Below are 72,089 nucleotides of genomic sequence, written 5' to 3' on the forward strand. Positions count from 1 at the left end.
AGACGACGCTCACTACACTAAATGCTATTGCTAACGAGAACGCTACTGCTATGCTATCAGTCCAAGCCAACTATCATCACCATCATCTAACGCCCGCCCAGTACAGATTGCGAGCAAGGACACACTGAAAACACAGATTGGATTTTCAGTGATGTGGGCGTTCTCTATATGAACAAGTGGAACGGATTGGCTGACGAACTGATAGAGCTTTCTACCTTACTCTATGAAGTGAGGAAAAAATGACAGATTTATGATCATATTTAAGTTGATAATGATATGATTACTAATTTAAACTAATATTCTGTCAACTTCATAGAGAATATGTAAGCATTTTTTGTATTTTTTTTTGTTTGTTTTTAAATAAAACAACAAAGTATTTAGGGGGGGCTTGAGAATATTTTAGGGGGTGCTGAAGCACCCCCTAAAATAGGCCTAACGACGCCACTGGCGTCTGTTACTCAGTGACACTCACTTCTGAATCTATTATGACAAGCGGCCACTGAAGAGCCTGTGTGCAAAAGTGGGAGGGACCAAGAAACGTCACCCGTGCAGTGATGTTGCCAAGTGGTCTTTGGACATTCGTTCGGCAACGTCACTTCCCTTTCGCTAACCAAACGATTTATTAGTCGTGTCATAAAGTGAGCTTCTGTGACCATCCTCTGGCAAGGATGTTTTGATGATTGATTTGACATCTATGGAACATTTAGAAAAGAGGTAGCCCCCAGGTCCCTTCCAAAAATTCCGGCATTTTTTTCTAGAGAGCCAAATTCAAAATGGCGCCTGGCCACATCAAAAAAAAAAACTTATGATCTGATTGACCTAGAACAGGGGTGGGCAAACCGGTCCTCGAGGGCCGCAGTGGGTCCTGGTCTTTGTTCCAACTGATTCAGCACACACAGTATAACCAATGAGGTTTCAGTGGAAACAAGGAGCACCTGACTGCAATCAACTGATTGCACTTGTAAGAAACCAGAATGGTGAAAAGCTGTCCTCATGATGGGTATGAACAAAAACCCGCACCCACTGCGGCCCTTTGTGGAATACTTTGCCAATCCCTGACCTAGAATCATGCATAAAGGCACTTTTTCATACAAGACAACCATGAGGATTCCAAATCTGACATCATTTAAATATTTAAAACTAGTTTCGACATTAAAATTAAAGATGCCTGCCTTCTAGTGCAGTGGTTCTCAACATTTACAGGCCGTGACCCCTTGTTGTGGGCTATATCGTATCTTCCGGGATATTTCTTCTCTTAAATTTTGAGAGAATATTTCAAGGTAGCCTTTAAATGCGTATGTTGTCATAAAAATCAAATTTTATTTAATTCACCATTTCATTAAGAGTAGTTATCGTTTCTGAAACTTACCAAGTCAACAAATCCAGGATAAAAAAAAATTTAAAAATCTTTTTTATACGGGAAAATGCTAATGGCTAGTTATGCTCAAATAGAGAATATTCAGAGGTTTTTATCGTCCATGACGGATAGCTCATGCACTTCAAGACCTCTCTGTTGAATTACAGAAAATAGATACTTAAGACATGCTGCATGGCACAAGAGCTTGATTATGGAAGAAAACAATATACCAACAGGGACAAACATATCTGCATGTGTTCTTCAATGTGGTACTCTGTGTAACGAAGCCACAGATACCATTAGGTCAACTCAAAAATGGGAAAACATATTACAAAAGTCGCTTTTATGGAGTGGCCTTGACAGGTTTGGGCAGGTCTATGCAACTGTTGATTGCGATAAAGGTCCAGTTGGAAAATTTGTCCACGAAGCATGTAGGTTAACGCTATCTAACGCTAAAAACTGGAACAAGCCAAAACAAAACAGAGAAAACGAGACTAATGAATGCCCATCTCAGTCGTCTTCTATATTTGATGAATGCCCCACAACTGCAGATCCACCTGTCAAACGACTGCTATCAAGTCTTGGGTAGATACTGTGTGATGTTGTAGGCCTGAGTCCCCAAAGCACCCAGGCACAAAGTTGAGCCTGATTTCCTATGATCATACATGGACAGCTTTGAAGAACCATACAGTGGCCCTGGAAGATCAGGCAATGCGGGACAGAATCAACTGCCTCATTGATTCTGCAGCTGATCAGCCCTATGGACTTGAGATCCGATATCATTACACATGTTGGATGAAATATGTGACAAAATACAAGAAAATAACAGAAGCTGACAAACTCCCACATACAGTATGCACAATGTCACTCTACGTGAGGCACAGACGATGTTCTTTAATCACATAACAAAAATTATTTATGAGGAACATGAGTTAAGGTCACTGCAGAGCCTCCTCTAAAACTACAACTCTATAATTTCTCATTATGGATTCTCAACATCTGGCATTCAATCATTTTACATCAAAGATATTCTGACGCGGGAATTTGGGAATAAGATTGGTTTCCATTCACGCTCTCAGAGGAACCAGAGTGACCTAGTCTATGACAAGTCTGGAGGTGGGTCATATGTTAAAGCTGCACTAAACTCCATTGGCGTCAGTAATGAGCAGCTGGTGTACAATGTGGATGAGCGGATCGTGGATGATATAAAATATGTAAAACTCATCCGATGGCCGCCAAGGGTTGAAGAACTGGAGGATGAGGAACAGCTCTCACCTCTCCTTCTGCGGTTGCTAGCTGCTTTACGGGGGAAGAAGGAGATAGATCTGTCTTCATGCACACGTTCCCTCGCCTCTCTCATCACACAGTATGCCATAAATCGACCCACCACAACGGCCATCAATACCTCCATCACCCTTCACGGTTTGACTCACAGCAAGAAGCTTGTTGACTGCTACTACAAGTTGGGCATGGGGATCAGCTACCATGGAAAAACCCTGGCATGCTTTGCATCAAAAGGAATAAAGAGACAGTCGTCTGTTCCAGCATGCTGACAGAAGAAATGGCCCACGTCATTGTGCAGCTACTGTACATTGTTTGCAGGTTGTGATGCCAACTCGGGTTTCTATGGCAAAGGGAAATCATCAGTGTATGAGAAGGTGGCAAAGAGCGCTGTGGCACGCCAGCAACTCTCACGGTGTACAGACAGTCTTCACCTTGAACAGGAGGTAGAACAAGAGCTGTTTGCATTTACAAGGCAGGTGATCTGTGGAGACAGGAAGAGTAGCACCATGTCTGAAGCCCGTGCTTTCAAACGGAAGACCATGAAAAGAAAATATTTTATCCGTCTCCCTCCTGATGCAGACAGCTTACGCCAACTCTGCCTTTGAGCCAACTACTTGGCGTATCTAGTGTGCCACCCAGCACTGAAGAAGCCCCCGTCGCCACTCGGAAATGGTTGGGAGTTGATGGGTGGTCATTGTTGTCCTGTCCGCCATACTCGGCCTGCTCTCCCCACACACCTACCTGCACCAGGGTTGGTTGAAGAGGACGAGGAAGTTGTCAGAAAGGAAGTTGAGAGAGAGGATGTTGATGAGGATGATGTTGCACAGAGCAGGGTGGAGTCATCTGAATCTGAATATTCAAAAAGCAGTCACTCGGAATGCTCTGATTCAGACTGATACATGCTTTCTGGTTACAGGTGTTGCTGTTATTGATGATAACTTCCTCTCCACATAATACAGCAAGTGGCACCTCTGATTTACATTTAGAAAAAAATACCCCAAAAAAAATCATTAAAAACTAGTGGAGGGTTTGTGTGTCTCTATGACCCCAGAGCTATGTTGTCTGGAGCCTTGTGCTCTTGGTAGGGCCTCCCATGACAAACTGAGGGGCCTGACGAAAAATGGTTCAGGGCAAGATGGCAGGCCCTATGGGGGAAGTCACCCCAGCTGGTTATCTGGCAAGTTTCACAATACTGAATATCGGCCATCTTGAAATTTAATGTCAAAACTAGTTTTAATGATTTAAATGATGTCAGATTTGGAATCCTCATGGTTGACTTGTATGAAAAAGTGCCCTCATGCATGATTCTAGGTCAATCAAATCAAAAGTTATTTTTTGGGAGATGTGGCCGGGCGCCATTTTGAATTTGGCTCTCGAGAAAAAAATGCTGGAATTTTTGGGAGGGACCTGGGGGCTAAATCTTTTCTAAATTGTCCATAGATGTCAAATCAATCATCAAAACATCCTTGCCAGAGGATGGTCACAGAACCTCACTTTATGACCCAACTGTATTTGGTCGGGTGTGGGTGGAGGTGGGGAGGTGAGGGGAGCGAACTTTCCGTTGAACAATTTCTTTGAACGAGTCTTTTTACTGAACAAACCGGAATTGATTCGTTCCCTCAAGTGAACTGTTTATCCCGTCGCTAGTTCCTGGTAGGTATTGTACATGTTTGTAGCTCAGCTATCAATGAGCTGTTTAGAATGGGTGAATAGCCTCATCTGCAGCAGGTGTGTATTCTTTTAAAAGGATTGCAGAAATCTCTGTCATTGTTCTTTCCTTGGTGGCAGCAAGGGCGATGAGACATGAAACTTGTATACTCCGTTGTTTAATGGAGTGCACACGCTTCGTCCCAGTATTTGATAAAAGAAAGTTCTCTGTTGTATGGTTTGAAGATATTTTACAAGTGAGGGCCTTGGCCACTATTAAGCGTTGTCTCATGAGAAGCAATGCAAATAATGCAGAATCCTGATTGCATAGCCAAGTATTTGAATGAGATGTATGGATGTTTGGACATCTTTTTATTTTTATTTTTTTTTATTTTTATTTTTTTTAAACCTGTCCTGTTCAGCTGTTTGACACTGAGAATGGAAGTCTAAGTGCATGCGCAGCCCATCCCTCCTCCCGCCGCCCAGCAAAGGAGCCATCGTCCCCCCCCCCCGGGACCCAGGGTGGTCCCCCGGGCCACCCGCGCGCCCATCAACCGGCCTTCAGGGATGGCAGGAGGGGACGCATCACCAACCCCACGCCTACACCCACCCCCGCCCGCCCACCCGGGCCACGAGCCACAGTCACAGCCCCCCAACCGGCACGGCACGCCACGGGACCCCCAGCGGTCCACCAAGCCCCAGGCAAGGCAGGGTCCCCCGCTGGTGCAGGCGACACCCCGCTGATACACCGGCGCCCAGCCAGCGACCCGCGACGGAGCGCAGGGCGGATGCCCAGCCAGAGAAGAGAGGGGAAGGCGGAGGCAGGAGAACGCCCAGGAACTGCCACGGGGCGATGCAAGATCGGAGACCCGCCCCCCAACCCACTCCCGCGGCCGGCAGCCGAGGCAGAGGGGAGGCCACACCCTGGGAGCCACGCCATATAGAAAAAGTGTGGGACCCACCTACCACCCTATTACTGTGGCTGCCAGGTTCCCGACTGGCAGCCATCACCCAGCACCGTGATGGGGGTGTGAGGGGAGGGTGGTGCAATGTATGCATTAAAATAGGAGAGCTTGGCTTGGGGCAGTGGGACCGCAGCATGGAGTTTCTGCCCAGCCGCCCGTCCCACCGCCCTTTGCCGGAGCTCTCCTGTGGAGTATGATGTGTGTGGTGCATTTAAAAAAGGTGCAGGGATGGCGGGGCCTGTGGTGAGGCGGAGGCAGCCGTGAGCCCCCCCCCCCCCCCCCCCCCAACAGGTCCCAACCATCCCACAACCTTGGTGTGTGGTGCATTAAAAACAGGGGGGAGTCGGGCTGGGACTGTAAAGCCCCGTCCCAACTCTCCCCGGAGAAATGTATGAGCATGTAAGTGCCAGGGTGAAAAATATTTACAGTGCCGAAGTGAGAAGTGCGTGAGTTAAGAGGCAGGCTCCCGCGGGCGTGGCCCCGTCCACCAGAACCACCGGCCCCAGGGCGGAAGAAGCGTCAGGGCCCTGATCAATCCCCGCCCCAGACCACCCACGGCGCCTCCGCGACCGCCCACCCCCCTCCCACCCACCCCGCACCCCGAGCAGGCGCCACACCAAGCGCCGGCGACCAGGGGGCGTCCACCCCACCGGCAAGGGACAGCAAGCCTCACCCTAGGCCCCGCGGGCCCCAAGAGGCCCTGCCGACGACCCCGCTGGCCGGGGGGCAGCCGCGGCCGCCGCGGCCCAGGGAGGCGGACAGGGCCGGAAACAGACCAAGGGGAGGGAAGCGCACCCCCCACAACCCACCCCCGGGCCAAGAGGGGCGCGCGGTATGGCACCAGAGGGCACCTCCCCGGCACCCGGTACAGGGAGACGCGGCTCCGGCCGGGCGGACCTGGGAGGGAACCATGGCTGCCGCATACACCCCCCGGCCCCCACCCCGGCCGGCCGGGGAAGGGCCGCGGCCCCGGACCGGCACCCGCGTGGCCCCCCCACCCGCCGGTTTGTCTTATTGCAATTGCTAATGGTTCAATAAATAGAGCGAATAATAGGGGTGGGAGTGGACAGCCTTGTCGAGTTCCCCTTTGAAGACAGAAACTTTGTGAAATGACCCCGTTTGTGTTTACAGTGGCTTTTGGGGCGTTTTAGAATATTTTTATCCAGCGGATAAATGGCTCACCGAAGCCAAATTTTTCCAAAACTTTGAAGAGAAAAAACCAATTGACTTTGTCAAATGCTTTTTCTGAGAGAGGATAATTGCTTTCTGTTTATAATTCTGTGCAATATTACTAAGATTTAACAAGCGTCTTATATTGTTTGTAGAGTTACGTCCTTTAATAAAGCCGGTCTGGTCTTTATGAATTATAGTGGGAAGAGTTTGTTCTAATCTAGTAGCTAAAGCCTTTGCAATAATTTTAATATCTGTATTCATTAAGGATATTGGTCTATAGTTTGCTGGTTGGGTTAGGTCTTTCCCTTCTTTTGGCAGTAGTTTGATTACTGCAGTGTTCATATTGTCTCTAATTTGACCCTTGGCACTGATTTCTTGAACCATTCTATAGAAAAGTGGTGCCAGCATATTCCAAAAGTGTTTAAAATATGATGTCGAGAACCCGTCGGGCCCCGGTGCGCGACCTATTGGCATGTCCTTTACGGCATTCCATAATTCAGCGAGGGTAGGTGGGGTATCTAGCAATTGTTGGCTTTCTAAAGTTATTTGGGGCATGTCAAGATTATTAACGAATAGGTCAATGTCTTCATTATGATCGTTTGTCCCCGAGTATAAGTTTTTGTAGTAGCTATAGAAAGTTTCGTTAATTTTTTCTGGTGATTGTGTTATTATGCCAGCTGAATCTTGTATTGTTGTAATTAATGTTTTTTCTTTGGTACGTTCGAGTTGGTTTGCTAAATATTTCCCGGATTTGTTATTATGCTCAAAATTGGTATATCGTAGTTGTTGTAACAGAAACTGAGTTTTTTTAGACAGAATACTATTGAGCCGTTCTTTGGCGCTGAAAAGTTCTTTTGTGGTATTGTCTGTGGGATTATTGGCGAATTCATCCGTCAGTTGTTTGATTTTCATTTCTAATTCGTTTTCCAACTTCTGTTCTTGTTTTTTTTTTTATATGATGAATATGAGATAATCTTGCCTCGAATTACACATTTTCCTGTTTCCCAAAGCAATGACGGTGAGATGTTTGGGGAATCGTTAAGTTCCATAAAGTCTTTCCATTCTTTCTTAACGAATGTATCAAATGCTGGGTCATCTAATAAGGAATCATTACAGCGCCAGGTTGCGTGGGGTATCGTGCGGGAGTCAGTTTTAAGGGCTAAAGAAATTGGTGCATGATCACTGATGATTATTGGATGTATTCTTGGCGAAATATTATTAATAGCGGAATTATTCGCTAGAAAAAAATCGATTCTTGAGCACGAACCATGGGCTAGGGATTGAAAGGTATATTCCCTTTTTGTTAAATGTTTTGCTCTCCAGACGTCACTTAAGCCAAAATCGTCCATATATTTCCTAATGGTTCTTGCAGTTTGTGACTGTTTAGTGAGTTTATAATTGGAGCTATCTATACTTGGATCAAGTGTAGTGTTAAAGTCCCCTCCTATAATAATTGTTGAGTTCACTGACATGTCACTCAGTTTACCAAAGATATTGTGGAAGAACTGTGTATCCTCATTGTTTGGGGCATATATGTTCACTAATGTGAACAGTTTATTACTTATGGTAGCTTGTACTATTATGAATCTACCTTCCGGGTCTGCAATTGCACTATTTAATGTGTATGAGATTCTTTTATTTATTAATATTGATACTCCTCTTTGTCTGCTGATATAGCTGGCTGAATACATCAAGTTAAAATTTGAGTGTTTAAGATATTTCTCTTCGGATTTGGCTAGATGTGATTCTTGCATGAAAAAGAGGTCTGCCTTTAATTTGGAGATGTATTCCATAATTTTAGTTCTCTTTGCCTGCGATCGGAAGCCATTCACATTAAATGAAACAAAATTTATATATGTCATATGCGGATATTTCTAAGAATCTTAAGGAAAGTAATGATCTCAGGATGTGTGTTATAATATTTGGTCCTGAGTGTCATCCACCATTCACATTCATTAGAAGCCATACGAGTATTTAATAAATCAAATTCTAATAGAAATGAATGCAATTTTTTGTAAACCGCTTGGCATAATTCACACGACATTAAGACGTTGTTAGAAGGATTAAATACATGGGTAGCATCATCACTAAACATTACAATTTTAAAGCGTGTACTTAGTGTGTGTTTGAAAACAGCGGTGTGGAAAAGGTGAGACAAATAACCCAGAAAAAGAAAAGATATGAGCTCCAGTACAGAAATGTGTAGTGTGAGACATGCGTGACTCTTAAAGACTAAGTGATTATCATGCAACCCTGATCTGTACGTGTGCATTGTTGAAATAAAATCGACTTAATACGGCATTGTGTACATATTGGAAGTGTTTAGGAAGTACAGACAAAGTGATTATCATGCAATCCTAATCTACACATGTGCCTTGCTCAAACAAAAAAACACTTAATTCAGCATTATATACGAACTGGAAGTGTTTCGAAGGTACAGACAAAATAGTTATCATGCAGCCCTAATCTACATATGTGCCTTAATCAACCCAAAACAATTTAATTCAGCATTATATGCATACTGGAAGTGTTTAGGAATAGCAAACTAAGTATTAAGCATCCCTAATCTATGTTTGGACATCTTAATTTAATGAACTCCTCAGTCATAGATCCTCTTGGACGAATAATACCAGGGTCAGTTGTGGAGTGGATCAGGTGGTTTGGATAAATCCCAGCTATGTGGCTGTAATGTCACAGTGGGACGTGTTTTGAATATGGAATGTGGGTTAGGATAGGCAGTGCCTTACTGTTAATCCTTCCTGTAAATTAATTGATTTAATACATCAAAAAATGTCACGCAGATCAGGCGCTTTCAGATAAGTGTATCAGTCTTTGCATTGCTGCATGTTAGTGAAAGGCTGGTAAGCACTGCAACAGTTTTTTCCCCTTGACCTTCATAGTGGTTTGATAATTGTGTCTCTAAAGAATAATTCACACAACGTTAAGGTATAACTATATATAAAAAGGCCAAAACAACAGCATGAAAAGTGCAGGACCACAGAGGCATGTGTTATAAGCAACCATGCTGTAAGGTGTCTTGGGCCAGGGGATAAGTGGTGAAACTAAATAAATTGTATTTTGGAACGTACAGCAAAGATGTGATGGCTTTCTAATTGAGTTTTGTCACAGAACCCTACATCTTTGGCAATGCTCATGGCTATGAGAAGAAATAATTGGTGGGGGCTGGTACGATGGCATGGGTTTGTCTTGGGACAATCGATTTTTCACTTCTATTTTTCATTCTATCGATACAAACCCGAGCAAAGTAAATGTCATCTTTGTGCCATAGATATCTGCTTGCTGGACGATTGATTGTTCTGGCATTTGATCTTCCAGCTCTCAATGATGAGGTAATGGATTCATGATCGTTTTCATGGCTGTACTTTTCTTATTCTTCCAATCTAATTGTTTCCTTTCCGGGCCCGGCATCAACCAGTCGGCAATAGACTATATTTTACCGGCATAAGTGCCTCATTATAGTCTGCTCATGAATTTTGTGTATGGGCTTCTTGTTAAAGCTTGGGCAAAAACTATTTAATTGCTTGTCACCTCCGACACATGTTGTAATTATTTTAATTCAATGTTTTTGTTGTCAAATCCTCATTATTTTACTTAGGTCTGCTGGGGGCCCTGAGCAAGGTTCAGTTTGGGGGCCCTCTAACTGATTCTAAAGGCCCAAACACAAAATATGACTGCTGCTCCTTCTCCATTTATATATGTTGTGAACGTACGTAAATATTGGATCATTTACCACCAGCAGTCACAGCACAGGTCATTGGCTGCACCCCAGAAAACTTGACATTTTCTTGCATCAATCCATCATCTTCCGCTTGCTCCTGGGTCGGGTCGCACAGCAGCTTTAACAGGGAAGCCCAGACTTCCCTCTCCCCAGCCACTTCAACCAGCTCCTCCGGCAGGATCCCAAGGCGCTCACAGGCCAGCTGAGAGACATAGTCTCTCCAGCGTGTCCTGGGTCGTCCCCAAGGCCTCTCGCCGGTGAAGCATGCCGGGAACACGTCTCCGGGGAGGCTTCCAGGCCAAACCAGATGCCCGAGCCACCTCAGTTGGCTCCTCTCAATGCAGAGGAGTAGCGGCTCGACACCGAGTCCCTCCCGATTAACCGAGCTTCTCATCCTATCTCTAAGGGAAAGCCTGGACACCCTGCGTAGGAAACTCATTTCAGCCGCTTGTTCTTTCGGTCACGATCTACAGCTTGTGACCATAGGTGAGGATAGGAATGTAGATCGACTGGTAAATCGAGAGCTTTACCTTTCGGCTCAACTCCTTCTTCACCACTACGGACCGGTGCAGAGTCCGCATTAATGCAGACACTGCACCGAGCTGCCTGTCGATCTCCCGCTCCCTCCTACTTTCACTCGTGAACAAGACCCCAAGATACTTGAACTCCTCCCTTTGGGGTAGGATCTGATCCCCGACCCGGAGAGGGCACTCCATCCTTTTCCGACTGAGGACCACGGTCTCGGATTTGGAGGTGCTGATCTTCATCCCAACCGCTCCACACTCTGCTGCGAACCACTCCAGTGAGAGTTGGAGGTCACGGCTTGATGAAGCCAAAAGCACCACAACATCTGCAAAAAAATTCAAGATTCAATGCTGAGGTCACCAAACCGGACCCCCTCAACACTTCGGCTGCACCTAGAAATTCTGTCCATAAAAATTATAAACAGAATCGGTGAAAAAGGGCAGCCTTGGCGGAGTCCAACTCTCACTGGGAACAAATTTGACTTACTGCCGGCAATGCGGACCAAACTCTGACACCGGTCGTACAGGGACTGAACAGCCCTTACCAAGGGGCTCGGTACTCCGTACTCCAAGAGCACCCCCCACAGGACTCCCCGAGGCCCAAGGTCGAACGCCTTCTCCAGATCCAAAAACACATGTAGACTGGTTGGGCAAACTCCCACGCACCCTCGTGGACCCTGCCGAGGGTGTAGAACTGGTCCACTGTTCCACGGCCGGGACGAAAACCACACTATTCCTCCTGAATCCGAGATTCGACTTCCTGACGGACCCTCCTCTCCAGCACCCCTGAATACACTTTACCGGGAAGGATGAGGAGTGTGATCCCTATATAATTTGAACACACACTCCGGTCCCCCTTTCTTAAAAAGGGGGACCACCACTCTAGTCTGCCAATCCAGAGGCACTGTCCCTGATGTCCACGCAATGTTGTGGAGGCGTGTCAGCCACGAGAGCCCTACAACATCCAGAGCCTTTAGGAACTCTAGGCAGATCTCATCGACCCCTGGGGCCTTGCCACCGAGGAGCTTTCCAACCACCTCAGTGACTTCAACCCCAGAGATCGGCAAGCCCACCTCGGAGTCCCCAGACTCTGCTTCCTCAAAGGAAGGCGTGTCGGTGGAATTGAGGAGGGATTCGTAGTATTCTCCCCACCGACTTACGGCATCCCGAGTCGAGGTCAACAGTACTCCATTTTCACTATACACAGTGTTAATGGTGCACTGCTTTCCTCTCCTCAGACGCCGGGTGGTGGACCTGAATTTCCTCGAAGCTGTCCAGAATTCGTTTTCCATGGCCTCGCCGAACTCCTCCCATGTCCAAGTTTTTGCCTCAGCGACCGCCGAAGGTGCAGTCTGCTTGGTCAGCCGGTACCTGTCAGCTCCCTCCGGAGTCCCACAGGCCGAAAAGGCCCGATAGGCCTCCTTCTTCAGCTTGACGGCATCCCTTACGTCGGTGTCCACCAGCGGGTTCGTGGATTGCCGCCACGACAGAAACCAACCACCGTACGGCCACAGCTCCGATCGGTGCGGACATGGCCCACTCGAACTCAATGTCCCCCACATCCCCCGGGACAAGGGAAAAATTCTGCCGGAGGTGGATGTTGAAACTCTTTCTGACAGGGGATTCTGCCAGATGTTCCCAGCAGACTCCCACAATACGTTTGGGCCTGCCAGGTCTGGGCAGCATCTTCACCTGGGCAACACACCACCAGGTGGTGATCATTTGACAGCTCCGCATCTCTTTTCACCCGAGTGTCCAAAACATGTGGCCGCAAGTCGGATGACACGATTACAAAGTCGATTATCGAACTGTGGTCTAGGGTATCCTGGTGCCAAGTGCACATATGGACACCTATGTTTGAACATGATGTTCGTTATGGACAAATCGTGACAAGCACAGAAGTCCAATTACAGACCACCACTCTGGTTCTGATCGGGGGGGGGCCGTTCCTCCCAAACACACCCCTCCAGGTCTTACTGTCGTTGCCCACGTGAGCGTTGAAGTCCCCCAAGAGAACAAGGGAGTCCCCAGAGGGGGCACTCTCCAGCACACCCTCCAAGGACTCCAAATACTCTGAGCTGCTGTTCGGTGCATAACCCGAAGGCGGAGGGAGGCTACCCTCTCGTCTACCGGGGTAAACCCCAACGTACAAGCACTAAGCCGGGGGCAATAAGTATGCCCACACCTGCTCGGCGCCTCTCACTGTGGGTATTATCAGAGTGGAAGAGAGTCCAACCCCTCTCGAGAACAATCGCACCAGAACCCAAACTGTGTGTGGAGGAGGGTCTGACTATATCTAGTCGGAACTTCTCTGCCTCACACACCAGCTCGGGGTCCTTCCCTGCCAGAGAGGTAACATTCCATATCCCAAGAGTTATATGCTGCAGCTGGGGATCGGACCGCCAGGGCCCCCGCCTTTGGCTGCCGCCCAACTCTTTACGCACCCGACCCCTTTGGCCCGTCCCACAGGTGGTGAGCCCCAAAGGTGGTGGGAAGGGGAACCCACATTGCCTTTTCGGGCTGGCGCTTGCCTTCGAGCCTACCTCCAGGCATGGCTCCAGAGGGGGGCCCCGGTAACTCGCCTCCTGGCAAGGGAAACTTGAGTCCATTTATATTCTTCGTCACAAGGGGTCATTTTGAGCCATGCTTTGTCGGGCGCCTCACCTAGGGCCTGTTTGCCATGCGTGACCCCACCAGGGGCTTAAAGCCCCAGACAACATAGCTCTAGGATCATTGGGACACGCAAACCCCTCCACCTAGATAACGCAATGACTCACTGAGGTGTTCTTCTTGCTTCCTCGTCCATTTTATTTAATTTGTCAAGTGTTTATTTATATTTATACGCAGACTGTTGCCCAACATCAGATAAGGAAGACTAAAAGTTTATGTATTGATGAATTAGATGATGAAAGTATCTAATGTGAATTAAGATCTAATATTATATCGTACGCAGTGTTGTTAATCTTGCTTTAGAAAAGTAATTAATTACACTTACAAATGACTTCTCTCAAAAAGTAATTGAGTTAATAACTCAGTTACCACATTGTAAAAGTAAGTAGTTACTCAGCAAAGTCACTGACGCTACTTTTCACGTTTTACCCATTATTACACATTCTATAACATCTTTCACATCAAAGATGTTAATATTAACTGATTGAAGTATGCAGTATTTTAGAACATTTGGTATTTATTTGGAACTGAAACTGTAAGCAGAACAATAACAACTAGGCCTGCAAGCAGGACTGAACGGGCCCTCGCAATCTAGCGCAACTCGGACAGTGTGCAGGTCAGGGTGGTGGCAGATCGTCCTCTCTAATCATCTCATTAGAACCTAACATGCTCCAAAGTCGCCTTATTACATTCACACACCTAAGAGATAAAAACCCTTATTGGAGAGAGTACTAAAGGGTCGTCACGGCAACAGACAGAGACATGTGGACATGGGCCGTAAAATATGTATTTCAAAAGGTCTTGAAACTACAATGATCAACTTGAAAAGACCTGGACATATATTAGAAAAATGAGTGACTTTCTATTGCCACTAGTTGGCGCTGTAGGGTTGATGCAAATGACCCCTACAGGACCCTTCAGAGTATGACTCAACAAGCACGAGATGTTTGGCGCTGATATGTTGTAGAAGTTATGACTGTTCAAAACTTGTGGTGAGACGAAATGGCTTCAGTCATTTTCACTTCTCCTGTTGGACTCTTCTGCTTCAACCAAACCTCAGTATTTTTCATCAGGCACCTGAACACATGTCTTATGGCTCCCCTGATGCAGGTTTCAGGTGAATATATTTTTTTCTTTGGAGGAGGAGCCTGTTTAGTAAAAAAAAGGCATTTCCTGTTCCCACTAGGGGGCGCTAGGCCTAATGGGTAATGTTTCAATGCACTCATGTTAAGGGTGGGATCCAGCACATTCATGCCAGATATGAAAAAGATTGAAAGTTGTGTCAAGGAGCTATTAGTCTTTTACTGAATTTGTCATTTTGCTAAAAAAATGGCCGACTTTGGCACCACGCCCAGGTCAGACCCATGAATGAAAACGCACCATTTTGAAAATTGTAGATCTCCTATATCTCCTGAATAGTCTCGCCAATTTTGAAAATGATCCAACTAACTCCCTCTGTGACAAGGTCTCAAATGTGCACCCTGTTAATTGATAAAAATTTCACATTCGATCCAAAATACCCGATTTCCTGTTGGGTTTGGAATATGGGTTCAAGAGAGTGTTTGGAGCAGTTTTGCACAAGGTATCGACTCCCCAAATTTCATTGCTCTACGTTAAAAAAACCTAATAGGAAACGCCGTTTTGAAAAATTAAAGGGGGCGCCACTGAGCCATTTTGTTACATTTTTTTGTAACGTCGCAAGATTATCAAAATCCACGCAAAGCCGCATGTATGTGCAAAATTTGGTGAGTTTTCGTGCATGTTCAGGCCTCCAAATGTAAAATATACTACAAATGGATAAACATTTCACATTTGATCCTAAATACCCGATTTTCTGTTGGATTTGGAAAATGGGTGCAAGAGACTTTTTGGAACAGTTTTGCATAAGGTATGGACTCTCCAAATTTCATTGCTCTATGTTGAAAAAACTCAATAGGAAAGGCCTGTTTTAAAACTCCTTTCTGTCGCCACTAGTTGGCACGGTAGAGTTGATGCAAATGACCCTTACAAGACCCTTCAGGGTATGACTCTCAACAAGCACAGGAAGTTTGGCGCAGATATGTTGTATATCTGCTGAGTTATGATTGTTCAAAGTTTTTTGCGAGACAAACTGTTGACGGTCATTTTCACTTTCCTGTTTGGACCCCTCCGCTTCAACGAAACCTCAATATTTTTCATCAGGCACCTGATCACAGGTCTTAAGGCTCCCCTGATGCAGGTTTGAGGTCAACAGATTTTTTTCCCTTGGAGGAGGAACCTGTCTCGTAAAAAAAGGCATTTCCTGTTCTCACTAGGGGGCGCTAAGCCTAATGGGTAATATTTCAATGCACTCGTGTTAAGGGTGGGATACCGCACATACACGCCAGATATGAAAATGATTGAATGTTGTGTCAAGGAACTATTAGTCATTTACTGAATTTGTCATTTTGCCGAAAAAATGGCCAACTTTGGCAGCACGCCCAGGTCAGACCCGTGAATGAAAACGCACCATTTTAAAAACTTAAGATCTCATTTCACCTGAACAGTCTCACCAATTTTCAAGATGATCCAACTAACTCCCTCCGCGAAAAGGTCTCAAATGTGCACCCTGTAAATGGATAAAAATTTCATATTCGATCCAAAATAACCGATTTCCTGTTGGGTTTGGAATATGGGTGCCAATGCTTTTTTGGAGCGGATTTGGACAAGGTATAGACTCCCCAAATTTCATCGCTCTACGCTGACAGACCCTAATGTTATAGGCCAATTTTAAAATTTCAAGGGGGCGCCACTGAGCCATTTTGTTACATTTTTTTTGCAACGTTGCAAAATTATCGAAATTTACAATTTTCCGCACGTATGTGCAAATTTTGGTGACTTTTCGTGCATGTTCAGGCCTCCAAATTGGCCGTTTTCATTTGCCCTGAAAAAAAAAAAAAAAAAAAAATTCTTTTGCAAAACAATAGGGCCTTCGCACGCTTAGTGCTCGGGCCCCTAATAATAATAATCCTTTGCAAAACAATAGGGCCTTCGCACGCTTAGTGCTCGGGCCCTAATAATCCTTTGCAAAACAATAGGGCTTTCGCACGCTTAGTGCTCGGGCCCTAATAATTAGAACACTATCCTGAAGTAAAGTAAAATAAATAAATAAATAAATAAAGTTGTTAACTCGTTTGCTCCCAAAAACGTATAAATACGTTCTATTTTTAATTGTTTCAGTGTCCCAAAGACGTATTTATATGTCTTTTCCGTTTTTTTTTTTTTTTTTTTTTTCAAAAAAGACATCTCTTGGTTGTGATTCAATTTCGCTCCAAAGCATAAAGCTGAAAATCCATTTTAAAGCAATAAAACTGGCCACTGGAGGGCAGTAGCGGTAAGACCCGCAGCCCAATTCAACGGCAACGAACGGCCAAGCCGCACGGCCGGGCGCCGGCGTAAGACAACCGATGCCAGGCAGCGGACAACCGAGCAGAACAACCGGTAGGACGCCCGGGATGCCAGGCGCTGGACGACCGAGCAGAACGACCGGGACCACTAGTGAAGAGGCTGATGCCTGTGAGTCCGTGCTGCTCGCGAGCAGAGCCCGCAGAGACTCAAAAAATTCATCTTTATGAGACAGACGGCGATGAGGGAAAAGTTTAACTGGCTGTCACGGCCAGAACAGCGTCATCTTTCAGTTAGTTATGAGTAAATAAATTGTTACTTTCAAAAGTTCTATTTGTCTTGTTGTTTACCTCATTTTGTAAAAGGAAAACATTATTCAGATGTTTGGGATGTAACTAAAGCAAAAAATAGCTTTGTATAAGTGAAAGTTATGTTTGAAATGTATGCTTTCACAAAAAAGCTCAATTTCTCCATTTTTTCATCAGAAATTGGAAAATTGCTCAAACTCAGCTATTTTCTAATGCTGATTTCTAAAGAATGGAAAAAGATACAAACTAACTTTTTTCTGCTGAAGGAAGAGAGTCTAGTCTTTCTTTGGGTGGGTTCCATGTTTATGTAGCAATAGAACATAATTTTCTGTGGGCCTTGCAAAATCAGTCAAAATCCAGTAAAACGGCCGGGAGCGAAGCGCCTTGCTCCGGTGAAAATGGCTGGGAGTGAATGAGTTAAAGTAACAATATTTATTATTGCAGTCACACTCATGAAACTTCTGTTATGGGCTGTCCAGATACAGTGGGGCCAATAAGTATTTAGTCAACAACCAATTGTGCAAGTTCACCTACTTGAAAAGATTAGAGAGGCCTGTAATTGTCAACATGGGTAAACCTCAACCACGAAAGACAGAATGTGGAAAAAATAACAGAAAATCACATTGTTTGATTTTTAAAGAATTTATTTCCAAATTAGAGTGGAAAATAAGTATTTGGTCACCTACAAACAAGCAAGACTTCTGGCTGTCAAAGAGGTCTAACTTCTTCTAACGAGGTCTAACGAGGCTCCACTCGTTACCTGTATTGATGGCACCTGTTTTACCTCATTATCGGTATAAAAGACACCTGTCCACAACCTCAGTCAATCACACTCCAAACTCCACTATGGCCAAGACCAAAGAGCTGTCGAAGGACACCAGAGACAAAATTGTAGACCTGCACCAGGCTGGGAAGACTGAATCTGCAATAGGTAAAATGCTTGGTGTAAAGAAATCAACTGTGGGAGCAATTATTAGGAAATGGAAGACATACAAGACCACTGATAATCTCCCTCGATCTGGGACTCCATGCAAGATCTCACCCCGTGGCGTTAAAATGATAACAAGAACGGTGAGCAAAAATCCTAGAACCACACGGGGGGACCTAGTGAATGACCTACAGAGAGCTGGGACCACAGTAACAAAAGCAACTATCAGTAACACAATGCGCCGAAAGGGACTCAAATCCTGCACTGCCAGACGTGTCCCCCTGCTGAAGCCAGTACACGTCCAGGCCCGTCTGCTGTTCGCTGGAGAGTATTTGGATGATCCAGAAGAGGACTGGGAGAATGTGTTATGGTCAGATGAAACCAAAATAGAACTTTTTGGTTGAAACACAGGTTCTCGTGTTTGGAGGAGAAAGAATACTGAATTGCATCCGAAGAACACCATATCCACCGTGAAGCATGGGGGTGGAAACATCATGCTTTAGGGCTGTTTTTCTGCAAAGGGACCATGACGACTGATCTGTGTAAAAAAGAATGAATGGGGCCATGTATCGAGAGATTTTGAGGTAAAATCTCTTTCCATCGGCAAAGGCATTGAAGATGAGACGTAGCTGGGTCCTTCAGCATGACAATGATCCCAAACACACAGCCAGGGCAACTAAAGAATGGCTTCGTAAGAAGCATTTCAAGGTCCTGGAGTGGCCTAGCCAGTCCCCAGATCTCATTCCCATAGAAAATCTGTGGAGGGAGTTGAAAGTCCGTGTTGTCCAACGACAGCCCCAAAACATCACTGCTCTAGAGGAGGTCTGCATGGAGGAATGGGCCAAAATACCATAAACAGTGTGTGAAAAGGTTGTGAAGAGTTACAGAAAACGTTTGGCCCCCGTTATTGCCAACAAAGGGTACATAACAATGTATTGAGATGAACGTTTGGTATTGACCAAATACTTATTTTCCACCATGATTTGCAAATAAATTCTTTAAAAATCAAACAATGTGATTTTCTGTTTTTTTTCTACATTCTGTCTCTCATGGTTGAGGTTTACCCATGTTGACAATTACAGGCCTCTCTAATATTTTCAATTGGGAGAACTTGCACAATTAGTGGTTGACTAAATACTTATTTGCCCCGACTGTATCTGCTGTGGTTGATATGTACTCCAGTTCCTCAAAAGACTTTTTAAGCTCAATCTTCATTTCTTGTATTCACTGTCTATGAATTTTGCAAAGGTTTGTCGGCATGGGGCAACCCCCCTTCCTCCTCCTCGTATTGGTATTTTAGCGATTATAGCTCCGAATGTCTCAGATTCCACAGTGGACAGGGGTAACATGTTTTCAACTGTGTACCTGGCAATCAGTGTGTTCAGCCCGGCTCTGGTGGTCATCTCTAGCTGACACGAAAAATCGAACGTTACTTGTTTCAACACAGTGGCTCCATCTCCCGTGCTGGCTGTATTTAGACTTGGGCTGGGCTAACAGCAACAGCCACAAGTTTGGTGTTGGGTTGCATTGATGTGAGGTGCTTCATAAGGTTAGAGTTGCTTAACACTAGAAAACCCAGCAGAGGCCGAATCAGCCTTTCCCCAAGACAAATACTCCCAATATTCCCAAGCAATGGCCGATTTGGCCTCTCCTCTGGAAAAACCCAGATCTGGCCAAAATGACCCAAGTGGTTTCGAATTAGCAGGTCGTTGTCTGATACACAGCTACAATTTATATGTAAATAAAACCACTAGACATACATTGTGTTGGTATGCAGCCCAAACGGAGGGGAACACACCACGGTAACTATTCATGTGATAGTTTGTGTCAGTTCAAGTAAAGCTACATTTATTTATTTACATTTGTTTATGGTGACTTTTTACTTTTTTTTAAACCCACTTCTCCAGTACTCCACACACAGCAACAGAAAAAAATGGCCCAAATGTGTACATTGTTTTGAAAAAAAAAAGCGTTTTAGAACTGCAATTTGAGTGTAACAGAATGAATTTGTGTCGTGAGAAGGGGGAAGGGACCTGTTCGGTGTCCTGGGGAGGGGGAAGGGATCTGTCATGGAGGTGAAGCTCACCAGTTTGGTGTCATAGTACCTTCAACTACATTTTAGAAATATAAACTTTTTTTTTTTTTAAATGCAAGTTAATACAAGAAAATGTGTGAAAACTTTTGAGAAAAACAGTAACTGACTGAATTTATGAGGCGAGAAGGGGGAAGGGACCGGCCCCGAAAATTTGCTTTGAACGCACTAAAACAATGACTGAATGTCCTAATAGTTACTATGGAGGTGGTATGTACGGTACAGTGTTGTTAATCTTACTTCAAAAAGTAGTTAGTTACAAACTCAATTACTTTTTGGGAGAAGTAACTCAGTTACCTCATTGTAAGAGTAATTAGTTGTTCAGCAAAGGAACTGATGTTACTTTTCATGTTATACTGTACACATTATTACATTATTCCTTCTAGAACATCTTTCAAAGCAACGATGTTAATGTTGTTAACTGATTGAACTAATTAAAAAAAAAAAAAAAACTAGGTCAGAATTCTTATATTTTTTAAATACACCTATATAAGAGTTAACAGTATCCAACTTTAACTTTCAAATGCTGTGAGAAAAAAAAGCCTTTTTGTTTTCAGGTAGTACTGAAACCGCACCGAACCATGACCTGAATGTGTTGTCACAGCCCTAATTTATATAGATATATTTTTCAATATGAGGCTGGTGATTCAAGGTGAGGCTCTGAAACTCCTAACCTCTCCTGTCTTCGCTCTAGTTGTTTTGATTAAAAAAATACAAGGTTCATGGATACATGGTTCAAGAAAATTTTAGGGCAATTTTGGTAAATAGAAACTGCCGTTTCTGGAGAAATTACTATGGGGCTTTGCTGTGCTAGATTACAGATTACTTTGCTGTGCTAGATACAGATTTATCAGTGACCTGTTGATTTGGGGACATTTTGTGGACACTTCCTGTTGATATCCGATCACTTCCTGTTAATTTGGGGACATTTCTGGGACATGTCCTGTTAATTTTTGGTCACTTACTGGACATACCATCTTCATAATAAAGTAGGACTAATAATGCAACATTCAGTCATTGTTTCAGTGTGTTCAAAGAAACTGCTCAGGCGCGGTCCCTTCCTCCTAGTGATGGGATTTTCGGCTCTTTTCGGTGATCCGGTTCATTTAGATCGGCTCAGTGAAAAGAGCCGGCTCTTTTTGGCTCTCAAACAGCTCTTTTAACTTTAGCTTTTCTTTTAAATATTTATGACACATTTAGCATACATTTTGATAAATGACTTGGTGAACTAAATATTGCACTCTACTGACTGCAAATAGCAACAACTATCAAGCAAAGAAAAGGGTTTTTACTTATTGAACATTAAAAAGGCTCCAAACAATAAACAAGCAACAAAATTAAACTTCAACCAACAACAATCAGACATGGTGCATCATAAAAAAAATAGTGAGTAGTAACTGCAAAGCAGCAGCGAACAAAACAAACATAAGCTACTCCTTGCTTTATTTTAACAAACATAAGCTACTCCTTGCTTTATTTTAAATTAGCATTCAAGAAAACGAAATACTTCAACTTGGACGGGCTGATCCGGCTCCTTCTCTCAGTAATTATTTGTCCAGTCTTTGAGAACCCCCTCTCTGACGGTACAGATGTTGCTACAATGCACAATCTACTCTCCATTACACGGCATTCTGCCCTATTGTCATCTGACTTTAACCAATTAAAATGTCTCCAAATGTTACTGCGTTTTTTGGCTCATCATGAAGGCCTACAAACCGCGTTCGTGTGTCGTTCTTTCCTCCTCCTGTGTCTGTCTGTGGCTGCGCAGACTCGACGGGGCATGTGCGCGGACGCGACGGGGCATGTGCTCAGCGTGCACACCGTGCAGTACCTAGTACCAAGCCCCTCGCCCCTCCCCTTTCTCTTCCTGTCTCCCTCTTCTCACTTCAGACACGTGAAAAAGAGACAGCGACAAAGAGAGAGAGAGACAGAAAGAGAGGGAGAGAAAATGACAGAGCCGGCTCTCGAGGAAGGATGCCGGCTCTCGTCGTTCACTCCAAAGAGCCGGCTCTTTGTACTGGCTCGTTCGCGACCGACACATCATTACTTCCTCCTCCTCAATTATATATTTTGAAGCCTGGACTGGCTAATCAGTAAGTCTCATTATGAAAGTAAGAAAAACATGGTGATCCTTTCCTAACCAAGTGTTTATTTTGTCATAATGCAAATTCAGTCTGTTACTGTTTTTCTCAAGTTTTCACACATTTTCTGGACTAACTTGCATTTTTTAAAAATGTGTTTGTATTTCTAAATGTACTGTAGTTGAAGGTAGTATGACACCAACCTGGTGAGCTTCACCTCCACGACAGATCCCTTCCCTTCCTAATCTTGAGGTTTACTACTTTCTAATGTCCTCTATAATTAAGATTGAAAGCGGTTACATGTTACTATACATGTAATATAATAGAATAGCCCTTTATTGTCATTATATAGTTGTTCAATGAAATTGTGGAGCATCAAAACTACAAATTTTGAATATTTTGTTATCACTATAATTCTTGATGCATTTTTTTTTTTCAACCCACAAAGAACGTTTTCCAAAACACCTACAATATTTGTATTTTTTCAATCAGAATTAAAACACACGGAGATCCCTAAAACTAATTAGCGATATAAATTTTTGAAAACAATCTGAGTATTTTATGTTGTTTTCCCTGAAGCATGTTGTTAAAAATGCATCAAATATGTTTCCATGTTATTGTGTGTATAGTATTTTGGGCGACTGTTTCTATTTTTATTTTCATTATATTGTAACTTTGAATTTTTAAGGGGGTACATTTCTGGTAGTAGCAGCAGGATGTAGCAGTAATCAAAAGCCTCTTTAGTGTTTTGCAGTGCCACGCGAAAAAGAAAACGTGGATGACCAATTTGAAGCAGTGGCCAAATTTGATCTTTAGAATTAGGTCACACAAGATCATGCCCCTTCTTTATTTGGAAAGTTTTCATTCGAAGTAGACATAATGAAGCAAATCAAAGAGGTTAAAAAAAAAATCACACACAAAACAAAGTAACATATTAAAAAATGTATCTAGTACTGATTTAGCCACCTTTCTTGTGTAAACCACTGCTTTTAATCTAATATTGGGAAGTTTTTAGCAGTGTATGCAAATATAATCGAAGCTTGGGTTAATGATATCCGATATGATTTACTAAGCAAAATGTCCACAAGTGCACTACATTGTTCCCTGAACAGCAAGTACTGGGAACTTTTGGATTGTATACGTGTTTCACACGGACCTATTTAAGCGTGCACCCAATGTTTTTGCAGAGCGACATAACTTGATGAACTTCATAACATTGCGTTTATTAATACCGTTTAGCAAAAGTAAAAATATTTGAAGCCGTGCAGACACATTACAGGTGAGTAATTCCCTTATTTTTTTTATTGCTGTCATGTTGCATGAACATTTACAGACGCCCTACAAACTGACCTAAAATAACAACAAAACAGGACCGTAATTTGGAGGGCATCGTGTCTTGATTATTTGTCAGAATAGAAAGAAACTGCAGCGATGACTGGTTTATTTTGTTTAGAACAACATATTAAAAACGATAGTCACTTTTTTTCTAGAGCACGAGCTCGATATGATCACCTTTCAGCTCTGCATTTCTTGATTGATTTGGGCACAAAGTTGTTAAAGACATCCTCAAATTTGGATCGACGTAATTTCTTTTTCCCCCGGAATAAAAAAAAAAAAAAAAAAAAAAAAAAAAAAAAACTGCGACCAGGCCAGCCTCAACAAAGAAAAACGAAGCTAGCCGCCCCTCATTTGGATCATTGTTTGCATTGTGTTCATTACGGTAATGCAACGAGATGGCTTAAAAGAGCAAGTCCCTTGATTTTAGACATTATAATAAAAATAAAAAAACAAGAAGCTATCCAAGAATGTTTCCACATCAGGGGGACACTGGAGCATCCCTGGACACAAAATAAAGTATTGTAATATTGACTAATCCGAGCGAAACGACCGGTGTAGTGCCTAATGCAGAATCTCACCCCCCCCTTCCCCCTTGTGCTCAACGCTGCGCTTCCGACAGAATGAGTGTCCCGACAAAGACCAGAACGTCACAAGATCGGCGCATATATCACAAAAATGGTTGTAGTCTGTAAAATGTGTAAATTAAAACATACTATTGCTAAAGTCACCCGAAGCTAGCCAATGTAGGCAACGCTAAATTTCACTATTTAAGTTTTAACTGGGCAGATATACAGTAGTTGTGCACTATGGAATCGCAGAAGTGATATATGTAAATATATGAATATATTAATCGATATAAAGAGAAATAAATGAATAAATATTTTTAAATAGTATATTTTGTCACTGACTTTTACTTTTTGCAATTGAAAATCACAGACAATAGCTATAGATATTGTAATAATAGTAGTAATTATTATTATTAACAATATTATTTTTATTTTATGTCTGAAGTTCAAAGAGGAAGCACTTTAGCAACAGGAATGAGATTCTGGCAACACTGCTCCTGCCAAAATCTCAACCCCTAATTCCCCCTTCGCCAACCTCTGATAGATAAGGCTGAAACACTTCAAAATCATTCTGGTGGCGTGTTCAGCCAATTCCGATCAGCTGAGAAATTGTGCGATCGGCCCAATTTCCGATCACGTGATCAGATCGGGACATATCTACTCGTTTTATACAAAAGTGCATCCCATTTGGATTCTCCCGTTAGTCAATAAAAGATCATTCAATTGAATTCGTAGACGATTTAGTATCTACGAATAGATATGATGATATGTCATAAAAACAGATACAGTATGTATGATAACCTGTATTTTGCAAAAATCAACATCAGACTTGAAAGATATGATTCTAACTGCGTTGATTCCCCCTGATGTCCTTTTCCCAACCATTGACTTTAGCCAGGTCTGACCTTTGAGGGAAGATGATTTATCTACATCCTCTTTCATGGCTTCAACCTGGGATTAAGATGTGCACTTTCCCACAACACAGAATTCACAAGTTGGCATCACTGCAAGAGGCAAGAGTTCGATACCCAAACAAAGTGAAAAGCTTACTTTACCCTTTTACAGATGTAGAGACTTACCTGGACAGGTATTTTTTTGTTGATATATTTTCTTATTAAATATTATTACCTACTTTAAACCTGACTGTTTCTTTTTTATGTAAATCTCAAACTTTATGTCGACAATGTCTATTTTGTATATGCTGATAGCTCTGTGGATAGGACACAATTTCAGCTCTTCCATCCCTGCATGAATGATCTTCTTAAAGCTGAAAAGCTCTTCTGTTCCTCACCGTCCCATAAGATTGATTATTATGTGTCAGCAGAGAGGATGGACCACTCACCTGCACTGAAACAACCCGAGGTCAGTAGAGTACTTTTGTTACACCACACTGTTTCACTATTTGACATTTCTGCCCTGAGCCTATTTCAGCCATTTTAAAGAAAAAATATTTGTTTTTATTTTACCCCTGTAAACCACGTAAAATGTTTAACACACCCTTATTTTTTTAAACACAATCAAAATAGTTTTTTGTCGCACACAGTGGCAGAGTGGTTGGCACGACCGCCCCACAGTTCGGAGATCATTCCAGGCTCCGGCCTTCCTGTGTAGAGTTTGCATGTGCCTGAATGGGTTTTCTCTAGGTTTGAGTGTACACGTGAACAGTTGTACATCTTCTTGTGCCCAGTGATTAGCTTACAACCAATTCAGGGTGTACCCCACCACTGCCCATAGTTAGTTGAGATAGACTCCAGCACAAATGAATGAATAATTGCTAATCACGCAGTGTAACTTTAAAAGTACCTCTGTGTTGACATTTTAAGAGCTCAATCTTTATCCAGTGTGAAGGCCTATTGTTTTTCATCCAGGTTCATCCCCAACCCTTTTACATTAATGTTGTTGTTGTGTATCCCCAGGTGTGTTTCATTGGCCGAAGCAATGTGGGAAAGTCATCTCTTGTTAAATGTCTGTTTTCTCTGAGTCCAAATGTGGAAGTCAGAATCTCCAAAACACCTGTGAGTAGTCATCAGAAAAAATGTTTTAGCTGGATGTAGCAATTGACATTTTAGACAGTCATTGACAAGAAGAAAAACCCGAGACATCTAAATGAAAGTGACATTTTTTGAAAAACAACTGCAAATGACGAAGGTATTAAATACATAAAATGTATTGAATTCATACTAATATTCAGGTATCCACAAATATTTGGTAAACATTACAATTCATCTAAATCACAATCCTAGTTAAATGTGATTACTGTAATTTTCGCACTGTTACACGCACCTGACTATAAGCCGCTACCCACCAAAGTTGGCACAAAAATGGCATTTGTTCATAGATAAGCCGCACTGGACTATAAACCGCAGCTGGTCTCACTGTATTATGGGATATTTACACCAAAAGATATTAACTGGTAACACTTTATTTGACAATCAAGCTTGTTTTCTCACTCTGCGGCTGTCACACTCAACGAAGTTGCTCTCCCACCTAAGCCTAGGCTAACAGTCATCTTTGTAAGCTTTTAGTTAGTTTGTATATTGAATTTGAAAGGAAAATGTGTCTTTTTTTTTTGGCGAACTTTTTCCACGGTGCTAATCTGTTGAAGCTACTCACATGGAAAAATCTAATTGTACAACATTTTAAATGTATTCATTTTGTATATTACACTTACCACGATTTGAGAGCTCAATAAATTGAAGAACAGTACGCCTTATGTTTGGAGTATTTGTTTTTGGGTTAGCTGGCTGGCTAGCCGATAGTGTCACTTTCACACACAGCAACAAACGGGAGGGAGTGAGCGCTGCTGCGCCAAGCCGCTTCTGGCTGCATTTTTGACACAAGAAAAATAGCGAATACCGTACTACGGTCTGACGGAAAATTTTGGTGGTTTTGAAACCGCGACGTTTTCACACCACGGTAAACCGTGAAACCGGTAACCAGCACATGCCTAGTTACAGGCCACATTAATGGTGGAAAATGTTTTGACATTGTTTACCTTGGTCTTTTTTTTTTTTGAATATGCCCAGAACCTGGCATTTAAACTAGAATTGAAATGTACCTTTTTTTTTTTTTTTTTTTTTTAAATGAGTAACTTTATATGGGGTTATCAAAACTAATTATTACTGAAGCAGATGGTTGACTTTTTTCAAATGAAAATGTAATCAGATTACAGATGTGAAAAATGATATTAATATTGTTTGTCCTGTATTTTCTTATAGGGTCACACAAAAAAGATGAACTTCTTTAAAGTGGGCAGGGCTTTCACCATTGTGGACATGCCAGGTTATGGATACAAAGCACCCAGAGATTTTGTGGAAATGGTTGAACCTTATCTCTACTCGAGGAAGACGTGAGCTGTTGATTTGGCTACTTGGAGATGAAATGTCTAACACAAATTACAAACATATATTTCATATAGTACTGTATTGGCCCGAATATAAGACGGCCCTGATTATAAGACGACCCCCTCTTTTTCAAGACTCAAGTTTGAAAAAAGACTTTTTGAACACCAAATTAATTTTTGTACAGAAAATAATTACAGTACATCCGAAACAAATGATTATAACAATATATTTGAGAGAAAAAGCATGTTATTTTGCCTCATTCAAACCTTAATATCTGAACATTTAAATATGTAAACTAAAGTGCAATCACATTCGTAAATGAATGGCTTCTGTTTTTTGAAATGTAAATAAACCAATCTATTGTGATAAAACAACAAAATTGCAATAACTGCATTAACCATCAAAGTGAAGTCTAACTGTAACTTTAGTCTTGAAACAAATCTGAATAAGGAAAAACATTGCAATAAAATAATGCAAACTGGTTAAACTAAAAAGAGTAGCTGAAATCTGTCATGACAGAACATCGCTTCAATGATATCTGGCGCCATCTAGCGTCGTGAATGGGTATAATGTCTAGACCGCGAATATAAGACGACCCCCTCTCTTTTAGTGTTATTTCAATGCAAAAAACACCGTCTTATATTCGGGCCAATACGGTAGTTTGAAAAAACAAACAAACCAAAAAATAACATGCACAAATATAATTTCTAGAAGGAAGAGGAAAAACATATAACCTGGATTCCTGCACATACAGTGCTAGTCTGGAGATGTGCCCCTCTAAGCCAGTGAATATTAGTCAGATTACATGTTTATGAACTATTATTAATGCGTGGTTAAAGTACTCTGGCGTTATGGGATCTCTTCAGAAGAGGAAGTCAAGATTCACTTTAGGGCAACTTACCACTAAGGGGCATAATAGCGCTTACAAGATTAATTAAAAGAATTTACCTTCCCAGGATGACTTTTCATACACCTTCATTAACAGAACGCTCACGCAGGTGAATTCCCCAACTATGTACAGTGACGGATTCCCTCGGAATTTGTACCCACAAGTCTTTGCGCACACTAATGGCGTCAAAAAGCAGCAGACTAGAAGACAGGCAGTGCCTCTAGTGATGCGCAGAGGTGGGTAGAGTGGCCGAAAATTTTACTCAAATAAGAGAAGCGTAACTTCAAAATAATATTACTCAAGTAAAAGTAGTCCTCCAAAAAATGTACTCATACAAGTGAAGAAATGATCCATGATCCAAAATTCCGCGCGTTCCCCTCTTGTGTTAACCCTTTGTAATGACTCCATGTTCCAAAAGTCTGAAGAAGGCTCACAGAAAACATGTTGACAATTTATTCGTTGACAGTGGTCAAAAAACATGGCAAAACAGACGACGGAGGGACCCTGCTGGAGCCAAAACAAGGCTACATTGAAATGTTTCCGAGCAGCGAACGTTTGTTATCTCAGTGTCCAGTCTTTTTGAAAGCTGCGGTGGAGTGGGCCGGGCCGAAGGTGTGGCTGGGTGTTGTCTTGGGGTGATCTCTCTGTGGCCGGTTTTGGGCGGTTAGGTTTGTGTGTCATCCTTCGTGGCTGGGACGTGATTGCCACAGCGACTGACGCTAGTCTTGACGTCCCAAGCACTCGCTATCAACTTGTTATCCTGGCTAGGCGAGACGCTACTTGTTTTAGGACAGTGTGCCCTGCTCTTTGTCCTTGGAGTGGCCGGGAGAACTGATTGCGAGAGTTTGTGCCTCAATCTTGCTCGTGACACACACGTTGGGCTTCTGTGATAACATGGCATTGTGTATCTATTCTGCTTCTTCTCATTAAATTATGGTGTGCTATTTATTTTATATTAGGTGTGTTAGAGTAGTACAAACAATCCTACAGTACATATGAGAAACGATACTATTCCCTGATTGATTATATTAAGTGTGTTAGAGTAATGCAAACAGTTATATGGTGTGTGCGAGAAAGGTAACTATTCAATTCACAAGTAAAAAAAAGTATTTGGTGAAAAAAATACATTATGAATAACTGCTTATATTTTTGTTTTTTTATTCTTTTTTTTAACAATCGTATTTTTTTTCTGACCACAAAGTTATCTATAAGGACTGTTATAATGATACTGTACAACAACCCATTACATAACCACATGAAGCCAAAGAAATGATAATAAAAAAAATACATAATTGAACCATTATTCGTCCAAAGAGCGGTGTGGCAATAAAACAATTATTACCGGTAGATTAATCGAGATTTGACACGTGACGATTCGATTGAGATTCTTAAATGTTCAAAAACAATGATTCCCTAATAACTTAGAGCTGAAACGAATACTCGAGCAACTCTAGTAACTCGAGTTTAAAAACTGATCCGAGTAATGTTATTCACCTCGAGTAATCGTTTATTTTGACAGCTCTTTTGACAGTTTTTCTCAGACTACTTTTAATGCGGGACAACCCGCTAATGTCACGTGCGAAGAGGAAGAAGGAAAGATATTTTATATTTTTTATTTTAGGTAAGATATATATATATATATATATATATATTTTTTTTAATAATATCTAAAAGTTTTTTGAGTGAAAGCAGTGAATTAGTTTTTTTTTAATTCTAGTTACATCTGAGATGCAATTGTTGGCTGTTTTCAACAATATACAGTGATACCTCAGCTCACGAACGCTTAAGCTCACGAACTTTTCGCCTCAAGAACATTAAATTCTCGAGCATATAGTCTCTGCTGACGAACTAGTTTTCGGCGGACGAACCAATTCACGCGGTCGAAAAGCGCCACGAGAAGCTGACGCACGCTCACGGCGTCCCAGTTCGTCCCCTCACTTACGTTGAGTGCGGACGTGGTTTGTGTTTGATAGACATTTTGGACCATATTGAGTGTACTTTTGCTATTATAGGACCGAAAAAGAGTTGCCTACAGTCCTTATGGAAGGTGACTCGTGTTACCAATTCGCCCTCGACTGGTAATTGGCGGTGCTTTCAGCTTCCCACCGTAGTGAGAAGTGGACCGGCGAGTCACGTTGGCTCGTTGTCGTCGGTTGTCTTCGGTTCGGCCGATTTCCTCTCCAGAAAGGTGGCGGCGTGCATACAAACACCCAGAGGCGTCGGATGGCTTTTTGTGGGCACTTTTATTAACAACCAAAAGCATGTGGGGGGCACAGCAGTGGAGTCTACGCTAACTGCGCACTTTGCCGGTAACACTCTCCTTCCTCCTCCCACTCCATTCCATCAAGCTATCAACTACCATCACAAAGGTAAATAAAACGACTTTATTATACAGTACAGTTTATTTCTTTAATTATAATACAATAGCACATTTATTATACATAAAATAAGGTATATTTTTGTGTTTTAAGGCTTATTTAGTAGAAAATTATGTTTTATGGGGACCTGGGAACGGATTATTCTCATTTTAATGGTTTCTTATGGGAAATAAATGTTCGGAAGACGAACTTTTCGCCTTACACACACTTTCTGGGAACCAATTATGTTCGTGAGCTGAGGTATCACTGTACATCGAAAATAAAGACATTGATTGACTGAAAATGGTTCAAGATTAGATGAAATGTCTTGTTTTCTCATGTATATTTATAATTGCTCTTCACCTAAAAATATATTTGTTTTATCGGATTACTCGATTCATCGATAGAATTTTCACTCGATTACTCGATTACTAAAATATTCGATAGCTGCAGCCCTAAACTTAATGACAGCCACTGCTAGCGGAACTAAATTTAAGACACGTCTGCCGCACAAGGTTGGGATAGCTGCAGCGGAAGTTACTGAGTGAGAGATTTACTCCTGTATAAAAGACTCGGAAAATAAATGTGTGGATGTGACAGGCAAGCAAAGGTTGGTCATGCACGCTTTGGGTCCTCTTCTGTGCGCAAGTTATTATTTAGAGCGAGAGGGGAAGAGAGCTAGTTCGCAGCTCCTTGGCTTTCAGTTTTCCAGCTGTAGGTTCATGTGACAATTGGAAAATGTCCGTAGTGTGTTGCTAAGAGGAGTACACGAAACTTCTTGTATTGTTTAGCCTTTGTTGTTGTTGATTTGGAGATGTTACTAGTTAGTGCTGAGCGCTATGCTAATTAGTGAATTCGCTAGCGTGTCCATTTGGGTGTTGTTGGATGTTGTACAAAAGTTACTCCAGATGCAGAACGTGTAAAACCAGGATTAAGTACACCGGTAACACTACAAACATGCGAAATAGTACAGAAATATGTGAAAACAAAGTACATTGGTTAAAAGAATTCTTATTTCTAAAGGCACATTGTTTCCAGAAGGGTTAGGGTTAGGTTTTTTTTCCACCTTCTTGTGAATAAGAGCATCTTAAGGTCAGCTTTGTGTTGTACATGTTGAGAAATAAGTACTGCCTTTAAAATGGTTAATGTTTTTGCACTTTCTTTACAAAAAAAAAAAAAAAAACAGCTTAAGGACAGCTTTTTGTTGTATGGGCATGTTTCCATTGTTCCTGCTGAATCATTAGGCTATTTTAAATAAATGGACAGTAAGCTACGGTACTTTAATAATGAATACAGTATATGCATCTATAATCGTGATCATTGTCAAGTCATCGTTCAATGATTGAATCATAGCACCCTGAATCGTAATCGAATCGAATCGAATCGAATCGTGGCACACCAAAGAGCATGAGTTCCCTCTGGTAGAGAAAATAGTTCCCTAGTTTGAATAGTGAAGAATTCCTTCATTATTTCTATTTGGAATTTAAAGGTTCGTATCTCCGGTTTTCCGTGGTCAAACTGTGCCAAATAAAAACAGGGAGAGAGGTTAAAATCCATGCTTTCGAGTCATGTTACACTCGCTCTATTTCATTTTTTACGGCGCTTTATAGACACTACATGATTGAACAAGCTGGTGTGAAGATACAATGGCAAGCTTGCGTCTGATTGGTATAATGGAGTCATGTGATTATTGTTGCGACGTCTCATTTGTTAAATTGGTAGAGCTACCCCGGTAATGCATCAGGCAAGCCTGTCGCAATATGCAATAATTCCATTTATCGCACGATAAATAAAAATGAAGGCGGTCATTTTTCCGCTGTGATTTATCGCCTCGCGTGCACGTGCGTGCGTGCGTGCGGCAGACTTGCTGTTAAAAGTTCGGAGTCCTTGTTACCAACTACGCAAAATGCATCTTCGTTCCAGGTCCGGCAAAAAAATAGCGCCGGAGCCAATCGTTCCCATTATATCCTATTGTTCAAAGTATACCGGCCGCGTCAGTGCTCCGGATTGACTGCGGACCATCTCCGGCGTGCCGGTGTTGTTGACATGTGGGCGCTCCCGTCAGGGGTGACATTTCACGTGGGGCGGCTATTTTTCGGCACAACACCGGATATTTACAACGAAGTCCACCAAAACATTACTGACTTGCCTGCAACGAACAACCTCGCTTTGACAACGGACAGCTGAATGGACATTGAGTGGCAAATTAAGAGCACTGTGCTTCAAACTCATCCTGTTTATGAAAGTCGATTGTCATATGCTGGTGTTGTGCAGTAACGAGCAGACGTGACGACTGTGTTGTTTGCTAACTTTTTTAATGCGCGCACACACTAGATATCATGAAATGGCAAACTCGATGTGCTACGTCCCATGCCATTGGGTACGTGAGCCCAGAGTGATTATGGGACACGTAGTCCATATACTACATCGATGAATTATAAAACGCACTGAACTGAATGGTTAAGAAGGCCAAATCAATCCATACCAGTGACAATAGACAATGCTGCAAATATTGTTAATTCAGTAGGTGACACAGATGGATTCGGACCACAAATAGGATGTCTTGCTCATGTAGTAAACCTAGCTGCTAAGAGAGCTGTAGCAATCAAGTGTGCCCCACCTCACTTTACAAACAGTAAAGATTGTTCTCAGCACTTTTATACAAAATTTCTTCAGATCAGTAAGAAGTAAGCACATAAATATTATGCACTAAAATGCATGTTTATATGATGGCAATTTAATTTTTGCCGAAACAAAATATACAATTTTTTTTTTTTTTCCCAAAGCATTAAATGTATCGAATCGGATCGAAAATCGTATCCCCCGTATCGAAAATCGTACCTAACCGTGACTTAACTGTATCGTTGCATCCCTATGGAACACCATAGCAGAAGCTTTGAGGGGAAAAGTTTTCATTTGCCTAAATGCTTAAGTTATTAAGTGCAATTTTTTTTTTTTTCCTTCAAAAACACTATTTATTCTGTGTTTCTGTGCGGTATTAATACTGTTGTCTTTTACTTAAGGCATGGTCTATTGTTTTTAGTTGTGATTTCTTAAAAAGTATTTTGAATTTAAGAGTAAATATAATTAAATGAGTGTACTGGATCTATTAATATATCCTGTATTCTCACTGTGTTATTGTAAATTGGTTTTTAAAAAAATGGGGAGGCGCAATAATATCGCATATTGCAATAATTTATGAGATAAATTATCGCACACTAAAATGTGTTATCGCGACAAGCCTAACACCAGGCATATCTCTACTCTTGCCATCGCTGGCACAAAAAAAAAAAAATCTAATATGTAGAATAAAGAGGAAAAATGTAACGACACTTGTGTAGCCCAAAGTAGCGGAGTAAGAGTAGCATTTCGTTCTTCACAAATCTACCCAATTAAAAGTAAAAAATATAGCTTAATAAAACTTGTAACGCGTGTCAGGTAGGATGTATGCACAAGAGTCACAAAAAAAGGGGACAGGCTTCCACTTGTGCATTTTTACTAACCAAAAACATATAAATCCACCTTGACCACTGGTTACTCGGGAGCTCAATGGTCTGCGCACACGCGGTTGCAGATAAACTCCAGCAAAAAGTGAGTAGTAACAGAAGAAGAGAGCTATTCAATATGAATAAGGCGGCGCCACCACCTTGTGGTGGATGTCTTGAGAAAAGCCATTTACAAATTACTCTTTTACCCCCTTCCCACTGGCCAAAAAAAACGTGTCAACCCACTAACAATCGGCTTTTGGCGGCAGTGGGAAAGGTGCAGCGACCCGCCTCGACCCGTGTCAATCAACCCGCCAAGCGACCCGCGTTAAAATCACCTCGGCTCTGATCGTCATGCAGTGTGAAAGCAAAACACCGGGTCAACAGTCAACACCCTAATCTACGTGGTGACGTAGGCTCTTACGTGATGCGTCATAAGAACGTGCCAGTCGCCTCCCATTTAACACGCCCCACAAACGTAGTTACGTCGATGCGAACAACAAAGCTAGTTGAAGAAGAAGCATTCACTTCGCCTACGTTGCCTCAGCACAAGCAGAGTGTTGATCCTTTGCTGCATTTCGACCATTTTGAGGGCAGTAAAAAGCATGCAAACAGAGAACACAAACGGAAAGGAGGCTTCCATTTTGCTCTGCATTGTTTACTTCCTTGAACTGAATGAATTCGGTCGCATTTGTCGACGCGCATCTTAGCGTGGTGACGTCATGTAACTTTACGCACGGCTGAGGAGGGGTGGGGGGTTGGACGGGTGAAAAAAGAAAAAGAAAAAAAGACACGGCTTTTTTTGTCAATGGGAAAGGTGCCAAATGCCAATTGCTAGTGGGTTGCCTCGGCTTGGAAAAAACACGCGTTGACCCACCAGTTTCAGCGGGAAAGGGGCATTAGAAGTACATTTTTCTGAAAAAGTTAAGTAAATATAATGGAGTACATGTAACGCGATACTACTAGGGATGCAACGGTTCATTTAGCCCACGGTTCGGTTTGAACCTCGGTTTTGGGATCACGGTTTCGGTTCTGTTTACGTTTTTTTTTTTTTTTTTCCCCCCCTTTTAAACTGCCTTTATTTTGCTTTTAAGAAAATGAAATAAACACTTAAAATGTAAACATTTTCGACTGTTAAAATGCCTCTTAGCTCTTTGGCTGGTGTAGTGACTGACTACTGAAATACACACACAGTATTAAAAAAAATACTTGGCAAAGTAAATGGTGTTACCTTTCATGTTTTTTTTTTTCATTAAAAAACAAAACAAAAAAAAAACATGGTAACCTTTGCTATGTTTGGAGGTCATTTAATGTTGTAAAACAACCGTTAAAGTTGGTAAAATTGCTCCTGTTTTTGCATTAGTTCCCCTCTGTCTACTTTGACGTGAATTTTAAAACTGTTTCATCCTTTAAAGATAGACTCAAGTCAAGATTTTGCCAATTTAGGAGTATTTTAGATAAAAAGTTACTTAGGTTCGCTAGGAAGGTTCACTACAACAGAGCCTTTCTGAGAAGTTTACTGCTCTAAAATGGCGGCTGTTTACTAACGCTACCGAGTCTGCCATTTTGCATGTAGTTCTATATGCATGAGACATCTAGGCGTAAATTGTAGGCTGTCGGCTACAGTCAGCAAATATTGGAGCCACGTAGCCTAGCATCGCGTTTGCTACAGCGTCACAACAAACACTCTTCCCTCTCAGTGTCTCTGACTTTTCTCGCGTCATTCAACTAATATATTAACGCACATCGTCTCATTGCCAAAACGTTGACAAAATCCGAACAGAGGAAAAGTAATGCACGAAAAACGTACAGATTTTGAACGTAACGTACGGCGTACACATTTAAAAATCAGTGCTCACTTGTACAAATTACGCCGAGACCGTCCAGCTTGATAGGTATGAATTATATTGGACCGTCAACAGTTCGGTAGTAGCACTCTGTAGAACGGGTCGTCCAACTATCAGTGGTCAGTGCGAAACTATGTGCTGTAGCGAAATCATCTTCGATGGCTTTGCGTGCCATTTCATAAATGTCTGGGATTACGTAGTTGGAGAAATATGTCCGTGAGGGAACAATGCAACGCCGGTCAAGCGTTGCAAATAAATTAACGAAGCCCACCGTGTGTTTTCACTGGTGTCATCTTCGGGGTTGTCCTGCTCTGAGAAAGTGATATCAGTGGGTGATGCCGGCTGAGGTGCCGGAGTCATGTTATAAGTGTTGCCATTAGCATAGGGAACAAGCGCTGTGCAATGCTTGCAAATTGTTTTATTTTTTTTTCAATATTTTCTCTCCCTCCGCATTGTAGTCCATGGGGAAACCGAAATGTTGCCACACCGCAGATTTGAAAGAAGCCGGTGCTTTCTCAAAATTCGGTCTCTCCACTCGCTATAGCTTTTTGTTTTCTTTCTTGTTTCACTTTCACTTCACTCGTAAGCGATAGATGGCGTTACTCGGCTTCTATTACAAAGATGTTTGACAGCGATCGGACATTTACTTGCTGGGCAGGAATTTCGCCACAGCTGTGCGTCACGTCACACACAGGCACACAGAGCTCGACCAATTCATTCCACAAGCGTTCGGAATAAATTAATTGCAAAACCGAAAAGGTGCGGTTCATAAAGGCGTATTGAACCACACAGGGCGAACCGTACGGTTCGGCTTTGAACCGCAAACCGTTGCACTGCTAGTTACTAACCACCTCTGGTAATGCTAGGCAGCCTCCACCACATGGTTAGAGGCTGAACTAGATAGTTCTATTACTCTTTTCAAGGATATCTAACATAAAACATTTCATTATGCTGTACGTCCTCCAAAATGTGGCTCCCAAAAGGAATAAGGATTTTTGTGGATAATTGTGAAGGCAGAATGTTGTATACAGTACCTTGTGCTTAATCTTCAATTTTCGGCATTCAAAAAAACTTAATATCTAATCAGAAGGTGGGTGTTTGCCTCTAAGAATCACCTGATCGTCTAGCCAGTGTTCTTGTTTTGTTGGTTTCTTGCAGTCTCGTCCGGACATTTATACTGGTGGATGGCAGTGTTGGACTGCAAAAGACTGATCACATTGCCCTAGAAATGTGTGAGGAGACTGGATCTCCTTATGTGGTAAGACTATTTAAAAAATTTTGTTTACTTTCTTGCCTCTCCCCAGAAAATACTTTACACTTCAAAGATGAATTAAACATCTGTTTTCCTCAAATAAAAGCATGTCCACTCACAGTTCTGAGATTGGAGGTTCAAAGCACAGTTACTGTGTGGAGTTTGCATCATATTTTTTGGGTTCAATCCATCAAACTTGTGTTTATTTTATATATGGCGGAAAACAGACAAGACTGAAAAAGCAGTTTCTGCTCTTGCACCCCTCTTTAAAATAAACAGCCGTATTTTAAGCCAAAAGAACTGTTGTGTTTATTTGCTGCCATAGCAGATTCATGGCGCATGAAGCTCCCAAACTATTTTTAATTTGTCCATTTTACCCTGGAAACCCCCGTTTACAGACGTCGCGCAACCGCTTTTGTTTCAATCCAGCCATAAAATGAAGGTAGGTAATTATATTTTTTAAAATGTGTCATTTTTAGCTTAGAATCATCAACTGATGTCTAATATTTCGTTTAAAAAAAAAAAACGACTTAAAAAAATTATTCACTTGCATATTTTAAACAAATAACGTCACAATGAAAAAAAAATGGTGTCTGTAAAAAAATCACGGATATCTACCTCATAACTATCACTTAATTGTATTTTTTGTTGTTACTGTCGCATTTTCTCCGATAACTAGATGATAAATAATCATTCCAAACCAAGAAAAACTGAAAAAAAAAATGTTTAAAAGGGTCAATTTATAAAAAAGAAAATCTCGACCAATCCTTGATGTCTGCGATTTCTGCATCGCGACCGTTGTTATATTACCATGTTCCACCCATAAAATCCCCCCAAAAATCCAGCTGTGGCCATTCACAGCTGTGTCTTAACACTCAGTGATACATGCTACATGGATTTTTTGGATCGAAACAAGGTAAGTACGCGATAATATCTCGTTAAAGTCATGGCGTCTTTTAATTCTGCTCTTTCATACTCTCACCTCCAGATAGGGTTTCGCTGTTTAATTTTTTTTTTTAAAATGCCCTCCTGTTAAAAAATTTTCTACCCCCAGAGAATTGAGATTTTAAGCTTTCCAATGATGTATCACACATGCATATCAGACAATTTTGAAAGTTGGCCAAATTGGGGGTCTCAGAGCAGAACTTCAAGTCACCTGAGTGTTTTCGGCCATATCTTTATTTTATGTACTTAACATTTTATTATACTTGTGAAATATAACATTTCTTGTCATTGGTTTAATTGTATTTGTGAAATTAAATTCATCAAAAAGTTGAAAAATGAGAGGACATCGTGACCCGAGGACTCCCTCTATTTATAATACTAGCACCAATATGGGCTGGCGTTGCTAGGGTTTGTGTAATGTGAACGCAATACAAACCAATGGCAGATAAAACATACTTTCCTTAGAGATGCAGCTGTAATGTGGTAATAGTAAAAGGACCCCACAAAGGGTAAGCCCGTTACGATCCACATATCGTGGTGTGAGATGAGGGAATCATCACACATCTATAAGGCCAGTTCAAACCAAAGGTTTTTCAGTTGGAAACTCGCAACTGATTGCCTTCATTGAAACAGACTCTCAAAGGCAGAGAGTGAGAGTCAATCAGTTAGACCCAAAATTTTGTCTTGCAGGCGTTACGCTTAATGATAAATGAAGTGAAAGCCGCATGGATCACTACGAAGGATGGATTTTGTTGGCCATGTAACTTCTAACATGTGACCCAATTTCCTCTGGCAACCCTAATATTAACTCAAACTAATACAAGCTGCACGGTGAAGAATGTACCTCACAGTTCTGAGATTGTTGGTTCAATCCCACCTCCGGCAACCCTGTGCCGTGCCTGCGTGGGTTCTTTCTGGGTTTCTTCTCTGGTTTCCTCCCACATCCCAAAAACATGCATGGTAGGCTGATTGAACACTCCAAAATGTCTATTGATGTGCATGTGTCCGTGGATGGTTATCTGTCTTTCCCCCGCAACCCTCATGAGGATAAGTGGTTCAGAAGATAGATTAGTTGAATGAACCTTAATACTTCTCCCAAAACCGCTTGTGTAGACTTCTGCCTTCAATAAACTCCCACTCCCACAGGCCTGCCTCTTCTAATGAATATGCGCGCTGTCCACTTTGGCTGACGCGCACACTTTGTTCTGCGAGTCAATGACACAGGCCAATATTATGTCGAGGCAGAAATGAGAAAGATGGCTGATTCAGGTGAGCCTGAAATTGAAAACCCTCAGTGCACATTTACGCTTTGGTATACTTCTCAGATCAGAATTGAAACCCTCAAAACTACTCTTCAATCTTCATAACATCGTGTCACTTGTGTAAATGAAAAAAGCAGTTTTTCGTGCAAATGCATTAGTGCATCCATGCAAATGATTGTGTACAATTCTCTGATGTTCCCAACATTATCTATTGCATACGTCAGATTGCCCCATAAAATATTTTTCACATTAAAAAGAAAAAAAAAATTTGTGTATCAACTCGTGTGTCAAGAATCGTGATACGAATTGTATTGTTACAGCCCTAATAAAGTGGTTATTGCGCTTTTAATAATAATGAATCACTTTTCCAACTTTCATTTGTTTATCTAAAAGAGAGGAAAGTTTTCATGGTAACATTATAATGCAGGGGTGGTTTAAAAAGTCTAGACTCAAAATTTCCATCACAATGTCCAGCCAAAATGAATCCCCTAGTAATATTCCGGAAAGTTATGCATTTTTCATTTTGAAATCCAGCATCTTTTGTGGAGTATTCAAAACCACAACGTACTGTATCATTACAGCATATTTAAATTTGGTTTCTTCAAATTTGTACATGAAACCAAAAAGTTTGAAAGCCAACTGAGGTATTGCAATGGCAAGAGACGTCTTTTGGTCAAAAGGGGGCACTGTTGCCTCCTAGATCAGGGTTTTTTCAATGTTAATTTTAGAAGTTTCAAATTCATTTTCAGACGCTTATTGTACAAATGTGTATTTTTTCGTGAAAATCGTTCAGGCTGTTTCAGAGTCCAACGAACACCCACACAAAGTTCCATTTATATACTGTATAAGTTTAAATAAACGTGCGCTTGACCGCCAACTGAAAGCTGTTAAATATTGTTTTTGCAGATGGTGGTGACGAAGATTGATAAATGTAGTCGTGGTTCACTACTGACAAACCTATTGAAATTTCAAGATGTTATTAAAACACAGACATCTAGTTGCTTCCCCCAGCCGTTTTTGGTCAGGTGAGTGCGACTAATTCTCACGCTCTAGTTTTGTTTTCCCCAGCTGGCAACTTTGCTGAATAAATGACAAGGTTTTACCTGCGTTCGAAATTGCGTGGTGCCGCCTGCCAGCTAAATCGGTAGCAGCGTCAAACTCTGTTCGTTCACATGTTTCGTCTTCAAATGTGTTATCAGGTTTGAGGTATTAAAACTGGCCGATTTAACTCCATCTCTCCAAACTTCCAGGCCGCAAATCTTACATGCACCCATTGTACGCAATGGAGATTTTTTAGCTAAAATATTTCCAGACCGCCGACATTTTCCTCTTGTACTTTTTCTTCCATATGAAAAAGCTGACGCGGCATTGTTCAAGAGCGGCTATTGGCCCGCTTTCATTGGTCTGGAGCAGGCCAATAGCCTTAGCTGCTTAGCATGCAATTTGATCATGTGTCATCACACAACAGAGAGCATCAGGAGAAAAAAAGGCTGCGGTCAAATATTATAATACTGAACCGGTAAATGGTATCGGCGCCTTGTTTGCTGGTACTCGCCAATGCCGGCACCACCATTTCGGGCCGGATCGGCTTCCCCTGCCGATACTGCTATCGGTATCGGTGCATCTTTATTACAAAGTCTGTAGTTTTGACCATTATGCAGGAATTTAGCCCTGTCGTACTGAATAAATGCATTTTTAATATTTCATATTCCATTTAGCACAAGACCGGGGAAAAATACTTAGATACAAATACTATCCTGTCAAAATATTAGAGTAGAGAGATTAAAACTATGATGACATTTTGCAGTCTGCTTAGTCATCAGCCTCGTGCTTGTTGTCTCTGTTGCCTTTTTCTCATTCTGAATTTTCTCCTCCCCCAAATACAACTCAAACATATATGGCTGCATGTCACATACTTCCTCTGGATCGAAAATATCGTTCGAAAAATGCACACTTGAGCCAGAATCACTGGAAAACTCGTCTTCCACTGGGCTCAATGCTAAATCTGCTGAAATTGCTCCTTCTCTGACATCATCACCAAGATGGAGGCGCCAGAGAACTATAATGACTGGAGGAGCTAAACTGCAGACTCATTTCTTGTCATCTGCGCTTTGCCGAATTGTTGTGTACAGTCAAATCGTATCAAAATATGATTTTATTTCCAATAATAATGGTATTTAAGATTTTTTTTATCGTGGCACATATACTTTAAAGCGCCGGAGAGATAAAACTGGAGAGATGATCATTTTAATTTAATAATAGAAAATATTATTATCCGCGCATGAGGGTACTCTAGGGGGCACTCATGCTCTTGAGATGGCTGATGCTTCATTTCTGCATATTTTTCCAGTTGTAGTTTGAGGATGTGGGTGTATTTTTTTGGCCTGATATTGTATTAAAATAGGTTATAGAGTGATATAACAGTTCATATAGGTGACATTATGCTGAGGAAAAATATACCAAGCAGGATACCCAGGACATGTTCAACATTTTTAGACATAGAGTACGTAGTAAATAAAGTATATAGTAAATGGAGACAAAATGTAAAGTAGTTAAACAAAAACGCCAAAAAAGGCTCAAAACGCGTCGGGTGAAATCCGTTTTTTCACATTTTTTCCCCAAGAAGAACCATAACAAAGATCTATTTAAAATATTTCATTAGCTGAGCTAATGTCGTAGCTCTCAGCTACGGTACATGTACGTAAACTGCGTAGCTGATTACAGCGATACAGTGATTACGACTTTTTTTCTTGCAGCAATAGTACAACTTACATCTCGTAGTCCTTGTTTTTCCTTTTATCTGGCCCTAATAAGTACTAAATTACCACAACAATAATAGTCCTCCTGTTAACAGACCCATTTCAATGAGTAGGGGGAAATTTTAGTAGCCGTGTAATGAGTTTAACAAGTTTCGGTGAGAAGGTGAATAGTGTTTTTTTGTTTTTCGTGAGCTACATTTCCACACAAACGCACATTGAGGTATATTTAACTTAGCAAGGACAGGTAAGAGTCATTTTTCGAGTGTCGTAGAGCTCGTGAAACTTGTGAAAAAAAAAGCGCATTTATCAAGGTCTCGTCAGCCGTGATTGCGTATATCCGTCTGCCGAAACTGCCTGATAGCACAGATATAAGTACGCCTGCCCCTCTGCTATAGACCCCAATCACCAACATCACACAATCACGTGATTGTTGTATTGTGCCGCCATATTGTCCGTCATTGTGTGTCCGTATTGTCAATGCTCGTAGTTTCTAAAGGGTGGATTTACCTGCAAATTATGGAAGCCCTGGTGCTTTCAGATGCTGTAAACTCATTGGATGAGTTGCATGAAAGCCATTACTTGGAAAATCTTCAGTCTATCGAGTCGCCAGATCCATATTTGATGCCCAAACCGATGTTTCCTCCCGTCCCGTGCGTCAGAGCTTGTCCTGAGACCACAAAATTTCCAATCATATTCCAGTTTGTCACGATGAGGAGTCGGGTACCCAAAATCGGCACCGGCCCGAATATAAACCGACATTTGGTCAGCTGAGCGTCACCGTTGTAACGATTGTAAAATGAAACTTGATCGACAACGGGCCGGTGAGTGCCGAAAAATAGCTGCCCCGCGTGAAATGTCCCCCCTGACAGGAGCACTCATTCATAACGCTTTATTGACATGGAAACATCAAATGTTTTCATGGACGCATTATAGTAATGGATTTACGACTGTAAGATCTGTTTTAAATAATTACAGTACTAATATTTTGTGTAATTTATTTTAGTAACAAATCGTGGACTGGGCCACATAACCATCTTTGAACAGAAATGTATTAGTCTACAGGTTTTCACGACCATATCCCAATGACAAACCACACAGGTATGACATTTATTAGTTCAAGCAGAGTAAAATAATACATATTCACGGTACAAGAAAGTCGCTTCTATGTGGGCGCTCCCGTCAGGGGGGACATTTCACGCAGGGCGGCTATTTTTCGGCACAACACCTGTTGTTGCGCTCACCTTCTTGCTGAGCGACCGTGGCGAAGAGCTTCGTAGTCTCCGCCTGATGATGTCCATGATCGTGTTGGCATCATATTGATGTTTTCGCCGCTGTCTGATGGCTGTCGACACAAATGCATCATGGACCGAGATAAACAAACCATGCTGCTTTAGAGATTTGCCCTTTTAACAATGGGCACACAACAACTACTAAAATGGCAGCTTATCTTCTGTTACTGCAACCAACCGCCACACATGCCTTCACAATTTTGATTAATCATTGTTAACGATTATCAGGCAGGTTTTTGGGTTCGTTTACTAGGCGGTGATTCCTTAGACAATCAGAAAAACACTCAGTAATAGGAGGAATGTACGTAGCGGTAATATGTAAACACTGACGGACAATATGGCGGCACCAGTCAGGGGAGCGGAGTTGTGACATCACGTGATTGGGGTCTATTGGATGCGTTGTTGAAGTTAGCACGGCACCGCTCTGAAAATAGCCGCCTGTCAGCGAAAATTCATTCGAACTTGCCGATCTGTTCAAGACGGCCATTTGCCGCTCACTTTCGCCGAAAAGTCCGATCCAAAATACTGTAATGCTCCGGATGGGGCAAAGGAGAAGAGTTGGTATTGGCTTACCCACTTTACTGTGGCAACAATATTAAAGAAAAAAAATAACAAAAGAACAGCGGGCTGCGGCGGCATGTGACCGCTATCTCTCGCTATCTCGCCCGTTCACCTATTCTTCCTACTCGCTTCCCCCTACATCACAGCTCCCTAGTCCGATCGTCTCTTAAGGGGGCCGCGCATAGCTAGTATATATTAGGCCGGAACGATATTGGATAAAAAAAATTTGCGATTTTTGTTGTTGTTGTTGTTTTGTTTGTTTTTGTTTTTTTTGGGGGGGGGGTTGCGATTTATTGCGATAGTATACTGGACTGTCTCAGAAAATTAGAATACACAATATTCTAATTTTTTGAGACGGTCCTGTGTATATATACAGGACTGTCTCAGGAAATTAGAATACACAATATTCTAATTTCCTGACTGTCTCTGACTGTCTCAGGAAATTAGAATATTGTGTATTCTAATTTTCTGAGACAGTCCAGTATATTAGGGGTGTCAAACGATTAAAATTTTTAATTGAGTTAATCACAGCTTAAAAATGAATTAATTGTAATTAATTGCAATTCAAACCATTCTAAAATATGCCATATTTTTCTGTAAATTGTTGGAATGTAAAGACAAGACATACTGTAAGACTCAACTCAACATACTGTACATTAATACTGTATTTGTTTATTATAACAATAAATCCACAAGATTGCATTAACATAATTAACATTCTTTCTGTTAAAGGGATCCACAAGAAAGACTTGTAGTTCTTAAAAGATAAATGTTAGTACAAGTTATACTCATTTTATATTAAAACCCCTCTTAATGTTTTCGTTTTAATAAAATTTGTAAAATTTTCAATCAAAAAATGAACTAGATACACTAAATACACCACAAGGTGTCAATGGCGAGTTTTAAATTAATTTAGAAATCAAGCCAAATAGTGTGTTTTCTCCCTCGACTGAAGCCGTAGTTTCCTGTTTACTTACTGGTCCATTCATCGTAATTCACGTCATTTGAGTGCTGGCTTCACAACGTACTTGATCTCTGATAGGTTGTATATTGTGAATAAATATTGCCATCCAGTGTATTTGTTGAACTAAATGAAATGTTTAAGTAGAGTTAGACCAAAGTCTCATTAAGTTTTATGTGTATGTTGCATAGCTATTTTGATTGGGAATGCCAGTTCTCTTTGCACTGTTGTTTAACTGTGTGAGAATAGGGCCTCATTAATACAGATTGAAGCGCTTTTCTTTTTGTGAACATTTTTTTGAGAGATATTATTTTTGTGTTGCTTTCACTAAATGATACTTATGTTTGTTGTGAATGAGTTGCTGAAGCTTATGCCAATAAACAGCGCGGTCCAATGAACGCCTGTGTCCACTCGCCTCTCTTAATATTCTGATATAGAATTATCCAAAGCACCTTTAAGTGCACGCGGCACCAATGTTTTTTACTCACATGATGCAGGAGGTTGAGTTAGAGTTACGGCCTGCCGAGAGCCGTCGGCTGTGTTAATGTTGAAGCTGAATGTGTTAATAAAGAAACAAAGTGCCAGCACGTCGCGTGGTATACCTATGTTAAGAAAAAGCACAAAACAAGACACCTTTTTCTGCCTCTTAGCTCTCAAGTGCGTTATTGTAATCTGTTTGAAGCAATGCATGAGCGGGTCATTCCGCGCATGTGTTAAATGCGTTAAATATTGTAACGTGATTAATTTTAAAAAATTAATTACCGCCCGTTAACGCGTTAAATTTGACAGCCCTAGTATATACAGTGGGGCAAATAAGTATTTAGTCAACCACTATTTGTGCAAGTTCTCCCATCTGAAAATATTAGCGAGGCCTGTAATTGTCAACATAGGTAAACATCAACCATGAGAGACAGAATGTGGAAAAAAAAAAAAACAGAAAACCACATTGTTTGATTTTTAAAGAATTTATTTGCAAATCATGGTGGAAAATAAGAATTTGGTCAATACCAAAAGTTCATCTCAATACTTTGTTATGTATCCTTTGTTGGCAATAACTCCTCACAAGCTTTTCACACACTGTTGCTGGTATTTTGGCCCATTCCTCCATGCAGATCTCCTCTAGAGCAGTGATGCTTTGGTGCTGTCGTTGGGCAACACGGACCTTCAATTCCCTCCACAAATTTTCTATGGGGTTGAGATCTGGTGACTGGCTAGGCCACTCCAGGACCTTGAAATGCTTCTTACGAAACCATTCCTTTGTTGCCCTGGCTGTGTGTTTGGGATCATTGTCATGCTGAAAGACCCAGCCACGTCATCTTCAATGCCCTTGCTGATGGAAGGAGATTTTCACTCAAAATCTCTCGATACATGGCCCCATTCATTCTTTCCTTTACACAGATCAGTCGTCATGGTCCCTTTGCCGAAAAACAAATGTTTCCACCCCCATGCTTCACAGTGGGTATGGTGTTCTTCGGGTGCAATTCATTATACTTTCTCCTCCAAACACGAGAACCTGTGTTTCTATCAAAAAGTTCTATTTTGGTTTCATCTGACCATAACACATTCTCCCAGTCCTCTTCTGGATCATCTAAATGCTCTCTAGTGAACCGCAGACGGGCCTGGACGTGTACTGGCTTCAGCAGGGGGACACATCTGGTCGTGCAGGATTTGAGTCCCTGGCGGCTAATTGTGTTACTGATAGTAGCCTTTATTACTGTGGTCCCAGCTCTCTGTAGGTCATTCACTATGTCCCCCGTGTGGTTCTGGGATTTTTGCTCACCGTTCTTTTTATCATTTTGACGCCACAGGGTGAGATTCTGCATGGAGCCCCAGATTGAGGGAGATTATCAGTGGTCTTGTAAGTCTTCCATTTTCTAATAATTGCTCCCACAGTTGATTTCTTTACACCATGCGTTTTACCTATTGCAGATTCAGTCTTCCCAGCCTGGTTCAGGTCTACAATTTTGTCTCTGGTGTCCTTCGACAGCTCTTTGGTCTTGGCCATAGTGGAGTTTGGAGTGTGTTAGACCTCTTTAACAGCCAGAAATCTTGCTTGTTTGTTGGTGACCAAATACTTATTTTACACTCAAATTTGGAAATAAATTCTTTAAAAATCAAACAGTGTGATTTTTCTGTTTTTTTTCCACATTCTGTCTCTCATGGTTGAGGTTTACCCATGTTGACAATTACAGGCCTCGCTAATCTTTTCAAGTAGGAGAACTTGTACAATTGGTGGTTGACTAAATACTTATTTGTCCCACTGTATTATGAACGGTTTTGTTGTTCTTTTGTTTTATTGTTTTGTATAATTTTTTTAATACTGCTATCATCAAATATTATTTGAATATTTTTCTTGATGCCTTTTTGGATGCTGGTGCGCCCTTAGGCGGTTATCTAAATCGCCTTATGGGCGGCACGGGTCTGCTTTAACACGATAATAGTCTTATTAGGGCCTGAGAACCAAGTGGTGCGAGAGCCCTATTGTAATTGTAAAGAATTATTTTTTTTTCATTGTAAATAAAAATGGACCATTTGGAGGGCTTTGCATGCTTGAAAACTCACCAAAGTTTGCACATACATGCAGCTTTGTGTAAATTTTGGTAATTTTGCGACTTTGCGAAAAAAAAACGTAACGAAATGGCTCAACAGCCCGCCCCCTTGAATTTTTCAAGAGGCCTCTCCTTTTAGGATTTTTTAAGTCAATACCTTGTGCAAAACGGCACCAAAAAGTTTCTTGGACCCATATCCCCTGGGTTTCTTTCGTATCTGGCATGAGTGAGAGGTATACCAGCCGGAACACGACTACATTGAAAAAGGCATAGGAGGACAAAGGTATGATAAGCCAAAATAACACGGTTTCACAGTATTGCAAATACAGCTCTAAAAGGTGTTACTTTCAGATCTGGGTTTTTAAAAAAAATCCGTTGAACAGGACTTTTATTTTTGAAAACATTAGCAACATTAATGTTATCTTTAAATAGTAAAAATAACCAAATATTCTAAAATAAAATAATTGCAGCGTTTTAGGTGAGCCTAAATCAGGGGTCGGCAACCCAAAATGTTCAAAGAGCCATATTGGACCACAAAAAACAAGTATGTCTTGACCCGCAAAAAATTTAAAGCCTTATAATGAATGCAACACATGCTGTATTGTATCTATATCAGCTATATTAGCCTACTATCAAAATTACTAAGTTGGCTACAAATACATAATGAGCCTTCATGATTAAATATTTATTTTCCCTGCAGTGCATCCTATAGAGATTAACACACCACGTGGCTTCATTAAAATATTAACGATTAAGAAGAAAGTTTGTGCTATGTTTGTCCTCCTACAAACAAACAAAAATATATCCCTGCCCCATCTTTTGTCATTTTCAAAGATATTTGAAAAAGCTCCTGGGAGCCACTAGGGCAACGCTAAAGAGCAGGTTGCTGACCCTTGGCCTAAACCAGGGGTCCCCAAACTACGGCCCACGCCAAACCACGGCCCACGGGCCGAATATGGCCCACCTCCACATTTGGTCCGGCCCACTGAACAATACCAGAGAGCATTTTTTTTTCTCAATAATGTTATTTATTTCCTGGCCTTTTCCTGTGAAGATGTCAGCTAGGGTTATTTGGTTATTAGCTAATTATTAATATTATTATTATTATTATATTATATTATTACTTTTATTTTATTTACTTTTGTTCCGTGAAGAATCTAGAAAGGGTTATTTGATTGTGGCTTTCTAAAAAACAATATTTTTTTTACATTTAGGCACTCCTGCAATCGTCATACTTTTTCTGTTACAAACTGACCCCGGCCGCTCATCAGAGGAGTAAAAAGTTATGTGGCCCTCACAGGAAAAAGTTTGGGGACCCCTGGCCTAAACCCACAGCCACAGATCAACATTATTACCATCAGAACAAAAATAATTGAATTAATTTCCATAAAAAGCACGTGTGTATGACTCGTATCATGTTTACATTATACACTCTTTTTCTCAACACAGACAGTTCCCAAATGGAAAAAAAACACCACGTTTTACCACCGCTGGACACGCTGGAGTTAACTCTGGTAGCTGGTGGGAAACGTTCATGACAGTGTTTACGAACCTTTAATTTATAAATGCAAAATCATATATTGGAGGTATTGCCTCCTCAGCACCTACCCCCATTAGGCCTGGTGCCCCCAGCTGGGAAAATGAAACTTTTTACTAGACAGGCCAAGGGAAAAAAATGACCTCAAACCTTCATCAGGGGAGCCTTAAAGTGCCTGTGACATGACAAAAAAAGTCTTAAATAGCATTATTATTAGAATTAAAATCGTATTTTGAGAATTTGAGAAAGCGCAGATGACAAGAGATACGTCTTAAAATATGCCGCTGTTGTGATGACGGCTTACAGCTCCATCTAGTGGCAACAGAAAGTCACTCACTTTACTTATACATGTCCAGCTCCTATCAGGTTGGTCAGTGTAGTTACAAGACATTTTGTAATCCTACATTTTATGCCCATGTCCACATGTCTCTGTCTGTTGCCATGACGACCCTATGTTCGCCGTTACAAAGAAGTAGATTTCTTCAGGGACTTAGACAGCTTATAGAGCCACGAAATTTGGCACACTTGGGCAAATTGAATTTGAATAAGGGGGTGGGTACACAGCCCAGTTGTGCCTCCTTTTTCGTAGGACCCTCTTCAATTGGGGTTTTTTCACCTAGGTGTGTGACTCTCATGATATACAAAAACATCTCTGTCAACCATGCCCACATCACATAAAGAGGTTCTACACAAAAAAGAGGAGAGTCTGAAGCACATGGTATTTTCTCATGTGATGATGAGAAGGGATCCGCCACCTCCCTGAGCTGGGTGCCGTCAGAGTTGTGTGATGCCGGAGTAGCACCCAATTTACGAGGGCCCGTAAAGTCCTGCTTGCAGGCCTAGTTCTTATTCGAACTCTTAAAAGTATGTTGTTTGTAAAAATAAAAATAGTAATTAATTAAAAAAAAAAAAAAAGTGAGTCAGCTAAATTTACAGAATAAATGCACGTGGTCTGGATGGTACCACCACTTCCTTAATTTGAGTCAGGAAAAACACTGACTCAACTCGACAGTCTTTCTTTTATGCACGAGTGAATACAGAATGAAATGCCGTAACATTTGACCCATCCATTGTTGAGAATAAAATAAAAATGTGGAGTCTGACGAGTCGCGTCGAGAACAAATAAAATCTTGTTCTGTGTCAGGGAATTCCGACAAGAAAGTCTAGCCACTTTTACCACTGGCGTTTCTATTCGTGTTTTACTCGTACACAGACAAAATGCTTAATACGTCACAAAGTCTTGTGTCACCACACTATTCGGCTCCTCCCAAGTGTCCATATTTCACCACTAGTTACAAATATATCATTATTATTATTACAGTAACTGACCTGCTTTTTCTTTCCTTTTTTCCCCACCAATCAGCTCCCTCCAGTTTTCAGGGATCTACCTCCTGAGATGCTTTATTGCTCATATTACGGGAAATCTACAGCTAAAGGACACCTCTCAAAGTTGATTTGTGTTAAAAGAAGGTATTAAAGGTCATGTGTCGCAGTTTTCTCAGAGATGTCTCAGAAGTTTTTTTCTTTCACTGTCTCTCAGGGAGAGTCTTACATTAACGTTATAGATGTGAAGCGTTAGAGATCTTGAAAGAAAACTTTTTTGACTGCTGTTAGGTTTAACCCCTCACACTCTAAAGCTGTCTTATAGACAAGTTTCCGGAGCCAATCAATCGGCGCCATCTTGGAAAATTTCTGCGCTGAACTTCTGGTTTAGACAGAACAACATGAAGTGCGATTGACGTAAGCATTGTGTTGACAAAGTTAAAACTGCAAAATTAAACCAGAGGAACTCACGGAATCTCCAAAAATGGCTACATGGAAAAACGTGGTCTTTGTGGTGGCACGGGCTTGATTCCACATCTGCCTTCATGAACATGTTGTTCTCCCATGTCGTGATGATGGATGATGGCAGATGGAAGTGGTATTTCCAAATTGTCTTTTTGAGGGATTTTGATGAGTAATGTTACTCCAGCTTTACTTTTGTTTCGAATGGAAAAAGTGTAAAACGGAAGGCGTGAGCAGAAATGCCAAAGTAAAGCAGAAGCACCTCGGAAACTTGTCTACTGACTTGTCTATTCTCCTGTCACTATATATTGCACATTATCAATATTTTCTCATATCATCAGCTCATATCAGGCATTGAATCTAAAATCAAACTTTTTAAAAGCTCAAAGTAGCCTTGCTGAAACAGTTAAGGCAAATGCGTCATGGGAATGTCTGTATTTGAATTGCAAATATATGGAAAATGTTTTTAAAACTGAATTGGTTGATTGTGCTGCTTGTCTACGCATAAAATACAAGAAACATTGAACGTGCGGAGTGTTTAAAGTTGGGGAAATAAAAGTCAAGATTAGTAGTTAACTACGGTCATAACTTTTATAGAAAGTAGTGTTAAAGGGTCAAGGTCATATGATAAATCTTTCATAGTGCCATTGCTCTCGCTCATAAAAGGCAATGGGCTTGTTTCTTTCAAACATTACGAAGGAAAAATAAAGTATTATCTCGAGTCTGATCATGACACCCATTTTAATAGTCGCAGGACACGGATTCTTAAAATTGAAAGCATCCCTAATGAGGAACAAGTAGAGAGGAAAGATAAAAGGTGGCGAAGATAAAGATTAGATAAGGCACGCTACCTACAGCTGGTATTTTATTATTCGCGTTGTCATGCAATGCAGAGAAATTGTGAATTTTATGAGTGTTCCTAGTGAGTGAATCAGAGCTTAAATTTTTTATGCTCTTTTTTTGTGCAATGATGATAAAGGAAATCTATCTAGGAAACATACAATAGATTACAATGCTTCCCCAAGTAGATATTACTTTTATTACTCTCATCATGACTCACCTCAACAACATAGCTAGTTAAAAAAAGACCGTCATATCAAAAATGCATTTGTCTGCTAAAATGTGGTATGTTCAATGTATAGTATATGTATAGCATGCTCTAGCTATAAATTGAAAATTGTCTTCGCTAAGTAGGCTTCAAAATGGGGGAAAAAATAAGGTTTCCCCGTCACATCTCATACGATTACTGACCTCAAACCACAGCTTGCTCATGAGCAGTGTTGTTAATCTTACTTCAAAAAAGTAATTAATTACAGTTACAAATGACTTCTCCCGAAAAGTAATTGCGTTAGTAACTCAGTTAACGGAATGTAAGAGTAATTAGTTACTTGGCAAAGTAACTGGTGATAATTTTTTTTTTTTCTCAAAAAAACAAACAAACAAACAAAAACAGGTCATACAATGGGACGTTTTAAGGGTTTTTGGGACAATTGGCCCTAGCCTAATTTTTTACCCTTAACTAGACACAGGGGTATAGCGGATATTGCGATAACTAGATAGTAACCTTTGCTATGTGTGGAAGTCATTTAATGTTGTGAATCAACCGTTAAAGTTGTTAAAACTGCTCCTGTTATTGCATGAGGTCCCCTCTGTCTACTTTCGACATGTGTAAGTTTTAAAACTGGTTCATCATTTAAAGATAGATTGAAGTTAAGTTTTGCCGATTTAGGAGCATTTTAGATAAAAAGTTTCTTAGGTTCGCTAGGAAGGTTCTCTACAACAGAGCCTTCCTGAGAAGTCTACTGCTTTAAGATGGCGGCTGTTTACTAACTCATCTAGTTCTTTATACATGTTGCTAATGCCGCCATGTCTGTCATTTGCATCTAGTTCTGTATATATGTGATATCTATCGTATCATTATGTGGACGTAGTTTGTAGGCTATAGGCTACAGTCAGGTATTATTGGAGCCACCTAGCATAGTAGTAGGAGTGGAAACTTCAGGGCACCTCACGATACGATATGATTCGCGATACAAGGCTCACGATAACGATTATCTCACGATATCACAAAACAGCAATTATCGGTATATTGCTCAGAAATTTGATACATGATATTCTACGATATTACTCTTGAAATGAAAAAAAAAAAAGATATTTCAAAAAAGAAAAAGTACTGTTTAAGTCATTTATCAAACAGTGACACCTTTTCTGTGCCACATTGCTGTAAAATATGAATCTACTGCAAATTGTGTACCTGCACATATAGAGGAAACAAACCACAACCACTAATATCTCTTGGAGAGATCATGATGAATGGCACCCTTACTTTTTTTAGTTTTAAATCCTTTTAAAAAAAAAAAAAAAAAAAAAAACAGTGCTGTAGGTGTCAGTCAGCAGTTGAGCTTGGAGTGGGGCAATGATAAAATTAGTGGGTCTTTTTTTCGTATATGACCTTTGTTACCAAAAGCATTGGTTTGAGCACTTCCACCATCTGCTTCAGCATTTGAGATGTCGGACTCAGTCACAATTTTCCTCACCTTAAAAACAACAAAATACAACAAAAAATATTAGTTACTTAATAGCTGTTGAGTTGAAATCCTGATTTTTTGTGTTGGAAGTATTGAGTGAATTAAAAATTTTTAATTGAATGTATAGAAATAAAAAATGCAATAATTACCTATTTTTAATACGTAGGCTACATTAATTGTTATGCACATCACCTTACATATCTTGGAAGCTTGTCAAACCATTTTTATAGCTTATTGCATCAAAATGGCAGTAATAACAGTTTGTGTAGTAAACTAGATGGAAAGTGGTTCTCAAATAATATCAAATAAATCAGTAAGTTCATGTAGGCTTGTTCGGTATTCATTTTCATCCAGTTTAGGGTCCTGGTTTATTTTATATCACTCAACACCAAATGTCATCAAAATAATACATGTAAAATAAAAAATAAATTACATTGCAAAACTTTCTTACCTCGAGTGATGAAAGTGAAGCAGTGAAGACATCCGTGTCCACTTCGTCACCAGCTGGCAGTGAACCTTATTTTTGTTAGACAATTCTTGCATACAGCAAAGTCCTTGTTCACCTTACTTCCTTTCTTGTTGGTGTAAAATCTCAAGTGTGTCCACATGTGTGATTTGTAGCAATATTTTTGTCACTTTTTCCTCCACCGTTTCCACGAAGCTTTTTTATTTTTTTCAACCCACTTGGAGCTTCCTCTCTTCTTCTCTCAAAGGATTGTGGGCACTTTACCTTCACAGCGACTCATGAGCGCCCCTAGTGGACCGTCAAGGAATTAATCAACAAACACTGATCAGTTTACAGCATCCAATGGACCAACCGATCGGGTTGCAAAATATCGCGATATATCCAGAGGCGTAGCAAGGGTTCCCGGGGGCCCCAGGCAACAAGCAACATGGGGCCCTTCGAGCGTGTGCAAGTAAGTGGGACAGTTGGACTTGGAGCAATAGAAGAAAGAGTTGCAACACAAAAATACCACCATCGGATGCGGAGGTATATACCTTTGTGTGAAATCAGTAATCAGATTGGCCCTACAACCCACAATATTCAAATTATTCCGTAAAAACCACTGATTGATGGACTACTGACCGAAATGAGTATAAAATTTGTTAATAAAATTGTTTAGGATTATTTTAGATGCATATATGTTATATTTTTCTTCTAGAGTATTCGACGAGGAATACAATAGACCCATTAATACACTTTTTTTGGAAAAATCATTTCTTTAAGTAGTCACATGAATAATGAGGTGGCCTGTGAAAATCAATGTGGAACAACTCGACAAAGACTTTCCAGAGAGTGCTTGGTGAGTCACTCTTTAAACAATCATGTGGTATTAATAGCTGATTGGACTTTCTTAAACATGTATAATCTATGTGACATGGTTAGCGCTGATTGGGATTGATAACAGAATCGTTAGAAAAATCTGCCAAATGATTCCATGGTATGAAACACCCTCTACACTTGTCGCTGCGACAGTGCAGTTAAGCTGCGCGTGCTAAAACTGTTGGCCCTCTGGGGGCCCCTGCTGGCTGGGGGCCCTAGGCAGTTGCCTGGTTTGCCTAATGGGCCGCTACGCCTCTGGATATATCGCTGTATCGAGATATTGTCACACTCTTACATAGAAGCATCGTGTTTGCAAAGGCGTCACACTCCCTTGCCTCTTCCCCACTCCTGCTCTGCTCTCTCGTCTCCGTGAGTCCGTCTTTACTCGCGTCAGTCAACCAACATAGTAATGCACACCTTTCCCGCCTCGGTAACGGCGTTGCCACGATGAGAAAATTAATTGGATTACTACTACTGAAGAAAATAACGCCGTTAGCAACGGCGTTATATTCTACCGCCGTTATTAACAACACTGCTCATGAGTCAACTGGGAATCAACTTTTTAGGACTACAACTTTTTTCGGCTTGTTTCTAGCTACCCAAACTTCATCTTCCATGCCAACGAGACTTCTTAGCGTGTACGCAGGGATAAGCATCACTCTCGATCACATTTTGTGATTCGCCTCGCCTGGGCATCGAGAGCTGGTCCCCAGAAGAAGTATCCCTCAGCCACGTTTTCGGTCCCTCTTCCGTGGCAGCAGGGTTTGATGGGAGGTGTCATAAAACAGATAATGTCCACGCCGGTGAATTTCCTTTAACAGCAAGACTTTATTCGACTTTGGTTATCAACACTGTTTTTTGTCATCTCCCCCTTGCCTTTGCACAATAACTCACCAGCATAGCAACAGACATAACAATGGATTGCGCTGTCGTAATTCTCTTACAGGAATGCTAGCACTTTACATATATTCGTAACATACTGTATGTGGCAGGAGGAAGTACATGAAATGTACCCGTTACCTCCCTCGACACACTGCTGTGAAGTGAGCCGCATTTTCTATTCGTGGTCAAGCCAGTCACACTGTCTTTTCAGATATGTTTCCCTTTCAAGTTTTATCATACAAAGACAACGCATGTGGATTCCGTAAGCTTTATAATAGAAAATCATGACACTCACGTCATGTGGAAGTGTAGTCCCGTGGTCTGCGCGTTTGCCTGTCACATGGGCAACGAAGGTTTGAATCTCGCTGGAGACCTTTATTTACTATTCCTGACTAATAAAAACACTAGTGTGCAGTTAAGCTTACATTTCATATAATTGTGTTACATATTGTATTGTATACTGATTGTATTCAATTTGTGATCATAGTAATAGTAATACTGCTCCAACTTGCTGGCCAAGTTTTGTCAGGGCTCCTTGATTGCAGGCTTGAGACCAGACGAGTGGAACGGTGACAGCTGCGAGCCATAACAATCAGCCGCCTTTAAAAACCAGCTCGTCGGTGCCGCTCGTCGCCAGACCAACACTTTCAACTTTCTCGTCAGTGAAGTCCAGCATTCAGGTATTTACCACAACTATTCCTACCCGGCTAATCAGACCTCTTGTTCCATCCCAGGATTCCCCGTGCCTTCTCCCAGAATTGTACCGACGCCTGATTGACTTCCCGTCAACACCTGCCAGGTACCAGCTCGAGTGCACGTGCGCTGCTGCGACCCTCGTGCGTTCATAAATAAACTTTTGTAAATCACCGCAGCCACTCTTGCCTGCTTTGGGGTCCACTTCCCAGCGAACCTAACAGCTTGGTCTGGCCAACATGGATCCCGCGGACATGGATCCGAGTGCCGCTTCCCCGTTGACCCCCTCCATGGACCGACACGCTCAAGCCCTCAAATACCTTTACCAAAAGGTAGGAGAAATGTCTGTGGCTCTCCAGTCTCTCCAGGCGCAGTTCATGCCACTTCCCCAGCACCCGACGTCACTACCCCGCCGAGGCTTCGCCTCCCCAACGCCGCCTCGCGAGCCACAAGTGCCCCCCCCCCCCGCCCCCTCCGATGGTGATTTGGGCTCTTGTCGTGCCTTTTTGGTGCAGTGCGGTCTCGTGTTCGATCAACAGCCACATAGTTAGGGCGGCGAGTGGGCCAAGATCGCTTACCTGATCGGGTGCCTTCGTGGCCTAGCCCTGGCCTGGGCGACAGCGGAGTGGGAGAAGAGATCAGCGGCGTGCGCCTCATATGATGGCTTCACAGCAGAGATGCGCAAAATTTTCGACCACCCGATCTATGGTAAGGAAGCCGCCAAATGCCGAATGTCCATCCGTCAGGGGGGCCGCATTGTCGCAGAGTTCTCCGTGGAGTTCCGCACTCTTGCGGCTGAGAGCAATTTCAACGACGCCGCGCTTCAAGAGGTCTTCACCAGCACATTCAGAGAATCCCTTAAGGACGCGTTGGCTTCCAGGGACGAGCCAGGGGATCTCGATCAGCTCATTGATCGTTCGATTTGAATCGATAATCGACTTCGCGAAAGATGACGTGAACACCGTGAGCCGCCGCCTTTCCCTTTTCACCGTCCCGCTGCCCCGAGTATGGCCCCTCCTTTCGGGTTTTCTCCACACGCCGTCGCCTCTTCACCGCCCTCAGCTGAGAGCCCAGAGCCCATGCAACTAGGACGAGCCAGGCTCACTATGGAGGAACGCACACGTCTGCTCGCTGCACAGCTATGCATCTACTCTGGCCAAGCAGGGCATTTCCTCCGCCATTGTCCGGTGCGTCCGGGAAATCGGACAGGCTCACCAGTAGGTGGGGAAATACTGGTGAGTCATGCGTTTAACAATTCCTCAGCTCGTCTCCAGCTCCCTGCCACTCTTTCTTGGAAAGACCAGTCCTGCAGTGTGAAGGCTTTTGTTGATTGTGGTGAAGATGAAAGCTTTATTGATCGCAGGTTGGTGAAACAGCTGGGCGTTAGAATGCGCTCGTTACCTGTCCCGTTAAAGACCATCGCACTCAATGGACAGGTGCTGTTTAGTGTGGGGGAGCAGACCGACCCTGTCCACCCTCTCCTTTCTGGTAACCACCAAGAGGTACTCAGCCTATTAGTAATCGATTGCCCTCACATGCCGCTGGTGCTTGGCCTACCCTGGCTCAAGACTCACAGCCCAGCTGTGGATTGGACCCACCCCAAGCTCACTGCATTGAGTACCTTCTGCCATAATAATTGTTTAAAATCTGCCCTTGCTCCAGCCTATCCTGTCCAGATCCCAGACCAGCTAGACCTCTCGTCAGTCCCTGAGTGCTACCATGACCTGGGCCTAGTCTTCAGTAAAGACCGTGCAGTGGCCCTGCACCCCCACCGCCCATATGACTGTGCCATAGACCTCCTTCCTGGCGCCGCCCTGCCAAAGGAGCACATTTATAAGCTCTCGGGGCCTGAGAGTGAGGCGCTGCAGTCCTATATTAGAGTCCTTGGCCACAGGTATAATTCGTCCGTCCTCCTCCGCTGTCGGCGCCGGCCTCTTCTTTGTGGGGAAGAAGGATGGCACATTGAGGCCCATCATTGAGTTCCGTGGTCTCAACAAGATCACAATTAAAAACACGTACCCACTCCCTCTGATGGACTCTGCTTTTAAAGCCCTCCATGGCGCACGTATCTTCACCAAGCTAGACCTACGCAGCGCTTACCATCTGGTCTGTGTCAGGGAGGGAGATGAGTGGAAGACCGCGTTTAACACTCCCCTGGGCCATTGTAAGTATCTCGTCTTGCCTTTTGGACTCACCAATGCCCCCACAGTTTACCAGAACCTGGTCAATGATGTATTGAGAGACATGATCAACAGGTCTGTTTTTGTTGATGATATCCTGATTTTCTCTCCCAACCCTACAGAGCATGAGCGGCATTTGCGCCAGATTCTCCAAAGACTCCTGGAAAACCGTCTGTTTGTTAAGGCAGAAAAGTGTGAGTTCCACGTCCCAGAGACCAAATTCCTGGGCTACGTCATTGCCAAGGGCGAACTCCGCATGGACCCTGGTAAGCTAACCGCAGTGGTAGAGTGGCCACGGCCTACCGATTGGAAACAACTCCAGCGTTTCCTCGGGTTCGCGAACTTTTATCGGAGGTTCATCAGGAATTACAGCAGGGTCGCAGCTCCGCTTACGGCCCTCACATCGACTGCTTCACCATTTCGCTGGTCTGACTCTGCTGATGCTGCCTTCAAGGACCTTAAGGGACGCTTTACTTCAGCCCCCGTGCTGGCGCATCCTGACCTTTCCCTACAGTTCATCGTGGAGGTGGACGCCTCTGAAGTGGGCGTGGGAACAGTCTTGTCCCAACGACAGACTAGCGATGGGAAGGTGCACCCCTGTGCATTTTTCTCCCGCAGACTCTCCCCCGCCGAGCAAAACTATAGCATTGGGGACCTTGAATTGCTGGCGGTTAAGCTTGCCCTGGAGGAGTGCCGACATCTGCTGGAGGGAGCTCGCCAACCTTTCATCGTTTTGACCGATCACAAAAACCTAGAGTACCTCAAGACCGCCCGCAGGCTCAACCCTCGCCAGGCCAGGTGGGCCATGTTTTTTTGAACGCTTTAATTTCTCTCTCTCCTACCAGGGGCACGTAATATCAAGCCAGATGCCCTGTCCCGTCAGTTCCTGCCTAGCGAGACCAGGGTGGATCCAGCCCCCATACTCTCTTCCACCTGTTTTCTTGCTGCAGTAGAATGGGAGGTGGAGTCCAAGGTTAAGGAGGCCCTTGGTGAGCACCCGGACCCCAGGCAGGGGTCACAGGCTAATTTGTTTGTTCCCGCATCAGTCCGGCAACAGGTGCTAGAGTGGGCCAACTCGTCCCGCTTGTTCTGCCACCTGGGTATCTGCAGGACCCTTGCTGTGTTGCGCCAACTCTTCTGGTGGGCCACGATGCCGGAGGACACTTGGGCTTTTGTCACGGCTTGCCACGTTTGCGCCCGCAACAAGACCTCCACCAAACCCAGCTCTGGCCTGCTTCGCCCTCTTCCCATCCCTAGCCGCCCATGGTCCCATATCGCCCTGGACTATGTCTCCGGTCTCCCCCCTTCCCGAGGTAACACCATTATACTCACTGTGGTTGATAGATTTTCCAAGGGGGCCCATTTCATCCCGCTTCGCAAACTCCCATTGGCGAAAGAGACCGGAGAGCTGTTGGTCCAGCATGTCTTCCGCCTTGCACAGCATCCTATCCGACAGTAGCCACGTTTACATGCTGACTTTTATTCATACCGATTCAAATCATTCCGAATGGAAATTTCACATCAGCTTTTTACATGTCACTTCATCTATTCCGATCCAGCGTTTACATGTGACTGCCTTTATTCCGAAAGGACGTTTGACAACTGCCGTCTGACATGCGCAGATTAATCAAAACAAAGCGTCACGTTGCAAAACATGGAGATCGATCGTCAGATCAGCTGCTGTTTTAACTTTTCGAGTGGAAACAAAACTTCAGAATGATACGCCGTTCATTTAAAAAGTTGTGTGGGTGCGCTGTGCGTGTGCTTGGAAGCCATGTTGCAAGTGACGTTACTTACGTCACCGAGTGACATCACCACGTCAGTACGGAGCATGCGCAGAAAGAACGCAACCAGACACCATTCCGCTTCCCTGTTTACATGATATAATTTTACTTCTAATCGGTTTGGGAAAAGGAATATTCCACCCCTGTGAATCGGAATGAAATTCCATTCGGTTTGGGCCTGTTCATTCCGAATGAGGTGTTTATATGGAACACATTTATTCAGTTTGAACAAATATTCCGATTGTAATTGTAATATTTGGCTCCATGTAAACGTGGCAAGTGTGTCTGATAGGGGTCCCCAGTTCACCTCCCAGGTATGGAAGGCTTTCTGCGCAGCTCTGAACGTTGGTGTGAGTCTCTCCTCAGGTTACCATCCTCAAACCAACGGGCAGTGTGAACGCACAAACCCGCAGCTAGAAGCGGTGTAGGCGCACTATCCTATTCCCCTCACTATCCACTCGCGGGGGCCTGCGCTTGTCAGTGATGTTCCTTATTCTCGCTATATGATTATACAACTTTAACATTTGTTAATAATATGCTCTGTGTGTAGTATCATCCATCGCTTTTCCCTTTTAAATGGGCACTTTTAAGCGAACGCAAGAAGTAACAACAGGAACATTTTTAAACAGGCATTTCACGGGAGAGCATTTCAACTCTTCGGCCAATCATATAGCGAGTGCGAGTGGATATTGAGGGGAAGAGGATAGTGAACCTACACCGGCCCTTCGTTGTATCGCGCAGTCCTGGAGCGACCACCTCACCTGGGTCGAATATGCTCATAACACCCTGCCGAACGCCTCCTCGGGCATGTCCCCCTTTCTGTGCTCACTGGGCTACCAGCCCCCCCTTGTTCCCATCCCAAGAGCAAGACATAGCGGTTCCCTCTGTGCAAAGGCACATCGACCGGTGCACCAAGGTGTGGAGGCGAGCACGCGCTGCACTAATCCGCTCGTCCGAAAGTTCCCAGGCCCAGTCCAACCGCCGCCGTACACCAGCCCCTGTCTACTCGGTGGGGCAGAAGGTATGGCTCTCCTCAAAACACTGGCCACTGAGGGTTGGATCCAGGAAAGTGAGTTTTGTCGGCCCCTTTGAGATAGAGAAGGTGGTGAATCCCTGCTCATTCCGCCTCAAGCTCCCCAGGTCTCTGAGTCCATCCCACCTTCCATGTTTCCCAGGTAAAGCCGGTCTCGTCATGCCCGTTGTCCCCCCCGGTGCCAACTCCCCCTCCTCCGTTGTCAATCGACGGGCACCCAGCTTTCAAAGTGAGGCGGCTCTTGGACGTCCGCCGCCATGGTCGTGGGGTACAGTACCTGGTCGACTGGGAGGGCTATGGGCCTGAGGAGCGAAGCTGGATCCCCGCCAGGCAGGTGTTGTGCAGGTCCCTGATACGGGACTTCCATCATGCCCATCCCGGTCGCCTGCCTCGGACGCCTAGTGGCGCCCGTAGAGGGGGGAGGTACTGTCAGGGCTCCTTGATTGCAGGCTTGAGACCAGACAAGTGGAACGGTGACCGCTGCGAGCCATAACAATCAGCCGCCTTTAAAAACCAGCTCGTTGGTGCCGCTCGTCGCCAGACCAACACTTTCAACTTTCTCGTCGGTGAAATCCAGCATTCAGGTATTTACCACAACTATTCCTACCCGGCTAATCAGACCTCTTATTCAGTCCCAGGATTCCCCGTGCCTGCTACAAGAATTGTACCGACGCCTGATTGACTTCCCGTCAACACCTGCCAGCTACCAGCTCGAGTGCACGTGCGCTGCTGCGACCCTCGTGCATTCATAAATAAACTTTTGTAAATCACCGCAGCCACTCTTGTCTGCTTTAGGGTCAACTTCCCAGCTAACCCTAACATGTCTTGAAGAAGGAAGTTGCAATTCTCCTGAAAAGTCACTGGCAGCGCTTATTCATTAAATAGTTTGAAGGGCAGGCATGACTCTGCATTTTGGCACTAAATTATATCCGTTTTAGGACTCTTATATATACATTTATCACAATACCTAACTATGTAATTTCAGATGGACCTGTGGATGAAATATCAAAGCATGGCAAAAATATGGCATACGCATTCATGCAAATGGGAGCAAGTCTCGCCTCAGATGATGTTATTTTTCTCTTGTTCTATGGCCCATGTCTGTCAGTTTGCTCCCTGCTCCACTAATGGGGTAATATTCCTTCACACTCAGCCTGCTGCCACTCCACTTATCAAGAAGCTCATCTGCCAGTCAATCCTAATCACAACTGCAACTTGTGACCAGCTGCTCTGGCTGTGTATTTAACCCCCAAATTCCACCCGGTCTGCCGCAGCTGCATTCCGAACAATGCAACAAATACGTTTGTATTGTAATCCATACAAGATGGTCCACATAATCCGCTCAGCTCCGATCCGGATCCGCCTGAGTCCGGCCTCTCCGGTCATCAAAACTAAAATACGGACGAGGTCTATTTTCTGGTCCGTCAACCTGCGGCCGGATCAAGCCCTGCCGTTTAGCACGCACCAAACAGGAAATAGAACGGCAGCAATATCCGGTCTTTCAAAGTAAATATAGTCTGTACATGTATCATGCATCTAATTTTTACTATTTTTGATTGGAATTTACACGAAACAAAATGTATATATATTGATGTGAAAAATCCTATGGAAACCTGTGTTTTCTAACATATTAGGTCTTATGGATTTAATATCAGTTTTATCAATCTTGAGAGATTCAAGTAATAGAACTAAACAAAACATTTTTTTTATAACTTTCTTTAAAATGTAATTTTAAATAAATGCAATTTCTGTTGTTGGAAACCCCCACATTCATTCATTCACACACAGGGTATCACATCAGGTGCACATGATTAGAACATCATTACCCCGTGTTTTGAAGAAGGCCTTCTTTAAACCTCACATTTAGTTTGGTGTGCCCCTGACTGTTGAGGTGGGAGAAAACACCATGGTGAGATCAAAGGAGCTGTCCGAGACCTTCAGAAAGAAGATTGTAGACACTTATGAGTCTGGTAAGGTATTTCAAAAGATCTCAAAAGAAAAAATCAGCCTTTCCACTGTCCGAAAAAATAGTCTACAAGTGGAGGACATTCAAAACAACCGTCAACATGCCCAGGTCCGGCCGTGACCCTGAGAGCAGACCGAAGATGCTAAGTCTCCAAAAACCCTAAAATGTCATCATGGGACCTATCAAGTAAAAGTCAGGCATGAAAATCTCTCACCTTTCGGCGAAATTCGCCGTTTTGAAGTCAAAAAGGGCGACCTACGTGAATTGCGTAGATCCGAGGAGAAATTCTTTTTTGGGGGGGGGGGTTATTTAATAATTATTATTATTATCATCATGTGATTAACTTAGTACGTAAACTGAGCACTTAAGAACACAGTCAGCAAATCCTTCTAGATGCTTCGCTGACGAGAACCAATCATCGGCCCAAGCTGCGTTCCATTATTCCAAACGCGCGCACTCCTTACTGTACATGGAGTGCTCGGAGAGCCTTTGGTTGCATTGCAAAGATGCGAAAACAAAAAGCAGGCCTTATCCACACCGGGGCAGACCAGAGCGCAGCATACACACTTGCCTGTATTTGCCAGCAGAATGAATTTGGTGAGTAATGGTTTCAATCGTTTTCACATTTTGCGATATAAAAAAGTTACTGCCATTCGTTGCAGCTTGCGTTGAACACTGCCAGAGCTAGCCAAATCTCCCATGAAAAAAAATAGCTCCCGTTAAATTGGCGTCAAGCTTGTGTACTTAGCGGTAATATAAACGAAGAAACACTGTTGAGTCAAATTAAGCGGCAAGCTCTCGGATGGAGGGGGCGCCTCACATCGCTCCCGTTGTCCGCCGGAGACGCGTTATTTTTGGCTTGGATTTGAGCTGACGGCCGGTGTCGGCACAACACCGGCCCGACGATCGGTGGGAATGAGTCCTGCTTCTTAAAGCTTTTCAGAAATACAGGGATCCCTTGTTTTTCGTGGTTAATGGGGACCAGAACCCGCCGCAATAAGTGAAAACCGCGAAGTAGCACCCCCCCCCCCCCCCCCCCCCCCCATTTTTTTGTGCGTGTTCAATGCATTTATTCAGATTTTACATTGGAAAAAAGATACATATATATAAGACATGTTTTTTCAAAGTATCATTTATAAATGGTTTTCAAGCACTTCAAAATGTAAGAATTATGATAAGTTTTAAACATGTTACTGCCCCACCGAATTATTTTTAAACAAGAATAAAGTAGTAAGAAAATGCTTGGCTTCATTAAATGCTTCATAGTGAGTCTACTCAAACCCTCTCAGGCTTTGGTAAAAGGTGATTGACACGTGTGCAAAGTTTTTCTTTTTATACATATTTTTTTGTTTGAAGCAACTTATTTGACTGAATAATAAAGACACAAATGTCCTAGCCAAAATGTGGCCCAAACGCAAAACAACATTACTTCAATGGAAAAATTTGTTTCAATCAAGAAAAATAGTTTTCAAATGCTTTTTTTGTCTCAAATTTATTTTTGCAATTAAAAACTATTTTTTTTATTGAGGACTTTTGGGGGATTAAAAGTATATACTGTGTTTTGATTGAAGCAACTTTGTTTTTGATAGAAGTAACTTTGTTTTTTGATTGAATAATAAAAACACAAATCTACCTCCATCGTTATTGAGAGAGAAAGAAATTAAGAAAGCTTTAAAACTAAAAGCCACCGGGGAGTTTTTTTTTTTTTTTTTTTTTTAATATTTATATTTCATTACATAGACATGCGTCGTAGGGAAGGGAGATTGGGGGATAAAAAAAGGAGTTAGATGAGGCTGCTAAAGGCAGTGGATACCTCATCAGCTGGGTGAATAGCAGACCTGGTAAGAACAAGTTTGCAAGGATAGTCGGGTATTAAATACAATTATAAACACAATTACAATGTTATTTTTCTATAAGACTTTTATGTCATTGCTTTATTAATCATTAGGTGCTAGAGTTGTTAAGTATGGATAATAATGAAATAATAGTTTTTTAAAAAAAAAAACTGTGCTGTTGGTGGCTCAGTGACCATCTGATGTGGTTTGTTCTCAGATGAACAAGTTGAGGAAGGAAGTTTTGATGCAGAGGTTGAAGGACGAAAAGAGGCAGACTGACTGAGTCACAGCCAGAAAGTGTTGATGACAGTTTTGATTTCTATTCACTGTTGCCCCCTCCCAATTAAAGTATGTCACAGTCGCAGCCAATTATTATCTAAAGCTGGTTAAAATTGAAGTTATGTTGTTTTAAGGTTTATTAAATACTTGTTAATGTGCCCCTTTTGATCTACGAGCACCCGCCCCTCCACCGGTCTCTGCATGGCTCTGCTGAAACAGTGTGGGTCGACAGAGCTCAATATTTTGTTGGGGTGTACAGTGTACTGGAACATATTTCCTCCACACCCTTCTCACCTTTTTAACTCCTGACCCATTTTCATGCCTGAAAAGTAAAAAGTATGGCTTAGTAAAACTAGATGTACATTTTTCTCAAAAAGTTACTGAAGTAAATGTAATGAAGTACATGTCATGCGTTACTACCCACCTCTGCCCATAACAAAATCTCTCAATACATGGCCCCATTCATTCTTTCCTTTACATAGATCAGTCGTCCTGGTCCCTTTGCAGAAAAACAGCCCCAAAGCATGATGTTTCCACCCCCATGCTTCACAGTGGGTATGGTGTTCTTCGGATGCAATTCAGTATTCTTTCTCCTCCAAACACGAGAACCTGTGTTTCTACCAAAAAGTTCTATTTTGGTTTCATCTGACCATAACACATTCTCCCAGTCCTCTTCTGGATCATCCAAATGCTCTCTAGCGAACCACAGACCTGCCTGATCATGTACTGGCTTCAGCAGGGGGACACGTCTGGCAGTGCAGGATTTGAGTCCCTGGCGGCGCATTGTGTTACTGATAGTAGCCTTTGTTACTGTGGTCCCAGCTCTCTGTAGGTCATTCACTAGGTCCCCCCGTGTGGTTCTGAGATTTTTGCTCACCGTTCTTGTTATCAGTTTAACGCCACGGGGTGAGATCTTGCATGGAGCCCAAGATCGAGGGAGATTAACAGTGGTCTTGCATGTCTTCCATTTTATAATAATTGCTCCCACAGTTGATTTCTTTACACCAAGGGTTTTACCTATTGCAGATTCAGTCTTCCCAGCCTGGTGCAGGTCTACAATTTTGTCTCTGGTGTCCTTCGACAGCTCTTTGGTCTTGGCCATAGTGGAGTTTGGAATGTGACTGATTGAGATTGTGGACAGGTGTCTTTTATACCGATAATGAGTTAAAACAGGTGCCATTAATACAGGTAACGAGTGGAGCCTCGTTAGACCTCGTTAGAAGAAGTTAGACCTCTTTGACAGCCAGAAATCTTGCTTGTCTTCAGGTGACCAAATACTTATTTTCCACTCTAATTTGGAAATAAATTCTTTAAAAATCAAACAATGCAATTTTCTTTTTTTTTTCCCACATTCTGTCTCTCATGGTTGAGGTTTACCCATGTTGACAATTACAGGCCTCTCTAATCCTTTCAAGGAGAACTTGCACAATTGGTGGTTGACTATATACTTTTTTTGCCCCACTGTATATCTAATGAAACCAGAATCTTCCCTTCATGAGGTTTTTGAACTTCCAAAGAAATTTTCAGAAATATCAGATTATGCTCTAAATTGGTCAAAATCAATTATAATGCCCTTTTCAACAAACTCATGGAATCCTGCATATCCAAATTTAAATTACAAAATTCTCATAGGGAACATAAAGTATCTTGGAATCTACATTTCACCAAAACTTACAGAATTAACTAAGCTAAATCATACAACTCTCTTCGCAAAAATATGTGAAGATTTGATACACTGGAAAAATCTTCCCATCTCACTTTTGGGCCGGATAGCGACAGTCAAGATGAAAATATTACCACAAATAAATTATTTGTTCTCAATGATCCCCTTTAAACCCACTCAAAAATGGTTTCAAGACCTAGACTCATCCGTCACAAAATTCTACTTTAAGAACAAGAAAAACAGAATTAGCCTTGCCAACTTGCAAAGAAACAAACCAGATGGGGTTTAGAGGCTCCCAATTTCCAACGCAAATACAATACCTTATTAAGTGGTTACATCTTAACACTGAACAACAGTCATGGCTAGAATTAGAGCAAACAGACTGCAATCGAATACAACTGGCAAACCTCGCCTTTATCAGTTCTAATATCAAGCAACATAGCTGCTTCAAGAATCCAATGATAGCATGTACTTTGAAAGCCTGTTGGAGAGGAATGGAAATTACACATTCACAATTAACGCAATTTAAATTTTCACCAATCTGGCACAACCCAGACTTTGGAGTTAATAAAATTCCTATTTATTTTAGCACATCGGATGGTAACAGGAATAAGCCAGTTACAGCATATGTTTAAAATAGTACATTCATGTCATATGAAAAAATACTACAAAATTTCCAAATCAAAGGGGTCAATTTCCTTCAGTACAATAAAGTCAGGGCAGCCATCAAAAGCAAATTCCCATCACTAACGGGTACATTAAACCCACCACCCTTTGTAAATAAAATAGTAAACATCCATCCTCAACAACAACAACAACAACACACTTTCAAAAGTATATAAAGCTTTTTCATGTAACAACTCTACTTGTCTACCGATCGAAAAATGGAGTAACGACCTTTCGGTAACAGATAATAACTATTGGTCCCATGTTTGTAAAAACACATTTACAATGACAAAGAATAAGAACCTTCAATTTATACAGTTCAAAATACTGCACATATGGCATATTACTCAATCTAAAATGCAAGAAATGGGGTTCTCCCAATCCGATAAATGTACAAGCTGCAACGAAGATACCTCAGATAGGCTACATACTTTCATGCTCTTTGGCAATGTAAACCAGTAGAAGAGTTTTGGTCACAGGTAGCGAAGAAACTCTCTTTCCTTTTGAACTGCAGGATTCCATTGTCTCCAATTCTTTGTCTGCTTGGTGATCTGAATACAGTGAATATCTCAAACCATCAACCACAAACCACTACAGTAGTACCTCTACATACAAAGTTAATTCGTTCCAGGACCTTGTTTGTAAGTCGAAATAGTCGTATGTCGAGCAGGATTTTCCCATAGGAATACATTATAATTCCATTAATTTGTTCCACAGCCCAAAAACCTACACTAAATCCTCAGTAAATACTGCTGGTACTATTACAATTGGCAATTACACATAGCCAGACAAATAATTTATAAATAGAAATCGGAATAATATAATAATTAATAATTATTCCAGTAAATAATGTAATGAATAGGATTCAAATGTGGCACTTATTTTTGCTGTACCTGAATGCACCGCGGGGCTGACGTCACAGTGAGAGAGGTCAGTGCGGTTGAGATAATACTTTCGTTTTCTTAAGAGCACAGTCAACTGCGGTGGACGATAGGCGTTTTGAGTTGGATAAGTTGTTAAATAAATGATAAAAACTTAACTAAGCTGGCGATTTCCTTGGCGATGTTACCACAATGATAACTGTCACCTTAACTTAAAAAGACAGGCGAACGGTGGTCGGAAGAGGACCGTGGAGCTGTATTGTTGAGCCAGTTCATGGATGCGCACCCCACGCTAATTTTTTTCTATAATTTGCATCTTCATTTCAAAGGTAAGCGTCATTTTTTTCCTTGTTTCACCAACTGGACCAACTTTTTTTGAAACCTGTGTTGATTTCTCACACAAGAAAATCCACCGTGGGTTATTTTGTGGTGGTGTCATATCGTCGTATTTCGAGCATGTCGTCGGATGTAGTAACAAATGGCGTGTCAAATTTTACGTCGGATGTCGAAAAAATCGTGTGTCGAAGCGATCGTATGTCGAGGTACCACTGTACTGGTAAGTTTAGCAAAAACAAACAAAATATGAACATGAACCAAATGCTAAATCTAATCACTGAATATATAACATTAGAGAAAATATCTGCCAAACAGACAAATAAAATAGACAAATACGAACAACAGTGGGAAACAGTTGCCAGAATGATGAACATAGAATAAGGATTCTCTCTCGCCTGCCAAGGAATGCCACAACAATAATAAAAATGTTTACATAAATTGTTATATGCAGGGTGTCCCGGGAAGTTGTATGCATCCTCTTACAGCTGATAACTTAACATGTTCACACCTGAACTACATTTTCACACTCCCAGTAGCATTTGATAAATAATTTTCTTCCTTTAAAGTTAAGTTAGTCAATGTGTTTAAGAAACCCAAAGACAATTCGGTTGCCGGTTGCTGGGGAATGTATGCATTTCTTGGGGGGGGTGACCGTGATATATAAATTACCAGATTCAGAGGAATCAAGGAACTATGTTCAAATAAGACACTTCACTGGACCTCGGCATACATCTAAGGGTGTTTGATAAACCTTTTCTGTCAGCTTCACAGGTGTTGGGTGGAGTTTGTTGGCGTCCTGCCCTGTGCTGCCCCGTCGCCGGTCCTGTCCCCGGGGTTTTCGGCTTGGGCTTGTCTGGTTGCATCTGGTCGTGCGTGGGTCCCGTCGGGTGCGCGGCGGTCTCGCGGGCGGGTGGGGGTGCCGCGCGGCTGCCACAGCCCTTGCCTGGCCGGCCGGTCTGGGTTTGGTGGTGTATACGGCGGCCACAGTTCCCTCCCGGGTCGGCCCAACCGGAGCCGCGTCTCCTTGAACCGGGTACCAGGGAGGTGCTCCCTGGTGTCATTCCGCGCACCCCTCCTGGCCCGAGGGTGGGTTGGGGTGGTCGCACCTCCGTGCCCTTGGTCTGTCACCGGCCCTGTCCGCCTTTCCGGGCCGCGGCGGCTGCCGCTGCCCTCCTGCTGGCGGGGTCGTCGGCAGGGCCTCTTGGGGCCCGCAGGGCCTTTGGTGGGGCTTGTTGTCCCTTGCCAGTCGGGTGGACATCCCCTGGTCTCCAGTGCTTGGCGTAGCGCCTGTTCAGCTGTACGGGGTGGGTGCTCGAGCGGCGGGTGGTCTGGGGCGGGGATTGATCGGGGCCCTGGCGCTTCTCCCGCCCTGCGGCTGGTGGTTCTGGTGGACGGGGCCACGCCTGCAGGAGCCTGCCTCTTAATTCACGCAGTCCTCACTTTACACTGTAAATATCTTTCACCCTGGCACCTACATTCTCATCCATTCCTCCGGGGAGAGTCGGGACGGGGCCATACAGTCCCAGTCGGCTTCTCCCTGATTTTAATGCATCACACACCTAGGTTGTGGGATGGACGAGGCCTGTTGCGGGGGGGGGGGGGGGGGGGGGGGGGCTGCTCACGGTCACCTCCTCACGGCAGGCCTCGCCATTCCTGCACCTTTTTTAGCGCACCAGGGTTGGTGGTGCATCCCCTCTTCCCATCCCTTAAGGCTGGTTGATGTGCGCGGGTGGCCTGGGGGACCACCCTGGATCCCGGGGTACCACCCTGGATCCCGGGGCGGGGTGACGATGGCTCCTTTGCTGGGCTGCGGGAGCAGGGATGGACTGCGCTGACCCCCTCCCTGGGTGTCCCATTTTGGGACACCCTGGGATCCGCCCCAAGCCGAGCCTAGCCTCTGTTTTGTAAATGGGGCCATTACTTACGCATTACCGGCCGCATCCCATTTCTATTTTTCTTCCCCCACCACTTGGCCCTTCAAACGAAGGAATAAGGAGTAGGGCTTGAAACGTCAGCCCTACGAATTGGGACACCTCTTTACACTCACGAACGTCATAAGTCCGTTCCGCCAGTTGTTACCAGTGTTGTTAACCTTACTGAAAAAAAGTAATTAATTATAGTTACAAATTACTTCTCCCAAAAAGTAATTGCGTTAGTAACTCAATTACCTGAATGTAAGAGTAATTATTTACTTGGCAAAGTAATTGGTGATAATTACTTTTTTTTTTTTCCTCAAAAAAAAAAAAAAAAACATTGGCCACACTATGTGAAGTTTTTTGTGAAGGTTTTTGGTACAATTGGCCCGAGCCCAATTCTTTACCCTAATTTACCCTTTACCCTGAATCAACTGTTAAAAGTTTGTAACCCTTACTTTCCGTTGCTGTGAGGCTGTGGTTCAATCGGGTTACAGTTTAATTGTTGTGGTGCCTTTACTCAGTCTTCTCTACTAAAATAATGACCGACACGGCAGGACAGTCTTAACTCTGCGTCTTTATTCTCGCAGCGCGGCGCCAGGAACTCTCGTGTTACACTTAAACACGTCCTCTAACAGCACAACCTAGGGGGAACTAATATTCAACTAGGAACAAAAATTATACAACATAAAATATTAAATATGAATGAACAAAGCATCACATTCGAAAATATTAATGCATAATAAAATAAATGATAGCCTATATAAATAGAATAAATTGGAAATGAGCCAAAACACCAATAATGAAATTATAATAATAATGCACAATTCCTGCTTACAAGTTATTAAAATTGCTCCCATTATTGCATTAGTTCCCTTCTCTCTACTTTCGACATATGAAAGTTTTAAAACTGTTTCATCATTTAAAGATAGATTCAAGTCAAGATTTTGCCGATTTAGAAGTATTTTAGATAAAAAGTTACTTAGGTTCGCTAGGAAGGTTCTCTACAACAGAGCTGTCCTAAAAAGTCTACTGCTTTAAGATGGCGGCTGTTTACTAATGCATCTAGTGCCGTGTCTGTCATTTTGCATCTCGTTATATCAATATACAGTATATGTGATATTTATCATGTCTACCATATCTACCATAACATGCGGGCGTCGTTTGTAGGCTATCGGCTACAACATGTATTATTGGAGCTACCTAGCATCGCGTTTGCTCGGCGTCACAACTTTCTTGCCTCCTCCCCACTCCTGCTCTGCGCTGTCG

The 72,089-nt window shown here is 42.4% G+C and overlaps 1 protein-coding gene across 3 annotated transcripts; it reads left to right on the forward strand.

Annotated features, from left to right (window-relative positions):
• Positions 1-23,266: 23,266 nt before the first annotated feature.
• On the forward strand, positions 23,267-52,295 carry LOC130926950 (GTP-binding protein 8-like). Of its 3 annotated transcripts, XM_057852313.1 has the most exons (8): positions 23,267-23,410; positions 24,930-25,122; positions 25,244-25,397; positions 25,952-26,050; positions 27,254-27,384; positions 37,116-37,215; positions 40,323-40,441; positions 50,436-52,295. In XM_057852313.1, exons 2-8 carry the CDS (start codon positions 24,953-24,955, stop codon positions 50,524-50,526), a joined length of 864 nt encoding a protein of 287 aa, XP_057708296.1. In that variant the 5' UTR covers positions 23,267-23,410; positions 24,930-24,952; the 3' UTR covers positions 50,527-52,295. The 3 variants fall into 3 exon arrangements, with proteins under 3 accessions (XP_057708296.1, XP_057708294.1, XP_057708295.1); XM_057852311.1 differs by lacking the exons at positions 40,323-40,441; positions 50,436-52,295 and having other exon boundaries at positions 37,116-38,195; XM_057852312.1 differs by lacking the exons at positions 40,323-40,441; positions 50,436-52,295 and having other exon boundaries at positions 23,281-23,410; positions 24,934-25,122; positions 37,116-38,195.
• Positions 52,296-72,089: the final 19,794 nt, after the last annotated feature.

This window comes from Corythoichthys intestinalis, chromosome 12, assembly GCF_030265065.1.
Source record: "Corythoichthys intestinalis isolate RoL2023-P3 chromosome 12, ASM3026506v1, whole genome shotgun sequence".
Taxonomy (NCBI): domain Eukaryota; kingdom Metazoa; phylum Chordata; class Actinopteri; order Syngnathiformes; family Syngnathidae; genus Corythoichthys; species Corythoichthys intestinalis.

What these genes read in the sequence shown, in the direction of transcription:
- LOC130926950 (XM_057852311.1), top strand. Translation starts at nt 24,953, where the DNA reads ATGATTTATCTACATCCTCTTTCATGGCTTCAACCTGGGATTAAGATG. An exon ending in GTAGAGACTTACCTGGACAG is followed by an intron (nt 25,123 to 25,243) that starts GTATTTTTTTGT and finishes ATATGCTGATAG; the next exon opens with CTCTGTGGATAGGACACAAT. An exon ending in TCAGAATCTCCAAAACACCT is followed by an intron (nt 26,051 to 27,253) that starts GTGAGTAGTCAT and finishes ATTTTCTTATAG; the next exon opens with GGTCACACAAAAAAGATGAA.